The 72089-nt window shown below is 40.7% G+C and overlaps 1 protein-coding gene across 1 annotated transcript; it reads left to right on the top strand.

Annotated features, from left to right (window-relative positions):
- Positions 1-32255: 32255 nt before the first annotated feature.
- On the top strand, positions 32256-43969 carry LOC137258122 (sulfotransferase 1C2-like). Its single transcript, XM_067795685.1, has 6 exons — positions 32256-32487; positions 34015-34187; positions 34689-35015; positions 36528-36631; positions 39797-39965; positions 41532-43969. Exons 2-6 carry the CDS (start codon positions 34019-34021, stop codon positions 41642-41644), a joined length of 882 nt encoding a protein of 293 aa, XP_067651786.1. The 5' UTR covers positions 32256-32487; positions 34015-34018; the 3' UTR covers positions 41645-43969.
- The last annotated feature ends 28120 nt before the right edge of the window (positions 43970-72089 follow it).

The following is a 72089-nucleotide window of genomic DNA, read 5'->3' as shown; positions in this document are numbered from 1 at the left end:
TACATCAGCTTGTGTTTGGTCGAACAGGTCAAACTTCATCATTTACATCAGCTTGTGTGTGGTCGAAGAGGTCAAACTTCATCATTTACATCAGCTTGTGTGTGGTCGAAGAGGTCAAACTTCATCATTTACATCAGCTTGTGTGTGGTCGAAGAGGTCAAACTTCATCATTTACATCATCTTGTGTGTGGTCAAACAGGTCAAACTTCATCATTTACATCAGCTTGTGTGTGGTCGAAGAGGTCAAACGTCATCATTTACATCATTTTGTGTGTGGTCGAGCAGATCAAACTTCATGATTTACATCAGCTTGTGTGTGGTCGAACAGGTCAAACTTCATCATTTGCATCAGCTTGTGTGTGGTCGAACAGGTCAAACGTCATCATTTACATCAGCTTGTGTGTGGTCGAAGAGGTCAAACTTCATCATTTACATCATCTTTTGTGTGGTCGAACAGATCAAACTTCATCATTTGCATCAGCTTGTGTGTGGTCGAAGAGGTCAAACTTCATCATTTACATCAGCTTGTGTGTGGTCAAACAGGTCAAACTTCATCATTTACATCAGCTTGTGTGTGGTTGAACAGGTCAAACTTCATCATTTACATCAGCTTGTGTGTGGTCGAACAGGTCAAACTTCATCATTTGCATCAGCTTGTGTGTGGTCGAAGAGGTCAAACGTCATCATTTACATCAGCTTGTGTGTGGTCGAAGAGGTCAAACGTCATCATTTACATCAGCTTGTGTGTGGTCGAAGAGGTCAAACGTCATCATTTACATCAGCTTGTGTGTGGTCGAATAGGTCAAACGTCATCATTTACATCAGCTTGTGTGTGGTCGAAGAGGTCCAACTTCATCATTTACATCAGCTTGTGTGTGGTCGAAGAGGTCAAACTTCATCATTTACAACAGCTTGTGTTTGGTCGAAGAGGTCAAACGTCATCATTTATATCAGCTTGTGTGTGGTCGAGCAGATAAAACTTCATGATTTACATCAGCTTGTGTGTGGTCGAATAGGTCAAACTTCATCATTTACATCAGCTTGTGTGTGGTCGAACAGGTCAAACGTCATCATTTACATCAGCTTGTGTGTGGTCGAAGAGGTCAAACTTCATCATTTACATCAGCTTGTGTGTGGTCGAAGGGGTCAAACTTCATGATTTACAACAGCTTGTGTTTGGTCGAAGAGGTGAAACTTCATCATTTACATCAGCTTGTGTGTGGTCGAGCAGATCAAACTTCATGATTTACATCAGCTTGTGTGTGGTCGAAGAGGTCAAACTTCATCATTTACATCATCTTGTGTGTGGTCGAAGAGGTCAAACGTCATCATTTACATCAGCTTGTGTGTGGTCGAAGAGGTCAAACTTCATCATTTACATCAGCTTGTGTGTGGTCGAATAGGTCAAACGTCATCATTTACATCAGCTTGTGTGTGGTCGAAGAGGTCAAACTTCATCATTTACATCAGATTGTGTGTGGTCGAAGAGGTGAAACTTCATCATTTGCATCAGCTTGTGTGTGGTTAAATAGGTCATACTTCATCATTTACATTAGCTTGTGTATGGTCGAACAGATTAAACTTCATCATTTACATCAGCTTGTGTGTGTTCGAAGAGGTCAAACTTCATCATTTACAGCATCTTGTGTGTGGTCGAACAGGTCAAACTTCATCATTTACATCAGCTTGTGTGTGGTCGAAGAGGTCAAACGTCATCATTTACATCAGATTGTGTGTGGTCGAAGAGGTGAAACTTCATGATTTACAACAGCTTGTGTTTGGTCGAAGAGTTCAAACTTCATCATTTATATCAGCTTGTGTGTGGTCGAGCAGATCAAACTTCATGATTTACATCAGCTTGTGTGTGGTCGAATAGGTCAAACTTCATCATTTACATCAGCTTGTGTGTGGTCGAACAGGTCAAACTTCATCATTTACATCAGCTTGTGTGTGGTCGAAGAGGTCAAACTTCATCATTTACATCATCTTGTGTGTGGTCGAACAGGTCAAACTTCATCATTTACATCAGCTTGTGTGTGGTCGAAGAGGTCAAACGTCATCATTTACATCAATTTGTGTGTGGTCGAACAGATCAAACTTCATGATTTACAGCAGCTTGTGTGTGGTCGAAGAGGTCAAACTTCATCATTTACATCATCTTGTGTGTGGTCGAACAGGTCAAACTTCATCATTTACATCAGCTTGTGTGTGGTCGAAGAGGTCAAACTTCATCATTTACATCATCTTGTGTGTGGTCGAACAGATCAAACTTCATCATTTGCATCAGCTTGTGTGTGGTCGAATAGGTCAAACTTCATCATTTACATCATCTTGTGTGTGGTCGAACAGGTCAAACTTCATCATTTACATCAGCTTGTGTGTGATCGAAGAGGTCAAACTTCATCATTTACATCAGCTTGTGTGTGGTCGAAGAGGTCAAACTTCATCATTTGCATCAGCTTGTGTGTGGTCGAAGAGGTCAAACGTCATCATTTACATCAGCTTGTGTGTGGTCGAAGAGGTCAAACGTCATCATTTACATCAGCTTGTGTGTGGTCGAATAGGTCAAACTTCATCATTTACATCAGCTTGTGTGTGGTCGAACAGGTCAAACTTCATCATTTACATCATCTTGTGTGTGGTCGAAGAGGTCAAACTTCATCATTTACATCAGCTTGTGTGTGTTCGAAGAGGTCAAACATCATCATTTACATCAGCTTGTGTGTGGTCGAACAGGTCAAACTTCATCATTTACATCAGCTTGTGTGTGGTCGAAGAGGTCAAACTTCATCATTTACATCAGCTTGTGTGTGGTCGAATAGGTCAAACGTCATCATTTACATCAGCTTGTGTGTGGTCGAAGAGGTCAAACTTCATCATTTACATCAGATTGTGTGTGGTCGAAGAGGTGAAACTTCATCATTTGCATCAGCTTGTGTGTGGTTAAATAGGTCATACTTCATCATTTACATTAGCTTGTGTATGGTCGAACAGATTAAACTTCATCATTTACATCAGCTTGTGTGTGTTCGAAGAGGTCAAACTTCATCATTTACAGCATCTTGTGTGTGGTCGAACAGGTCAAACTTCATCATTTACATCAGCTTGTGTGTGGTCGAAGAGGTCAAACGTCATCATTTACATCAGATTGTGTGTGGTCGAAGAGGTGAAACTTCATGATTTACAACAGCTTGTGTTTGGTCGAAGAGTTCAAACTTCATCATTTATATCAGCTTGTGTGTGGTCGAGCAGATCAAACTTCATGATTTACATCAGCTTGTGTGTGGTCGAATAGGTCAAACTTCATCATTTACATCAGCTTGTGTGTGGTCGAACAGGTCAAACTTCATCATTTACATCAGCTTGTGTGTGGTCGAAGAGGTCAAACTTCATCATTTACATCATCTTGTGTGTGGTCGAACAGGTCAAACTTCATCATTTACATCAGCTTGTGTGTGGTCGAAGAGGTCAAACGTCATCATTTACATCAATTTGTGTGTGGTCGAACAGATCAAACTTCATGATTTACAGCAGCTTGTGTGTGGTCGAAGAGGTCAAACTTCATCATTTACATCATCTTGTGTGTGGTCGAACAGGTCAAACTTCATCATTTACATCAGCTTGTGTGTGGTCGAAGAGGTCAAACTTCATCATTTACATCATCTTGTGTGTGGTCGAACAGATCAAACTTCATCATTTGCATCAGCTTGTGTGTGGTCGAATAGGTCAAACTTCATCATTTACATCATCTTGTGTGTGGTCGAACAGGTCAAACTTCATCATTTACATCAGCTTGTGTGTGGTCGAAGAGGTCAAACTTCATCATTTACATCAGCTTGTGTGTGGTCGAAGAGGTCAAACTTCATCATTTGCATCAGCTTGTGTGTGGTCGAAGAGGTCAAACGTCATCATTTACATCAGCTTGTGTGTGGTCGAAGAGGTCAAACGTCATCATTTACATCAGCTTGTGTGTGGTCGAATAGGTCAAACTTCATCATTTACATCAGCTTGTGTGTGGTCGAACAGGTCAAACTTCATCATTTACATCATCTTGTGTGTGGTCGAAGAGGTCAAACTTCATCATTTACATCAGCTTGTGTGTGGTCGAACAGGTCAAACTTCATCATTTACATCAGCTTGTGTGTGGTCGAAGAGGTCAAACTTCATCATTTACATCAGCTTGTGTGTGGTCGAACAGGTCAAACTTCATCATTTACATCAGCTTGTGTGTGGTCGAAGAGGTCAAACTTCATCATTTACATCATCTTGTGTGTGGTCGAAGAGGTCAAACTTCATCATTTACATCAGCTTGTGTGTGGTCGAAGAGGTCAAACTTCATGATTTACATCAGCTTGTGTGTGGTCGAACAGGTCAAACTTCATCATTTACATCAGCTTGTGTGTGGTCGAAGAGGTCAAACTTCATCATTTACATCATCTTGTGTGTGGTCGAAGAGGTCAAACTTCATCATTTACATCAGCTTGTGTGTGGTCGAAGAGGTCAAACTTCATGATTTACATCAGCTTGTGTGTGTTCGAAGAGGTCAAACATCATCATTTACATCAGCTTGTGTGTGGTCGAACAGGTCAAACTTCATCATTTACATCAGCTTGTGTGTGTTCGAAGAGGTCAAAGTTCATCATTTGCATCAGCTTGTGTGTGGTCGAATAGGTCAAACTTCATCATTTACATCAGCTTGTGTGTGGTCGAAGAGGTCAAACTTCATCATTTACATCAGCTTGTGTGTGGCCGAAGAGGTCAAACTTCATCATTTACATCAGCTTGTGTGTGGTCGAAGAGGTCAAACTTCATCATTTACATCAGCTTGTGTGTGGTCGAAGAGGTCAAACTTCATCATTTACATCAGCTTGTGTGTGGTCGAAGAGGTCAAACGTCATCATTTACATCAGCTTGTGTGTGTGTGGTCGAAGAGGTCAAACTTCATCATTTACATCATCTTGTGTGTGGTCGAAGAGGTCAAACTTCATCATTTACATCAGCTTGTGTGTGGTCGAAGAGGTCAAACTTCATCATTTACATCAGCTTGTGTGTGTGTGGTCGAAGAGGTCAAACTTCGCCATTTACATCAGCTTGTGTGTAGTCGAAGAGGTCAAACTTCATTATTGTGGTCAAAAGGTCATGGGTGTCAGATAATCTTGAATCGTTGCTGCACAGATCTGGCAGAAGTCGCATGTACAAGAAGTTTTTCACGAAATGTGATGACGGGGTTCTGCATAGTCGTGCAAGATACAGTAACGTAGCTTTGTCCATGGTCCCTGCATGTTCCATAGGCCGGGCGTCTGTCGTTGCTGCAGCTGGAGTTCTGATGTGGAATTTCTGAATACTTCTTGCAAAGTGTCGTTGTAGTTTTTCCAGATCATTTATTTCCGAATGTGGTCACTCTATAGTTCACAGTGATACAGTATTTGGGGGAAGATGACACGTCGCCATATATTTATACGACCGACGGGATCAAGGACTCCAGCTTTTAAGTTAATATCTCTTAGAGTACCTAAGGTTCTCCTTCCCTTAAACTATGTTTTCCTGGTTCTAGTGTCTTTTCCCGTAGCAGTCATGTAACATCCTGAATAGATAGTGTTGTCTTGAACAGGTAGGACGTTGTTATTGAGTTTGAACACACAAATACTGATAGAACCCACAGGGAAGACAGATATGCAACTATTTTAGTATCATATGCAAGTCTCCAGTGGCAAGTACAGTTGTGAATGAAATCCAAAACAGTGGGTGCAGACCTCACAACATCCCATCTGCAAGTATAACAACTTTGACATCTCACACGTGATGATGAACCCATATTTTAAGTGACTTAATTCAAGAATTGACTTGTTTATGTAGAGCAGGGACATTCATGATGAAAGTACCCGACCCTGTCCACCACCCTGAAGAAAAGGAATTACGTGACTTGTGCATCCACTGAATATAATACATGCAGCTGTAGGAGTGTCTGTAGGAGTGATTTAGGGATATCATAATCATTTGTACATACAGTCAATGCAAATACTGTTAAATATATGACGATCCTGCCTTTTAAAGCAAAACACTATTTCTATCCCGCTCATACAACACCATTAAATTTAAGTTTCACTTGGCAAAAATGACAATCATATGATCATATAAGTCATTTCTGATTTTCACTTTTCAAAATAAGGTATCTTTTTTGAGTTAAACAAGGTGCCTGTTTTGAAAGGGCGCATAATAATGGTTTGGATTTTAAACTGAAATGTTCTACATCGAAATGTGATATTTGTTCTCTTTTTCAGAAGGCCTATACTGTCAAATATACTGGGTGGCGCTTAACATTTTGGTCTCATTATTATAAAACGCTTTCTCGTTATCTAAGAAAGCGGCGCAAACAGTTTCTTTCAGTGTAGTGGGTGATGACTTTATTCAAGGTATGTGCTGCAGTCATGACTCAGACTTGTCCTCACTCCATCCTATAGTATAATTTAATAAAATATGTCCATGTTGTCACAGATATTGGCCGATAGCACCACCTTGTTGTGTATGTGTGCATTTGTCTCTAAGTCTGATCATGGGGCATGTTATATTTTCAAATCCTTTCCTACGGCCAGTACTTGTTGACATACGTGTTAGTTTTATTAAAGACTGTTAAAGACTGTCATCGAAGACTGGTTTGACAAGTGGTTGTTAATATCAAAAATGTTCTTGAAATGGATAGTTTTGCTATCTTAATATTTGTGATGTTTAATAATGAATGAATTAGGTGATATTTATCGCCACATCGCACTATTTCAGCTGTATGGTGATGAGAACAATTAGTTATTGTATTATGAAACAATAAAAGCAGAACCGAAAAACCTGATGATTGAGAGCAATAATTTTACAATATTTCAACCTCCAATGAGGGTACAGCAACTAACAATGTCAGTACTAATTTTATCTATTAATAATGCAATATTTAGCAGTTTGCAAACCTTTATTTAATATCTAATACTTCCATTTCCTTTAGAAATCAATAATGATATGATACTTAACATGTCAATGTTTTGACACTGAAATATTTACTCCTTGTTATGGTGCTTAGTAATGATGTTCATCTACACTTTGCTATGAGTATTTTGTATTACTGTTTATATGAACCAGGTTAATATCATCCTAGAATGATGTTCATCTACAATTTGCTATGAGTATTTTGTGTTACTGTTTATATGAACCAGGTTAATATCACCCTAGAATGATGTTCATCTACACTTTGCTATGAGTATTTTGTATTACTGTTTATATGAACCAGGTTAATATCATCCTAGAATGATGTTCATCTACAATTTGCTATGAGTATTTTGTGTTACTGTTTATATGAACCAGGTTAATATCACCCTAGAATGATGTTCATCTACAATTTGCTATGAGTATTTTGTATTACTGTTTATATGAACCAGGTTAATATCACCCTAGAATGATGTTCATCTACACTTTGCTATGAGTATTTTGTATTACTGTGTGTATGAACCAGGTTAATATCATCCTAGAATGGTGTTCATCTACAATTAGCTATGAGTATTTGGTATTGCTGTTTATATGAACCAGGTTAATATCACCCTAGAATGATGTTCATCTACAATTTGCTATGAGTATTTGGTATTACTGTTTATATGAACCAGGTTAATATCACCCTAGAATGATGTTCATCTACAATTTGCTATGAGTATTTTGTATTACTGTGTATATGAACCAGGTTAATATCACCCTAGAATGATGTTCATCTACACTTTGCTATGAGTATTTTGTATTACTGTTTATATGAACCAGGTTAATATCATCCTAGAATGGTGTTCATCTACAATTTGCTATGAGTATTTTGTATTACTGTTTATATGAACCAGGTTAATATCATCCTAGAATGATGTTCATCTACAATTTGCTGTGAGTATTTAGTATTGCTGTGTGTATGAACCAGGTTAATATCATCCTAGAACTGTATGAGAGGCGTATTACAATCTTACAACAATTACGGTGATGGTATCTTGAATGATGAATATTACATGTTTATTGGTATCGTCAGCAGTATGAATGGAATTAATTTACATTTATTGTACTACAAAAATTGTGATACACGACAAAGCTGAGCATAAACATTCTCCGAAAGTGGCTCATGTTTTGTTTATATGCACTTGTACCACGCCTGAGTGTCGGTTCCTTTTTATCTTTCCCGTGGTGTATGTGCTGGAAGACAACAGTTTTGTCTTGAAGGCAGATTTCGTCGGCCATTGGCTGCTAAAAGCCACGCAAGAGGACTAAACTCAACATTGTTCAACATTGTACACAATTTATGTCTGTCAAGGTTTGCAACAAGGAAATGTAACTTCTACACTTTACACTATTCACTGACTTGCCAAATCTTGAAGATGTGTCTTTGCTTATGGCGGGAAATGAACGCATATCATGAAATATATCCGATTTCACTTGAATTAGAGTGTCTACATGGACTATAGATCTGTTTGAACAGCAAGTTCACTCAGTTGTGTTGAAAATACTTCGACGGGATATATTGTTATTTTGCAGATTGAGATAGAAATGCAGTAGAGAGGGTTCGGGTGAACCTGGCACAGTCAGGCTGGTCAAGCTCATCATCAGCTCAGGGCCCTCGCCCCCTCTACACGCAGCCCAGACAGCGAATGGGACTTCTCCCAGGAAACACTGCCTAGTCGAACCCACCAAGAACTTTTCGGAGAATATGGAGGCTCCCCAACACTGCAGCCTTCTGCATTATCCAGATTGTCAGAAGGGCTGTGCTCCCGGTGGAGAACCCGGGAACTCTCCTGATCTGCGCCAAGAGATCAGGAGGTACCAAACCAAGGGCACCGAGAACAATGGGGAGCCTGACGACAGTGTACTTGGGATGCAAGCGAGACATTTCAAAGGCGAGGTCCGCATATTTATCATGCTTTTCCTGAATCTTGCCAACAACATTGCTGTCAAAATGGACAAAAAATTAAATGATATAAATAATTTCATTGGTTTTATCAAAAAGGACAAGATCAGGTTTGTTAGCTGGAATTCGTCTCAGGCTGTATATTGGCCTATTCCAGAGAAGTTTAAAACCATCATTTTCCAGGACGCCCTGGACATGTTCAGGGTCGTACCATGGATGGACCTCGGGGTCAAAGCCACAGGCATGGCGGAGACGATAGTAAAAGCAGCGAGCCATGCCATCATGTCTTTTAAGATATGCTGTTTGTGCCAAGGAAGGGCATCCACCGACAAGGTGTTGGACAGTCTCTCTAAATTTATTGCAAAGACGACATTTCATGTTGATATTTTCTTTAAGAATAACATTCTGGCGATTGCGAGTGGGAAGTGACTGGTCCTGAGCAGCAAAAAGGATTATTATGTACATTATTAAAGTGGCCAGATATTAATTTTTGAACACGCACTTGTTCATACAAAACCCAGTGTCAAATGTTCAAAAAGTAAATTCGATCTGGAAGAAATTAAAATTAAAATACAAAACTGCCCAAAAGAGATATTTCTCCAAATTGTTGATTTTAGGTAAAAATAAGAACTGGGATTGCAAGAAGGAAACAATGGAAAAACAAAATGAATATTTAAACAAATTAACCTCTTTAAATATAAAGAAAAACACTGAAAACAGTGGGTGAAGGTGAGCATGATAAACGGCTTCCCATGAATGCCAATGAAAGGTTCTGGAAACAGTTGTGGTCCATACCCGGCGACTGTAACCTGGAGGTACCATGGATCCGCAATGCACGAGAAAATAACTTACTGGGTTGTTTGCCTGTTACATCTCACCTAACTGCCTCAAACGTCCAAATCGAACACAGTTCCAGGACCTGATGGCATTCAAAACCGGTATTGGAAAGGGTTTTCCTGTGTCTAAATACCATTAGTTTACTGTTTCAGTGTTCTCGCGGAAACGTGATGTCCCACCAAGATTCTGCAAAAATCGAAGACTTACTCCTTTCCCTAAAAGGTAAGACAAACATGGCCGTCCTATCAAAAGTTTGAATACAGAATCCAGTATCTTCACAGTGTCTTTGAAAAATCTCGTGTCATCGTTCTGCTCCTCCAATGACATAATTTATAGAGAGCAGACAGGGGCAGATTAGAGATGTTTGGAGTGCAGGTATCAACTTCTTCCACAGAAAATGATTTTGGAAGAGGCTAAATCATGTCACCGCAACATCTCCATGTGCTGGATCAACTACAAAAAAGCATACGACTGTCCCCCATGAGTGCATTTCGAGTCTGTTTTATTGTATTGTAGTGAATATCATTGAACACATCCTTGACATCCTTTTCTAAATTACAATTATTCATGATATTATATTGCCTAGACTCCTTTACCAGAAGGCGGTGGCGCATGGGACAAGTTGATGATGCTGATCTCCAAATATTGTAAATTTCCAATTTTGTGTCTTTGGCCGAAACTGTCAGGCATTAAATGAATAGAAAACTAAAGCTATTTTCGTCCTATTCCCCTGGGTATAACATCAGTGTATCCCTGTATCCCTGGTGTTAGCATCTTGGATATCCGATGCTATTTGACACCGTCCTTGTTGTTGCTCCATGGTGGGTGGGGAGCAGGGGTGTCGAATCCTTTTCTTTTCACCGTGCTAACCCAACATGCTGGTTAAGTCGTAATGAAGCAAACGAGAAGACTATATGAAATAGATCTTTCAAATGATAGAAATCTTTCCAACGTTGATTCATGGCGACCGTTTATCGTGATTGAAGATACAGACTCTCTACCAGTCAAATTCAACCCGCTTCTCATCTCAAAAGCTGTTTCCGGGAGAGGTGAAAATGTTACCCGAAGTGGCTCGTTTGTCATGGAGTGTGGACAGAGGCAGCAGTCTCTTCATCTGTTTTCTATCGATACATTTGCAAATATAAAGGTGTGCACAGGACACTAAACTCTTGTTGTGGCATCATCTTTGCCTGGCTGACATGACAGCAGACACATCTGCAGAACTTGAAAGTCAGGGTGTAACAGCGGTCACACGTTTCGCCCTCAGGAAAGAGGTCATTATCACTGGTGTAACACAGTGGTTACATGTTTCACCTTCAGCAAGGAGATCATTATCACTGGTGTCACAGTGGTCACACGTTTCACCCTCAGGAAAGAGGTCATTATGACTGGTGTCACAGTGGTTACACGTTCCACCTTCAGGAGCGATCATTATCACTGGTGTCACTGTGGTTACACGTTTCACCTTCAGGAAAGAGGTCATTATCACTGGTGTCACAGCGGTCACACGTTCCACCTTCAGCAAAGAGATCGATCATTATCACTGGTGTCACAGTGGTTACACGTGCCACCTTCAGGAAAGAGGTCATCATAACTGATGTCACAGTGGTTACACGTTTCACCTTCAGCAAAGAGATCATTATCACTGGTGTCACAAAGGTCACATGTTTCACATTCAACAAAGAGGTCATTATCACTGGTGTCACAGTGGTTACACGTTCCACCTTCAGGAAGGAGGTCATCATCACTGGTGTCACAGTGGTTACACGTTCCACCTTCAGCAAAGAGATCATTATCACTAAAACGAACACCTATATGGTGACGTTTTCTCAACCTTCCCTTCCACAAACAATCGAGACAGGTTGTTTTAACACAGGAGTGAATGTGCATATCCCCAATCCGCGTCAGTGTTACACATATCAACAGTTTTGTCGAAACGATGTGTCACCCTTGTGGTGCCTATTATGAGAATACCGACTGTCAGAATGATTACACATGTGCTAACTGACGGTGCACATACTACGTCATCCAGGTCCTCCTCTGTCTATCAAAGGGAATCTCAAATCATGAAAATAAAATCTGAAAAAAATCATAAGTCGATGCCAAAAAAATATTGACGAATCAGACTTTACCTCTGTCCCATATTCCGCCGCAGGCAGCCGCTGTGCAGAAATGTCCTCTACTCATGTCAGATCAACTATTCCAGTCACTCAATCTACGTCCCATCTCAAAAGTCTTTTTCAAAAAGAGTCAGCGACCAGTTTAAAACAAATGATGAAAGCAAAACAAAAGACAAACCACCTTCTGTCCCTTTACCTTAGTGGCTCGAACATGGAATGCATTTGGACCTCCAGAAATGGAGGTTACTCTGTCCTCACAAGAGACGGTAATGCAATGGAAATGCAGAGGACCAAGGAATAACTTGAACGAGATACAATTACTAATACAGGATTTTAACCCGTACAGTGATTATCACTATTTTTCTCCTTAAAACTGCAGCTGTTTGTATTACCCTGTACACTGCACTCACGTTGTGCAGCTTGTATATCCCCCCGTCTTCTGGTATACGATATATATATGATCAGTTTCCGAAGCATGTATCATCATGGGCGATCTGAATGGTCACCACCCGCTTTGGGAAGTGTCAGTGCCACTAATAAAAGTAAAATCCTTGAGGAATTTATTTCTGATAATCACCTTTGTATATATAAGGATGAGTCTACCACTTGCCTACATCCAGCTACTGGATCATACGGAACAATCAGCCCTGGTGATGATCCTCCTTTATGGAGAAGGAACTTTGCTAGGGCTTACCATGTCATGATACAAGACTCTGTGTGCTATATACGTAACTCATGATCGTTTTTAGGAACAGTGAAGATCTGTGCAATCGTTTTCTGATCTCCTTAATAACATTGCTGACAGACCAATTCCACAGCCCCTCACATATTCGTAAACCATGGTTCATTACGAATGATAACAGCCCAGAAAGTGTAGGAAGAAAACAGAAAAATATTTTCGGCGGCACCCTGCTTTTATATGACGTTAAACCTGTTTCAAAGATGTTGAACATGATACAAAGAATAAAAGGCAAATTGTGTCTTAGAAATGGCTTTACAAAGACTAATTGTATATATTTCTGTAGAAAGAATAAGCTGCACAAAGACCCAGAACTATTTTCTAAATGCTCATCAAAGCCGCCAAGGAGACTAAGCTCATGGGTCTAATGTTCGACTTCCGTCTAACTTTTATTCTGCATATTAAGTACCTGCATATTAAGATACCCTAAGGCACTGCATTTGTTTTAAAGTGTTACCGACTCAATGAACTGTACTCTGATTGTTTTGTTCCGCGTCGTTAAGCAGCGGTGACGTCATTAGATCATGTTGTGACGTAAAGTCTAAATGACTGAATGACTACGTCTGTTACGAGAGGAACCAGCTGAAAGCTGATGCCAAATGAGGGCAGACATGTAGTAAAACATCATGTGTTGGTCAATCACCGAGTGTTATTGAGTGTTTGAAGCACAGGAATGATTCAATTGAAAGCCCCGGCTGATGCCATCGGTTCCGAATGAATTACCGAATGAAATGCCGGCTATTCGCCAGTGCTTCCAATCCCAATCAAGCTGTACAAACATATCCTCTAACGTGTATGTATGCTCCCCTACCTCATCACTTGCTTGATAACGGTGTTAGAACCTACACTGAAACGTCTCCCTCACAGCGATAAAGAAGTTGTTCATCCATATATTGTCATCCGTCCTTACTGCTCCAACTTGTAAATGTCTCTCAAAGAAGACATTTTAGCCTACACGAAATTAAACCCTGTAACGGTTACACCTACTTGGGCTGTGAGTCCAGATTTGAGGAGGTCATTATGCGACGATGTCGTATTGGTCCTACTATGTATACTCATGACTACTTGTTGAAGGGTGAAGATCTTCCGTTTTGCATCCTTTGTGATGAAAGAATCACGGTCCAGCATGTTCTGCTTTCCATCACAAGGGATGAATACTTTAATGCCAAAACAGTTAGTGTTTTCTTCTGATGTTAATTGTCATTAAATAATTGAATTTTGAAAGAGAGTTAGTTTTACGCAACACTCAGCAGAACGCCACGGTTTTCTCCAACCAACTCAGATTTGAAGGATTGTTTTCGTGACAAACCCACTCGCGGAACAGGAGTAGGAAACCCCATGGTAGCGCCTCCCGTCAGCCCCTCAAGTTTCGTTCGTGTCCGGAAATGGCAGTGACTCACCGAGATCGCTGCCCGACATGGCCGTACCATCCCCGACCGTCCCGATCTTTGACTCACCGGTGGGAGGGAGGTTTGGAAAGTTTGCACCCATCTGGGACATTCTCAGAGATCCGTATGTTTCGAGCATTCTCACTCACGGACATCAGATGCCTCTTATAAAAAAATGCCCCTCTCACAATCACTTCTCTATAACGTACTTATCCTCTGAATCAAAATTTGGTTCTGTAGGCCACTATAGTGACACCTCTGGACAAGCATGCTGTACACCAGCTCGATCCTATCCATGTTACTCCAGATTCTACTCCCCCATCTTTCTGGTGCCGAAAAAGAATTCAACCAGAACACTGGCAATTTCTTCGTTTCACGTTCCAAAGGCGTCATTACCAGTGGATGGTACTATATATATCTACCGGTGGCATTGGTTTCACCCAGAACCTTGTGCCAGTTGCAAGAGCTACTTACAGGGGCCAACTACAACTTCGCCCTCTTCAGATGTTTCTGTGCCCATACATCTGAAACGACAATCCCAGGGAGTTGATTCATCTTCAAGTGCAGCTATGACCAGTTCTTTGCTAGTGGCTCGAAGAGCAGAATGTTTGCGCTGGAGTCTCTATAGTGCCCTTCACACCGACTCTTCACCTGTTCGTCGACGCATCCCTCGAGCTTTGGGGTGCCCACTGTCTTCATCATCGAGTGTCAGGACAGTGATTGTTTGCAGCCTCCCCTCTATTCAGATTAATTCAGTGGCTCCAAGAAGAGAATGATCACTTTGAGGTAGTCACGTGGGTAGATAGGGGAGCGTGCTGCATCTTCAGCTAGGGACTAGGGACTGACCTATAAGGAGAGCAGCCTGTGGGACACGTGCGTATTGACAAGAGAAGCCTACAGGGAAAGTTCTAGTTTTTTTCACTCAGCATCGAAGCTGAAGTGAAGTGCAAATCGTGACAGAGGATAAGTGTATAAATATACAATTTGTAGTGAAAATTTCCAGTTTACGGGAGAGCAATCGTGTCCTTTTTACCCCTTGAAATTTCCAATCGTGCGTCTCTCTCGCAAGCTATGGTAGGTAGATGAGATGTACTCTTCATAGGTTCGCATACATAATATATTTCATGAAAATGTCGTTTATCATTTATATTTTATTTCTTGTATCCTAATACAAAATATTCAGTACATTTTTAGGCCTGTTCCCTTGTTGAAAGTTTACTATTTGTTCATTCATAGCTATGAATGTCAGTTGCACAATCGTTATTGCAAGTGAAGAGACAAGACCCATTCGCCATTCATAGGAAATCTCTGCCCAAAGCAGGGTTGATTGAACAGTTGTGACTAAATCATGGGCAGGTATTTGTTTCAGATTATTACGTACTTAAGGGTATGATGTTGTTTGTAATCAAAATGGTATTTTGAATGGTTAGAGGGTCAAATAACAGGCCTATTTGGGAAACCGTACTGTTATAAGTTACGTCTTATCGGTATATATTAAGTGGACATCTTGTCCACTCCATGTCAGATTGGCATATATTTCAAATTTGAACGAAACCGGGGAAGAAATTACTTTTTTTTTCAGAAAATTCTACCACAACATCCATTATATAAAACACACATGGGTGTAGCTTGCAATCCTGAAACTCTGATCGAAAACTGGACAGACAGACTATATTAACGTGTGGTTGAGTACTGTACCTTACCGGGCACACTGTTTCAGATTAATTAGCGCTCCGACACTAATCCTAACCCTAATGATCGTAAAGCTTGCCTAACCCTACACCTAAGCATCGTTAAAGAACGCTCAAACCTAGTTCCAAACCCTAAGCCTAAGGATCATGGTGGATGCTGTGCCCGGTAAATTGCATTCTAGTCTTTGAAGGGCATTTAGAAGTGAAACACATAAGAATGATTTTTTTTTATAGATATCAGCTTCTTTATTATGAGAACACAACGTTTCGGAGTTGATGCTTACTCTTTCATCAGGTGAACGAGAATGGGGTACAGACCCATATCTATATGTACAGGTAAACAATACCAAAGTAACGAAATGCATTCTAGCCGTGCTGTACAATCAAACCATATCTTTAGTACAAAATATTGTGTTGAGCTTGTAGGTCATTCCTGTACCTTTCTGCTCATCATATTCAATTTCTCTGCATGCTTTTCATGTACATCAGGAAAAATGTATTGCAACACCAGGATTTGGGAATTCCGCTTTTATGCCAATGGTGTCGTATGGTTATGCCAATAATTGGGATAAAACCTGTCTTTTGTGAGATAACGAGAGTACTGGCGATAAACTGACAACATGCATTTTGTTTCTTTTTCACTCGATTATGGTTATTTCAAAACGACAAAACTCACAAAACATGTGACAGGAAAACTATGGTTACAACAACAAGGTACTGTTGGTCAGACGCCACTGGAGCACTAATGTCACCAGGAAGGATGTTGAAGTACTAAAATCTGACACGAACCTCAATATCTGGTGTAGCCACCGTCTGCAACAACAACTGCTGCAATTAGCACATCTCTTCATTGACAAAACAAGGTGCTGGATTGGCCTTTGCAGCAATTGGTTCCATTCCTCGTGGAGAATAACATCATGTTTTGCCATATTTTGAACTAGAGGTATTCTACAACCTATGGCCTGCTGCTCTCAGGCGATTCCGGACAGTTCTGTCTGAAATTTGTCAAATGGGCAGCCATTCCCGATTTAAGATGCTACTCTGTGCAAAAGGATTACGCCGCACATGCCTCAAGGGGGCCATGCCTTCCCTGTCAGATGTTCCACGGGCATTTTTTGATACACGTTTCTCGTATATGTGTGTTTGGGCGATGCGGCAGATGGAGGAGATGGAAAAGTATGCATTTTGTCTTGCAACAACTTCATTAACAAGATGCAAGTCATTCCAGCCTACAATAATTCTTTCCAGATGTATATTTAACCATTGACTCTCTCACTGGCACTATCCTCTGCTTTGAACAAATATTCTGCCGTGAACAAAAATCTGGCCGCTCTTCGGTAAACATCAACAGTTTTCCATAAATATTTTAGTGTATGAAAAGGTTATATGTCGAAGCCAGAACATCTTTACATGAGCATAATGTAAAGGATAACCGATGTGTGCATTGATATTTCATCTCAGTTCATTATTGTCTCAATATCGTACCTGTATATAAAACATCATCTACATTGATATTTCATCTCAGTTCATTATTGTCTCAATATCGTACCTGTATATAAAACATCATCTACATTGATATTTCATCTCAGTTCATTATTGTCTCAATATCGTACCTGTATATAAAACATCATCTACATTGATATTTCATCTCAGTTCATTATTGTCTCAATATCGTACCTGTATATAAAACATCATCTACACTGATATTTCATCTCAGTTCATTATTGTCTCAATATCGTACCTGTATATAAAACATCATGTACATTGATATTTCATCTCAGTTCATTATTGTCTCAATATCGTACCTGTATATAAAACATCATCTACATTGATATTTCATCTCAGTTCATTATTGTCTCAATATCGTACCTGTATATAAAACATCATGTACATTGATATTTCATCTCAGTTCATTATTGTCTCAATATCGTACCTGTATATAAAACATCATGTACATTGATATTTCATCTCAGTTCATTATTGTCTCAATATCGTACCTGTATATAAAACATCATCTACATTGATATTTCATCTCAGTTCATTATTGTCTCAATATCGTACCTGTATATAAAACATCATCTACATTGATATTTCATCTCAGTTCATTATTGTCTCAATATCGTACCTGTATATAAAACATCATGTACATTGATATTTCATCTCAGTTCATTATTGTCTCAATATCGTACCTGTATATAAAACATCATCTACATTGATATTTCATCTCAGTTCATTATTGTCTCAATATCGTACCTGTATATAAAACATCATGTACATTGATATTTCATCTCAGTTCATTATTGTCTCAATATCGTACCTGTATATAAAACATCATCTACATTGATATTTCATCTCAGTTCATTATTGTCTCAATATCGTACCTGTATATAAAACATCATCTACATTGATATTTCATCTCAGTTCATTATTGTCTCAATATCGTACCTGTATATAAAACATCATCTACATTGATATTTCATCTCAGTTCATTATTGTCTCAATATCGTACCTGTATATAAAACATCATGTACATTGATATTTCATCTCAGTTCATTATTGTCTCAATATCGTACCTGTATATAAAACATCATCTACATTGATATTTCATCTCAGTTCATTATTGTCTCAATATCGTACCTGTATATAAAACATCATGTACATTGATATTTCATCTCAGTTCATTATTGTCTCAATATCGTACCTGTATATAAAACATCATCTACATTGATATTTCATCTCAGTTCATTATTGTCTCAATATCGTACCTGTATATAAAACATCATGTACATTGATATTTCATCTCAGTTCATTATTGTCTCAATATCGTACCTGTATATAAAACATCATCTACATTGATATTTCATCTCAGTTCATTATTGTCTCAATATCGTGCATGTATATAAAACATCATCTGAACGACTAGACTAACAACTAGCCTCAGCATGTTTGGCTGCAAAACACTCATCAAAACAAAATATTATGAAAAAGAAGCCCTAAGACTTTCTTTATTTTCAGAGGATATAGGAATCTACACTGACCACATTTTCTAGACTTGTGTTTGCTTGGATACATTTCCTTCAGGGTCTATATGACCCCATTTTTTATGGGGTGCATCATAGTGAAGCACTAGGCATGGTCGTGGTACAACATGTGGATGATGGCCTGTTGATCATGGTGAAGCATGGTGAGGGGCTCCGACACATTCTCTCCAAACCATAACATTTGTTGTTTTACACACTTAAATGACGAACCATAATTTACACATTTTATGCTGTACGTCTTTCATGATTTTACAACATGAAGTTCCATATACTTTTGCACCACAGCACACAATAGGAACCAATATATCATCAAACATGATATATTCCCAACTTTCTTTGGATGTCTGTACAACGTCATACCCTGTGTGTCACATACCAAAGTACCCACAACAGAAGAATAGTTTGTTTTGCAAAACTTTATTCCTCCCCTTAAGATATAAGTAACCCCAATACCTATACTAAACTAATTCTACAGGTGCAAATACAACTAACTAATCTAATTACCTAACCTAGCTACATATACAGTTCTGTCTACCACTTAAATTGCTAAAGTTCTAATAATACTACTACTACTACTAACTACACTAAAATCCTAATACCCTCACTAATATAGATAATGATTACATATAATCCCAATCAGAAACTAAACAATTGAACTAAATAACAATAAAGGAATTTGCCACTCAGAGAGAACACTTTCTCTTTACAATGTAATCAGAATGTCAGTGCACTTTGGTTCCACTTGGTGACGTCATGGTATTTGTGTGGTATCCCTCACACCCAGGCGATGGTTTCCCTCACGGAGTTTAAGGGGCCTGTGTAATGGTTGATGGCTGTGCCATCCACATCTCACATTACTAGGAGATACATGCTCCTTGTACAACAGGGAAGACTCTTGTCTGTCTCCTTACAGGCGGAGATACTACCCCTCTCCTTACTTTAAGGATAACCGGCCAGTTCCGGGACACTACAATACAATATAAGTAACTACAGTTACTCAGTAAGACATGTGTCAATGTCTTATACTTTATGCATGTACTTTACTCCGATTTACATATTTGAAAGTGGAACAGTTTTTGTGGAACGATAACATTCAAATTTTGAATGGCTTTGTGGCTATATAGTGTTACAATATGCACATATATCTAGAAATACTACATCAGTAAAACAATTTCTTGCTACATCTACTCAATCAATAAATACAAAAGTAATAATGATAATAAAAACTTACGCCAGCCAGCGTGAGATGCAATCCCATACAAAAGTTGAACCCATACAGGTGAACACAGTGGTGATTCTGGCTGACTGTGCAGATTACTACCCTTCCTCACTATTTATATTGACCTCCCATACCCAAGCTACTCAACACCTCTCTATTGTTTACAAATTAACACCCCAGCTCTCTGGCCATACCTGGTCACGCTTCCCTGAACATAACCCTGTTCCCATAGTATTACCGAACATAATCTAACAACAACTCCCAACAATATATAACACACTCTAACAATACCATACTACATCTATTTACAGTACCATAAACTAATTATATAAACGAAATCATCTGTGATCTTGACATCACTCCCCTCTTCAAGTAATTGTACACAAGTACAATTATATATTACACTCAAGATCACATTTAAGTTTGTTTTAATGCATAAATATCATAAAACACAATTGTCTAAATGTACAATAGCACAGTAATACATAAGAAATAACTGCTGACAAATAATCTGGATATGCAGAGAGTACATTATTTACACACTGCCATACACATAGTATGACTAGGGTGAACACCGGCTCAAGAGATCAGCCCCAACATTCTCACTTCCTTTGATTGCACGAATTAGAAATCTGTAGGGTTGCAAAGTCAGGGCCCACCTCATCACTCGTCCATTGGTCATTTTTGCCTTGGTCATCCATATTAAGGGCTGATGGTCAGTCTCCAAAATAAATTCTCTCCCATACAGATATCTTTCTAACTTCTGTATTGCCCACACAATAGCCAAACACTCTTTTTCTATTGTAGAATACGCTCTCTCACGATCTACTAACTTCCGACTCACAAACAATATTGGAAATCGCTCACCTTCCTGTTCTTGTAGCAGTACAGCTCCGATTCCAACGTCAGAAGCGTCTGTTCTTACCAAGAATGGTTTCTTCAAGTCGGGTAGTTTCAAGATAGGAAAACTTGACATATGGGTTCTTAACGTAGTGAAAGCTAATTCCTGGCTTTCTGTCCATATTACCTTGTTTGGCTTTCCTTTCTTTGTGAGATCAGTTAGCGGAACTGCTATGGCTGCATAGTTTGGGATAAATTTCCGGTAGTACCCGGTCAGTCCCAACAACGCTCTCACTTGTTTCTTGGTTTGAGGTCGCTCCACATTTAGGATCTTTTCTACATTCTTACCTTCTGGTCGAATTAGACCACTACCCACCTTGTGCCCTAAAAAGTCCAGATGTTTATATCCCACTTTTACCTTTGAAGGTCGAGCTGTAAGATGGAATTGTCTTAACCTCGTAAATATTGCTCTCAGACTTACCATGTGGTGTGACCAGTTCTCAGTTCCTTCTATGATGTCGTCTATGAAGTTGTCTGTATTTGGTATGTTGTGCAATACTTGTCTCATCAGTCGGGAAAATACTGCAGGTGCATTAACTACTCCAAATGGCATCACCTTCCATTGGTATAATCCATCAGGAGTTATAAATGCTGTCAGTTCTTTGCTACTCTCTTCCATTGGAATCTGCCAATATGCTTTGCTTACATCAATTTTGGTAAGATATTTACAGTTCCGTAACCGTGCAAAGATGGAATCAGCTAATGGAATTGGTTCGGCATCAAATACGGTCACCTGATTCAGTTTGCGAAAATCGGTACAAAATCTGTAAGTCGAGTCAGGCTTCTTCACAAGTACAATGGGGGATGCATATGGTGACTGAGAAGGTTCTATCACCCCCATGTCTAACATTAGCTGTATCTCCTTAGCTACAACATCTCTCATATGATGAGGAAGTGGATAGGGCTTGGATCGTATAGGCTCATTACATGTCAGCTTGATCTTATATTCCATACAATCTACCTTCCCTGGTAAATCACTCAGTACATCTTTGAATTCACTTATGAGCTCCTTCACCTCATTTTGTTGCTCCTCTGTCAAATCTTCAGAAATGTCTACATCCTGATACGTTTCCTTAGAAACTAAAGAAGGTGAAGCTATGTCTAACATACTCACCTCTTCAGCCTTGACATCCACCAGACCAGCACTGACATGCACAAGTTGAGCTATGCTGACGTCACATACAGCTGTGTCCTTGACCTCCTCTCTCTCAATGTACCTTTTCAGTAGATTGGCATGATAGGTTTTAATCTTGTTACCAACCTGTATTCTGTAATTGCCAATGCCAAAGGTATCCAGTATTTCATATGGCCCTTTCCACTGCAGCAACAGTTTGTTTGAATCAGTGGGCAACAGAATTAATACTTTATCACCAACCTTCATTTTTCTTGGCTTGGACTTCACATCAAAGAACTTTTTGTATTTACATGCTTTCTTTTGAAGTTCTTGCTGTGCTACGTGAATAGTCTCCTCAAGACGGTTTTGAAGATCTAGCACATACTCATATGTGGTTCTTACCTCTGGATTTGGTATATCTCTTGTCCAGATTTCCCTCAGAATCTGTACTGGTCCTCTCACAGTGCGTCCATATAAGAGTTCAAATGGGGCAAAACCCAAACTCTCTTGAGGTACCTCTCGGTAAGCAAATAACAAAGCAGGTACATACCTGTCCCAGTCATTTGGTCGTTCTGCACACATCCGTTTCAGCATCGTCTTCAAGGTTCCATTGAACTTCTCCACTAGGCCATTGCACATTGGATGATAAGGGGAAGTAGTAAGCTGATGTATGGACAATAGTCTACTTACCTCCTTCATCACGCCTGACGTGAACTGGGCTCCCATGTCTGTTAATATCTCCTTGGGGATACCAACCCTACTGAATATCTCGAACAGAGCTTCAGCAACATATTCCGTCTCTACTCTGGGTAAAGCTACTGCTTCTGGGTATCGTGTTGCATAATCAACCACCGTCAGTATATACCTATTACCCTTGTCTGTGACAGGATACAATGGACCAATCAAATTAACAGCTACCCTCTCAAATGGCACTTCAATTAATGGCATTTGTCCCAGTGGTATTTTCCTTACCTTTCCCTTCGGCATGGTACGTTGACAAATATCACAAGACTGAACATGTCTTCTGACATCACCAATTACTCCTGGCCAATAAAACTGTGAGATTACCCTATCTAGAGTCTTCTTGATTCCAAGATGTCCACCCATCAGTGCTTCATGACATACCTTCATTACCTGTGTGCGCAATCCAACCGGTACTACTGCCTGTACAACTTGTTTACCATTGTCCATTTTATTGGAAGTATGCTTCCTATACAGCATATCATTCTCCACAAAGTAAGAGGAAGTACTATGTCGGGTCTCCCTAATCTTACCTTCTTCCACTAATTTTCTTATTTTGTTCAGACTTGAATCCTGATGTTGTAGGGATACGAACTCACCTCGACTCAGTGTCAACCCAACAGGTTCCAATGTCTTCAAGGGTTCCATGCCTACTTGGCGTACTCTTCTCTGGCTCCTTGTCTCTACAGCACCTACTGTTTTAATGTCCTGCTTATCCCACATCAAGTCTGGATCTCCTGGCTCTCTAACTCCGGGAATATTGCCTAATATTAAGTCACAGATTGGTGTGTCCATACATGCTGCTCTCACCATACCCGTGTAAAAGGGCGTATTTACAGTAATCCATGCTACCGGAAGTGTCAAGATCCTGCTATCTGCTAATTTACAAGATTGTGTTTCTGAAGTCAAACATGCATCTTTTACCATTGACCTCCTCACTATTACACCGTTACATCCCGTGTCTCTAAGCACATCTACTGGAGTGTCGTTTACCTTTCCCTGATAAAATGGCATGCGGTGATCTTTGGTAAGCACACTCCCTGAGGCTACATCTGCGTTAGTAACCTCCTCTGAAGTTGCTGCATCACCATCTAGAACTTCATGTATGCAGGGCTCTACTTTTGTGTTATCTGGATGTATTAGAGACATGTTTGTGTTGTCTTCACTCACCTGGATACTTGCCACTTTAAACTTGGGTTTCTTGCACTGTGCTGCCAAATGCCCAGTTTGATTGCAGTTGTAACATGTCCTTTCCTTAATAGGAACAAATTGTTTGGAACAAGTACCATGTTTACCTGATGCGCTACCCTCGACTATTTTCCCTTTGGAAACCTGCTTGTCAGTTTGACCTGGAATAACTGGTCTATTGTATCTTCCATGACTCGTACCTCTAGCTTCTATAAATTGCTCTGCTAGTCTAGCCATTTCCATCGCGTCTTTTGGCTTTCTCTCTCTCAAGAATATACCCAGATCCCTTCCAGTCACATTCAAAATCTGTTCACGCAGCAGCAAATCTCTCACACCTTCGAACGTCTTTTGTGTACCACTTAGTTCAATCCATCTGTTGAAATAGTTCTCAATTCTAACTACAAATTGTGTGAAAATCTCACCTGTTTCAGTTTTAGCAGTCCTAAATTTCTGATGGAATCCATCCTCAGTCATTTCATAGCGTTTAAGTAATGCAGTTTTAACTGCATTGTAATTTTCAGCCTCAAAGGCATTTAACCGGGAGTATACTTCTAAAGCCTTACCTTTCAGCAGAGTACACAGGTAAGCTGCCCAATGGGACGGGTCCCAGCCTTGCGCTGTAGCTACACGTTCAAACCTTTGCAGATATGCATCAATATTGTCATTGTGGTCGTCAAATGGAGGCATTTTAGGCATCTTGGGAATGGCTGCCGATCTATTCTCTCCTACCTGCCCTTCTTGATTTCCTGCCGCACTCTTTTCTAACTTGGCTAGTTCTATTCTTTCATTTGACTGTATTTTACACTTTTCTTTCTCCAATTCTAATCGTTCTCTCTCTCGTTCCCATTCTAACCTTTCTTTCTCCTTTCTTTCCTCCAGTTCTAACTTTTTAATCTCCCGCTCCCTAGCTCTTTCCTCCCGTTCGAGCCTGTCCTTTTCTTTCTCATTCTCCAACTCCATTTGCTCTTTCACAAACACTCTCAAATCATCTTTCTCATACCCTAAACTCTGACCCAGTTTGATAAGTTTGTCAATGTCCATAATTGTCTGTATGAGGGCAAAGCAGGGTACACAAAAAGTCAAACTGTCTGGAATAAATAGGGATCCTACCAAGAATAAAACCGGAGGTGATTTCCCATATATCCCAATGTTCAAAATGTTCACGACGAACCAATGGCCTTAACTGACCAATAACCACAATACACCCTCCACCCTTGAATTCCAAATCATACACTCAAGGACGCAGAAGTGGTGCCGTATGTTCTAACCCTTCTTTATGGACACAAAGATTCTGCAGCGATATACAATCAACAACGCTACATCAAATGCGCTACAGAACACAACTAGGGTTCCCTTTGATAGTGACAAATAATCTAATTATCCCACCGCTGCCACCAAAATGTCACATACCAAAGTACCCACAACAGAAGAATAGTTTGTTTTGCAAAACTTTATTCCTCCCCTTAAGATATAAGTAACCCCAATACCTATACTAAACTAATTCTACAGGTGCAAATACAACTAACTAATCTAATTACCTAACCTAGCTACATATACAGTTCTGTCTACCACTTAAATTGCTAAAGTTCTAATAATACTACTACTACTACTAACTACACTAAAATCCTAATACCCTCACTAATATAGATAATGATTACATATAATCCCAATCAGAAACTAAACAATTGAACTAAATAACAATAAAGGAATTTGCCACTCAGAGAGAACACTTTCTCTTTACAATGTAATCAGAATGTCAGTGCACTTTGGTTCCACTTGGTGACGTCATGGTATTTGTGTGGTATCCCTCACACCCAGGCGATGGTTTCCCTCACGGAGTTTAAGGGGCCTGTGTAATGGTTGATGGCTGTGCCATCCACATCTCACATTACTAGGAGATACATGCTCCTTGTACAACAGGGAAGACTCTTGTCTGTCTCCTTACAGGCGGAGATACTACCCCTCTCCTTACTTTAAGGATAACCGGCCAGTTCCGGGACACTACAATACAATATAAGTAACTACAGTTACTCAGTAAGACATGTGTCAATGTCTTATACTTTATGCATGTACTTTACTCCGATTTACATATTTGAAAGTGGAACAGTTTTTGTGGAACGATAACATTCAAATTTTGAATGGCTTTGTGGCTATATAGTGTTACAATATGCACATATATCTAGAAATACTACATCAGTAAAACAATTTCTTGCTACATCTACTCAATCAATAAATACAAAAGTAATAATGATAATAAAAACTTACGCCAGCCAGCGTGAGATGCAATCCCATACAAAAGTTGAACCCATACAGGTGAACACAGTGGTGATTCTGGCTGACTGTGCAGATTACTACCCTTCCTCACTATTTATATTGACCTCCCATACCCAAGCTACTCAACACCTCTCTATTGTTTACAAATTAACACCCCAGCTCTCTGGCCATACCTGGTCACGCTTCCCTGAACATAACCCTGTTCCCATAGTATTACCGAACATAATCTAACAACAACTCCCAACAATATATAACACACTCTAACAATACCATACTACATCTATTTACAGTACCATAAACTAATTATATAAACGAAATCATCTGTGATCTTGACACTGTGCACCAAGAGGACTTTGTGCTTAGTAGTCTGTTTTCAGTGAAAACGTACCAATGAATTTCATTTTAAACAAAAAAGTATATCGAATAATGTGAAAGCCTCATAACTTTACCTTGCCAATTGAACATTTAAATCTAAGAATTTTATTGACCTAATGATAACAGTTCTTTAACAAACAATCATAGATTCAAATCGCTATTGCTGGTTTGTATTACAAGTTGGTGAGTGGAGTAGTTGGAAAAATGAAACAAAATCGCGTGGTACGTGATGTGCTTTAACTTAGACCAACCCCACTTGTTCTTGGTGTTTCAGTTTATGTCTATACACCTTGTAATACAAAGCAATAACAGCCACTTTTATCGTTTGTTAATAACTTTCATCCCAAATTGAAAAACATTCTGAGATTTAAAATGTTTAGTTGGCAAGGTAAAATTATTGGGATTCGCAGTCTTAATTTCACTTAAGGCCGGACAGGAAAACTTACGAGTCACCAGCCAGTCCTAACTTGACACACTGAAAGAAGCACGCTACAAAAACATTTTTATTGGAAGGGTCTCGAGGAGACGAATGCACAAATATAACGTGCAGATGTCTTCATGTGTTCATAAGCTCACAAATTAGCTTTGAAAATGCATTTTTGCAGAAATTTCTGGGAGAGTTTTTGTGATGGTTTATGAGCGTCAGTTTCTTCCATGGTGGCTGTAGCTGGACAGTGGAACACTCACTTGTGTGCTGCACATGCTTCATAATGCTTGAAACCACATTAAGCAGACCCTTCATTATTTGTACACCTGTACACATTACAATTATCTAAATGAATTGCTTTTGTGAGATTTTACTTTGAAATTATATGATTTGTAGTGTGCAAGTAATTTTAAAATGTGACTTTCAAAAACGTACCAGACATTTGATGAGGCCAGCCGAATCAAATATAAGAATACTTGGTGAAGTCCAAAAATTCAATAAAACATTTAACACTTTAACAAATCATAACAAGAATTACATATACAGTGGGAGCTGTCTAATCCGGCACTCATCTCATCCAGTTTAGACAGCGTGCCAAATTGTTCAGCTGTTGATAAATATGCAAGCTACGGACAGGACTGATATCTTATGCTGGTGTTGACAACAGATAATGAAACCTATATACTTATATACATGTGTAGGTGAGGGACATACATAATAAATACAATGATTACTTATGCAGATGTCGGTCTGGTTGTGATCTCTTCAAAATGCGTTTCAACCAACACAGATGTCTATCTATGAGATGTTTATATCTTAAAGCTACATAATTCTTTGTTGGGTTGGGTTTTTTATAGTTGCATTTAAACCATCGCATGAATGACATATTAAATTTACACCTCAAACGCAATTTTTGTCAATGCGAAGGGACACTAAGTACACCAAAACACATGACAATTCCAAGAAAGAAGGAAATGTCTAACCATCACACGAGTCCATTATGTATTTTACCCATTTTTACTAAGACAGGGATATTTACAAGGAGAATATTCAATATCATACTGAACAACAGTTCCAAAGGTCATCAGAACATGACAAATAAAAAGGACAGCAATCTTTGAATAGCCAAGGGCGCCACTTTTGGATCAACTTAATGTTTTTAGTAACATATAGCAGAATTGTTTTAATTCAGCAAACATTATGGATAGTTTAGTGTAAATCTAAATGATGTTTTCCTATTGCAAATAGCTTCCAGAAACACGATGCTGCACAAGAATGGCAATATCTAGTATAACATAACAAAAAACTGAAATAAAGCTAGAGATTTCTTAATGCAATAATCATTCCTACTCTGTAATTCAGACTGATGAACATGAGCTTATCTCAGTGTCTCGTTGTCTTGAAAGACCAGATAGATTCTTTTCTTTGTGATGTCACTGAATTCAGCTAGCACATCTTCTGAAAAACACGAAAAACACATTCAGTCTTTTCATTTCAGACATAAACACATTCTACATGCTTTAGAAATATATTAGACACTATAACAATGTAAAGTATTAATAAATATGAATCATAATTTGAATTATATGCTGTTTATATAGTGTCATATATACCCCATCAACATACTCAACATGGCCAGGGTATCGAGCTGTTCAGTCCACCAGCCATGGAGCCTCAACCATGTCACCAGTCTGCAACTAAATCAAACATGTACAGCATGTGAATTTATTCTCATAGTGTAAAACATCACAGTGAATCCCGAATCTGAATATTGTTTTCAGATTCGGTATTTGAATCCCGAACCCGAATATGAAGAAAAGTCTAACTTGAGGCTGAAATATGGAAAAATGTAGATTTGGGTGTTCATGTTTTTACGATACCCAGGATTACTAGCGGTCCCTAGTACCTTAGAAGGGGTGAGATAATGTATATTGACACAGTTGGCCATAACTCCGAATCTGCACAAAATATTCAGATTCACTATTCAAATGCCGAAACCCGAAAATGAAGAAAAGTCTAACTTGAGGTTGAAATATGGAAAAACGTAGGTTTTTGTCTTCATCTTTTTAAGATTTGAATCCCGAATCTGAAAAAATATTCATATATACAAAGATATATAGACACACAGATACATAGATAGATATATAGATACACAGATACATACAGAGGTACATACAGAGATACAGGCATACAGGCATAAAGAGATACAGAGATACAGGCATACAGGCATACAGAGATACATACAGAGATACAGGCATACAGGCATAAAGAGATACATACAGACATACATACGTAGATACATACAGAGATACATACACACACACACACATACATGCATGCAGAATGGAATGCTGAATCTAGAAAAGAAAAATCTGGAATGTGAACAGAAATATGAAAAAAATATTCAGATTCGGATTCGAATCCCGAATTCGTTTCTAACTTCATGTTGCTAAATCGGTTCCAACACAACCATCCACAGGAGGATCAAGGTGCTCTGAAAATTGCCAGTGAGGCGACGGGTACAGACTGAGACAACGTCAGTACCGACTATCTACGACGAGGAGATTTCAAGACTCAATCGAGATGAAGCAGCGTCAGTTAAGTCCTTCTATTCAGTGAAGAGTGGGCTGAAGGGATTCAGACTGTGATAACCCTAGCTGCTACTTTCACGTCACACAGGCTCTCTGGAGGAAGGTTCAGACTCTCGGCTTCAGTGAAGCCTACCAGCAGGATTCTGAAGTCACTGTCAGCAGTTGGGTGCAAAGAACAGCAGCACTTCCCCTCCTTCCAGTGGCTATGGTTCGAGACATGGATATGGATAGAGATCATGAACGACGCCCCTACCATTGAACAGAGGGATGCCTTCCACGACTACGTCACCAGCACCGGGGTTGATGACCATGCCAAGTTCCGAGCCGGAATATGGAACCACCACAAGACGCAAGGCCCGAGGAACAACAACCATCTCGAGGGTTGGCCTTCCCACCTCAACAAGACTGTGTAAAGGGCTCACCCTAACATTTTCGCTTTTATAAAAGTGCAGCAGAAGTTGGAGAAAACTGAGAGAAACAAGTTGGTGCAGATGTCGCACGGCACAGGTAGGTTTTAACCTGTCAGACTGCATGTGTGAAATGTGGAGCACATTCATGCCACACATTTTGTATGTATTTTTTTGATGGTTGTGTTTGAGTGGTGTTATCAGTGTTATCAGATCTATGAATTTCACAATCACCGACGTTTATGTGTTATTTGAATAGTTACCTTTCAATAACATGCTGGAAAAAATCGCTATTGCGATTGATGAATTATTAAACTAAAAATACTTGTTGCTCAATTTTTTGTGAGGAAATAAAATATGGCTCTTGTGATACTGCTGAGTGCACGGATAATAACTAAGATCGAGATGCTCCACGCCATTATGTTAGCATGTTTCATGTTGCTTGTGGGCAAGTCCTACAGTTTGCTCCTCTGACAATCAGCTGGACTTGGAACGGGCGGCTCACCAAGCAGTCAGTGATGTATTTCCAAGGACATCTGTGACGGAGATGACAAAGTAAGGAAGTTGGTGATACAATATGTAATAATAATATATTGTGTTAATGAAAATATGTTTAAAGCATGTTTTGGCAGCAGTGCCAGGAAAGCCATAACCATCAGACATGTTCATGATATTGCTGGTTTACTAACCCCATATCATCATGACATTTGTTGGTTTCCCCACTTCGACAGCATCAGGCATGTTCATGGCATTTGTTTGTTTCCCCACATCGACAGCATCAGGCATGTTCATGACATTATTGGTTTCCCCACATCGACAGCATCAGGCATGTTCATGACATTGTTTGTTTCCCCACATCGACAGCATCAGGCATGTTCATCATATTGCTTGTTTACCCACCTCGGGAGCATAAAAAATGTTCATGATATTGTTGGAATCAATCCCTGTAGGTGCTAGCGACACGTGAACGCTCAGGCACCACATACTTCCAAACCAATACAGATTTTACAGAACTTTGAAGAAGGGCCATCTCAAAACTACATTGACAGCAAATAACACAAGCAACATGGACGTTTCTGAAAGAGGAAGACTCAAACATTGTCAAGAGTAAAAAATCAAATATATTCAGAAGCACTTATTTGTGAATTTGTGATGCTGAGAATGAATTTTCGTATTTGAAACAGAATCAGTGTCATGAAAAATGTTCATTTTTAAAGGCCAGACAACCAGGCGCTTATCATTTCCACCCAAAAAATGAAAAAGGAAAAGAAACGCATAGCTAAAGTCTGTTTTTCAAAGTAGAATGTTTTAGTGAAAAATACTTGAAAACAATATACAAGTCATACACTCAGAGCAACATACACAGCCAACGCTGTTCCTGGACTTCGTAGAGTATCAGCGCAAACCATCAGAAATGACCACATGGGATACGGCTACTGCGACCATATACAGCACCTGGTCTGCGGCATCATCATCGTCGTGCACGTCTGCAATGGTGCAGAAACGTTCCACCATGGACCCAAGTACAGTGGAGGAGGAGGATCTGGTTTCCTTTGTCGCCACGAAGGTAGGATGCGTGCCTACCGACGGAGAAATGAACGCCACACTCGACACTGTATTCGAGAAGTTGACAAAAACGGCGAAGGAAGTGTCATGATGTGGACAGAAATATATACTTGAATGGTAGGCCAGATCTAGTGCAAGTACAGGGAAATTTAAATCCTGTATGCTACCGTGATAAAATCCTCCTACAACGCCTTATTCCCACCATTGACACCAGCAAGACAACGCCGGAGCGTATATTGTATGTGTTACCATGGACTATCTTGCCAACAGCAATGTGAATGTGTTGCTATGGTCATCCAAATCGCACTGAACATTTGTGGGATCTGCTAGACAGACGTGTGGAACGCCTACAGCGTCAGCCACAGACGCTACAGCTGAGCCATGCATTGCAGGATGAGTGGAGAACGATTCCACAACGCCAGATCGACGACTCATTCAGTCCATGCCGAGCCGGTGTAGAGCAGTGATAGATGCTCGTGGCGGTCACACCAGGTACTGACTTTATCACAATGCCGTCATAGACACAGATTTCCCCAAGAAAATGACTATATGTAGTGGAGGAAACATGTGCCTAACCCTGTGTAAAGTTTGGTTGTTGTACATTCTTTATTGTGTAATCCGATGTGCGTTTCTTTTTTTGGCCAGTGTACCTCCTCCTTGTGTGACACGTATCTCGTATCTCGTGGGGCCTATATATAGCTGGATCACTGGCGATACCACGCCGACCTGGTTTCACTGAGTTATCTTGCAAACTAAACCTGACACGCCTGTCTCCACTCGCACATGAATGGCCCATATAACTATGCACAGATAGTTATGGTCCTATACATGGAAAACCGTTAGGGATATTGCCGCATTGCCGTTATTACAGAACGTGTCCGCGGAAGCTGTGTGAGCCTTTGTGGTCGGACAGTGTTCTACTTCTCCCGAAGAGCGTAATTCTTCATGAAAACAGGTAATTTCTAATGGGTGAAAAAGCCTTAAAGATGCGACAGTGCGGCATATTTTGATAATTGTATTCTGTGTGTGAAGGGGAAAGTATCTGAACTTAACGCTCCTTTATAAGCTCTCGGCCTGTCAAGGCCCTGGTTAGAATGATGTTCAATAAACCTGCTTCACGTAAGAGGCGACTAACGGGACCGGCAAGGAAGTTATGCTCGCTGACTTGGTTGGCACATGCTTTTGATCAGGATTGTCTGGTCGAGGACCATATTATAAGCTCTCTTGTTATTTCCAAAAGCAGAATAGCACTGGGTACATGTGTTCCTTTTTCACAACAAACCTGGCTTTAGAAAAATATATGTATGAACAACATGTGATTTTTAGACATGAAACCCTTTGCATTGATATATTTCTCCTGTACGATTCAGAACACTAGGACCGTTTGTTCCCACAAGCAGACATTTTTCTACAACCAGCCACACGTTGCAAATCAGTCTACGATAAACGTCGTTAGTCATGGTCAGTCCTTGAATTTGTAGCCATGACAGGAAGCTGTTGTTTAACAAGCCGACAGGTAACCCTCTAGCACATGACAGGAAGCTGGTGTTTAACAAGCCAACAGGTAACCCTCTAGCACATGACAGGAAGCTGGTGTTTAACAACCCGACAGGTAACCCTCTAGCACATGACAGGAAGCTGGTGTTTAACAAGCCAACAGGTAACCCTCTAGCACATGACAGGAAGCTGGTGTTTAACAACCCGACAGGTACTCCTCTAGCACATGACAGGAAGCTGGTGTTTAAAAACCCGACAGGTAACCCTCTAGCACGTGACAGGAAACTGGTGTTTAACAACCCGACAGGTACTCCTCTAGCACATGACAGGAAGCTGATGTTTAAAAACTCGACAGGTAACCCTCTAGCACATGACAGGAAGCTGGTGTTTAACAACCTGACAGGTAACCCTCTAGCACCTCATAGGAAGCTGTTGTTTAACAACCCGACAGGTAAGCTTCTAGCACCTCATAGGAAGCTGTTGTTTAACAAGCCGACAGGTAAGCTTCTAGCACCTCATAGGAAGCTGTTGTTTAACAAGCCGACAGGTAACCCTCTAGCACATGACAGGAAGCTGGTGTTTAACAAGCCGACAGGTAACCCTCTAGCACCTCATAGGAAGCTGTTGTTTAACAAACCGACAGGTAACCCTCTAGCACATGACAGGAAGCTGTTGTTTAACAAGCCGACAGGTAAGCTTCTAGCACCTCATAGGAAGCTGTTGTTTAACAACCCGACAGGTAACCCTCTAGCACATGACAGGAAGCTGTTGTTTAACAAGCCGACAGGTAACCTTCTAGCACCTCATAGGAAGCTTGGGCCTTCACGCTGGGCCTAACCTGACATTCGAATGCACAACGAACCACCGAGCCTTACAAGTAATCTTATTATTCTAAACCATGCTGACGCATTCCTTGAACTCTCCGATCTCGTTAAGTAGAGTGGCGCCACCTGTATCATTTTCCTTCTCATGCGTTGCGTTTCAGAGTAATGGAAAAGAATATTCTTCATATCAAAGATGGCGGTGGGTGTACTCTAGATGTTCAGAAGTTTGGAGGAATGTACTTCCCTGTGATCTTCGGGTTGGACGTCCTTCAAAACTTGCAGTCCATGACGATACGTGAGGATGACATCATACTCAGTTGCTACCCTAAATCTGGTTTGTGATTTTGATTTTCATGGCGTATTTGTTGATAATTTACCTAGCATTGGTAATGTTCTGGTGACACGCCGATGTACACTGCGGCATATGTATATCCTACAGAGCTATAGTGCTTAACTGTTGATGTACAGTGTGACATATGTGCTTATTCTACAGTGTTATAGTGTTCAGCTATTTGATACACTGTGGCATGCGTTGTTCCTCCTGTCCTGGATAACCATCGATGAACACTGAACAGGACACATCGCCATGCACCCAGTACGTGACAGCATGTAGGATCCTACTATGCTTAACACATTGCGTGTTTCATAGTATATACTTAGAGAAAGAATGCCTAGAGGAAATACAAGAGCCAAATATATGTGCATGTAAGAGGATGCAATAAGGTAACAGGAGAGTCAACAGTTAACTAGCGCTGACTGGTGATGAAAAATGGATAGATTGATACAATAAGTGAAAAGAACACAAGCACAACACAATGTTCACACTATTTTGCAGGAACACATTGGTTTTGGGAGATCCTCAGTCAGCTGTCGGCAAAAAAAGCCGAGAACATGAGAGAGACGTGGAAGGGGGATCTGATGATAGAGTCTTGCCCTCAGTCTGCGTTAGACTCTGCCCCCTCCCCCAGGGTTCTCAACACACACGTCCGGTTTGATCAACTTCCCACACAGATAGCACTAAAGGCATGCAAAATTGTACACGTGGTGAGGAACCCTAAAGACGTGTCTGTGTCGTTTTACAACCACCATAGAGCGTTAAAGGACATGTACAACTACAAGGGGGAATTCAAAGACTACTTCCATATGTTTCTGGAGGGGCTGGGTATGTATACCAAATGAAAGATATGTGCTTACTATCTTTGCCCTTAGAGGTTGCATATTCTGCCAAATGCCAAATGTTAGCAAGACCCGTGTTACTGCATGTGTTATTTGTAGCAAGTGTTATTATTTACATATGCAAAACAATGTAGTGAAAAGGGTGCGTTCGATCCTGTCACTGTCCATCTTGGAAGGTTTATCAGCATGCCATGTACCCATGCGTCTCTACACGCAGATTAATAGCGAATGGGACTTCTTCACCCAAGGAGCGTTCACCGGACAACATGAACACTCATCAGCACGACAGAGTTCTAAATTACTCAGAATGTTGGAAGGTTTGTGCTTCGAATGAAATACCAGGGCAGATTCTTGATTTGTGTGCGTCAATGTGTCAGATTAAAACATAGTATGCAGTAGAGAGGGATTGGGTGATCTAGTTAGGCCCCTCAACAGGTCAGGTACCCTTGCCAGCTTGACAGACCGTGAATGGGATCTTTTCCATGAAGCGCAGCCATCTCAAACCCACCAAGATCTTCTCGTTGTCGGCACACACCTGATCTACGCCAAGAGATCAGGAAAAGCAATGGCACCGAGAACGATGGAGGATCGGGACAACTTGGTATTTGGGATGCTGACATGACATCTCAAAGGCAGGCCCGCATATTTGTCGTTATTCCTGAATCATAATCACCTCACCTTCCAAATACATAATATCTTTTGTTTTAGTATGAAGTATGGGATCAGGAATGTTGGCTTTGATATATCTGTAACAGTATATCTGCTAATTCCCAAGAATTGCTCTTTCCCATGAAGCCATGTACGTACGTATTCCTCGCAACCCAGCATCCCCTTCCAACTCGTTCCTGCTCCATGTAAATATCACCGACGGAGCAGTAGGATACCACATGTTTCGTGAGACACCTTCTCAATATTTTGTACGGAGTATTCAGACTGGTAATAGCGCAGAAGTTTTGGAGACGAGTCACATCACCTTTTGGGGAAACGTATTGTTCGACCTTTGCAGAACCAGGACCCAACATCCCTAGATCCACGAGTGAACTGAAACAGCGAAGTTTGTTGGAGCAGTTTCCATTATCGGGCTCGAATACCATGAGACCCTTTGCTACAAAGCAATGAGTATGTGATGAAATGCAGACATGCCGACCGCATGTGTTTTTCTACATGTGTATTGTTGAATGGTCTTCTGAGGCCCTTCACCAGGCCATGTACAATACACAGTGAATGTCACCTCCATGTCCAACCCACCGGTGAATATGTAGACACTCCACCCCCACCCTACCCCCTTGTATATTTCAGTCAACTGTGGTTCCTGCTTTTAAGAACAATACAAAAGCTTGAAGTCTAATACCTTCCGTTGCCTGAGGTTCCTGATATACCGGTGTGGACTGGGGCTCTTATCTGAAGAACTATAAAAGAAAAAACGTCTTGTATATTTTGTCAAACGTGGGCTTCATGCTGGAAATATTTAAAACGTTTGACTTCATGTACATTTCAGTTGACTGGGGTTCCTGGTTTGACAACACTATCTCCTTCATAAAAGCAAAGGAAGACAATCCTCAGCTCCCAATAAAGTTTATGTATTATGAAGACATGAAACAGGTATGTATTCACTAGCTTTGTTCCAGTACTCTCGAGGAAAGCCCCCAAGTTTGCAACTTTGGTAACATTCACTTGTGATCAAGTACACTTAGCTCAAGGCAAGATCCGCGCTCCTGAGTCACATAACGGGCGCAAAATTCAGGAAACGACCGTCAAAACATGTTCGAAATGCAATTAGTATACTGGTCCAACTGAAGAAAAGTCATAGTTTCACTTCATAAGGGCTGGGAAGCCTAACAAAACACGTGGCTAATTCACATCACTTCACGCATTAACAATTCATGATCCTCTTGGTTGAAATGTTTCACTAAAGTGAACAATATACTCGTTTACCCATTGTGTATAAACGTTGGTCAAGCATTGAAATAAGACGAAAAACCTCATGAAAGGATTGCATAATAGCTGCCTTTATGCACCAGAAATACAATACTAACGATGAATCTTATACGGTGCACCTGCAAGGTAACAGACCCTGTTTTCTATGCATAAGTTAAAACCTCCCTTTGACCCTTGCAGTGAAAACACCCCAGGAACATCAGTCATACAATTGAAAGATACAAAGCCACAGCTATAATACAAGTTTCATGGGGAATTTGGGATGATAGTACAAAAGCATTTGTACACCCTGTTGTTACAATGACCAGATCTTCCTCGGTATGAAACAAACACCTGATGAATTGTTCCTCTGCATTATCAGCACACTACTCAGCGACCATTTACTCCCTCTGGAAAACTAGAGCGTCCATCTAATGGTTGTGAGCCATCTGTAAATATATAGTCACTTGCTTGTAAACATATAGTCACTTGCTTGTAAACATATAGTCACTTGCTTGTAAACATATAGTCACTTGCTTGTAAACATATAGTCACTTGCTTGTAAACATATGGTCAGTTGCTTGGTACAGTCACGGCTATGTGTAAGGGTATTCTCTCTTGACTGTGTCATGTCAAATGTTGATGGAAGGGTACAGTCACTGCAGTGTTTAAGGGTATCCTCATTTGACTGTGTCATGTCAAAAGTTGGCTGAAGGTTAAACTCACTCGACTGTGTCAGATTATAGCAACTACCCAGTGAAAAATTATAGTAACTACTTATTGAAAGATTATAGGAACTACTTATTAAAAGATTATAGGAAGTACTTATTGAAAGATTATAGGAACTACTTCCTGAAAGATTGTAGGAACTACTTATTGAAAGATTATACGAACTACTTATTGAAAGATTATAGGAACTACTTATTGAAAGATTATAGGAACTACTTACTGAAAGATTGTAGGAACTACTTATTGAAAGATTATAGGAACTACTTCCTGAAAGATTATAGGAACTACTTATTGAAAGATTATAGGAACTACGTATTGAAAGATTATAGGAACCACTTATTGAAAGATTATAGGAACTACTTACTGAAAGATTACAGTAACTACCTACTGAAAGATTATAGGAACCACTTACTGAAAGATTATAGGAACTACTTACTGAAAGATTATAGGAGCCACTTACTGAATGATTATAGGAACTACTTATTGAAAGATTATAGGAACCACTTATTGAAAGATTATAGGAACTACTTACTGAAAGATTACAGTAATTACCTACTGAAAGATCATAGGAACCACTTACTGAAAGATTATAGGAACTACTTATTGAAAGATTATAGGAACCACTTACTGAAAGATTATAGGAACTACTCATTGAAAGATTATAGGAACCACTTATTGAAAGATTATAGGAACTACTTATTGAAAGATTATAGGAACCACTTATTGAAAGATTATACGAACTACTTATAATCTTGTACCTTCAAGAACAATGCCAGAAGAAAATTTCAAAGTTGTATTCAACTTCAGTCTCAGTACAATTGTTCAATGATCACAGATTCCGACATTGTAAACCCCGTAAACACTCACTAACCCCTGATCGACTAAAAAAATTGTGTAACGGTCTTCACTTCTGGAAAAGACGAGTGGGTTGTGTTTAATTAGTTGATAATATCTATCTGCTGCTCCAATGACAACACGCGGAGACCATGAATTCAGTACAGGACACACATTTACATTTTGTGCAGTCGTATCTACAGGTCGATGTTTTGACCTGTTCGATCCAGGATTTTGCTGAAACTTGTGATGAAAGTGAAAATATGTGATTCGGCATTTTTGCTCCCCACCCACCGGGGATTGCCAAAACGAGCGAGGTTTATTAGGATCAGATGTGCAACACGCAAACACGAAGGATGATATACATCTGCAGTATGACTCGACTCTGGATGGTTCGGCCCATAATCAGAAATTGGACACATACAGATTTCGGAGGTCAGAATCACTGAACTAGCCCATGAGTCACCACCTTCTGGCATGTGACTGTAGGCAGATCTCCTTTTACTAACACAAATACTTTGGCCAACTCCAATGAAAACATATTATATGTTCAAATGATTTATATGCATATTTGTTTGTCCCGGGGCTTGACGCGACAAGCTAAGTGATATAACCGTGCCCAATCTACCACCCTTCTAGGGGCAAGGTTATTGGCTCTTTTAACTGTAAGATTTGTGTAACTTACCAGGTTAAGGTCATCTGATGTTATCTTACGTCACACATAAATGTCGCTTTCTGATTGGCTGAGCTGTCATCTATTATTTTCAATGTACCTCGCTACAAGAGAGTAACATTTTTATGTACCCCGCTGGAATGCCGAACCCAGTTGTACTTCGTGGTAGTAATTCTTAATATCCAATAACACTGAATCACGTATGGCATACGTAAATTACCCATGGTTTGTGAATGGAAGGGAGATAACTCTAATTCTTTTTTTCTTGCCTGTGAGAACTAGCGATGGCTACAAAAAGTTTTTACTCGTCCCCCAAACAATTCAAAATTAACATTGAGGTGTCAGGGGAGGTAAATACGTTGTTCACTGGTCACGAGGGGAACATGGTTTGATGTACCTTCGTGACCAGTGAACAACTTATAATGTAGGGCAATAGTTCGCCATCATAATCGGCGGAAAGCCTATTACCCTACCTCTATAACCCTGACATGATCCAGGTTTTTAATACTAACAGGCAAACCGTCATGACGGTATAAAGAATAAGAGTTACGCATTCATGTGTTCAAATCGGTAAGTAACAGTTTCTGTGTGTGCTGTTTGTTCTATGTGTACAGGACCCGATAGCTAGAGTTCGGGAGTTGGCGGACTTCATTGGGGTGGAGGCAGATGAGGAACTTATCCGAGATATCTGCGATAAATGTGGCTTTGACAATATGAAAGCCGTTGCCTTGGAAGTTGGTAAAGGACTGATACAAGATGGAGTGCCTCAAGTATTCAGAAAAGGTGAGTTGCGTTTACACGGCAGCCTGTGGAAGATATTCTCATTTATTTAAATGTGTCCTTGTTAGATATGTGTCTCTATAGGAATTTATTAACATTAAAAAGAGCAAATCTTAATATGAATCAGTTTCCATCACAACTGGCGTTTATCAGTTATCCACCCTTGTCCACGCGACTCTTTCCTTGTGATACCTCGGACAGTAATGGTGCAGGGTCTTAAATTCTTTGTAAACCCTACCCTGCCTTGTACGGTTCTTATCAGTCTATTCTTAACACGTTATTCCGTTCTTATGTAACGTTTTCAATCTGACGTTAGATACGTTTGACTGCCGCCAGTTCATGCTGAGTCAGGTTGATGAAACTGGATCGGTATCGCCTGGAACGTGGCGACTGGATGGCACTGACTGTAGACACAAGTTTAAACTGGAAATGTTGTCTCGATGGTGCTCGAAGCTATGTTAAGCCATCTGAGATGACGTCCGGTGATGCACGTCTTGCAGGTGTGACAGCTATGTTAAGCCATCTGAGATGACGTCCGATGATGCACGTCTTACAGATGTGACAGCTATGTTAAGCCATCTGAGATGACGTCCGGTGATGCACGTCTTACAGATGTGACAGCTATGTTAAGCCATCTGAGATGACGTCCGGTGATGCACGTCTTACAGCTGTAGAAGCTATGTTAAGCCATCTGAGATGACGTCCGGTGATGCACGTCTTACAGATGTGACAGCTATGTTAAGCCATCTGAGATGACGTCTGGTGATGCACGTCTTACAGCTGTAGAAGCTATGTTAAGCCATCTGAGATGACGTCCGGTGATGCACGTCTTACAGATGTGACAGCTATGTTAAGCCATCTGAGATGACGTCCGGTGATGCACGTCTTACAGATGTGACAGCTATGCTAACCCATCTGAGATGACGTCCGGTGATGCACGTCTTACAGCTGTAGAAGCTATGTTAAGCCATCTGAGATGACGTCCGGTGATGCATGTCTTACAGCTGTAGAAGCTATGTTAAGCCATCTGAGATGACGTCCGGTGATGCACGTCTTACAGCTGTAGAAGCTATGTTAAGCCATCTGAGATGACGTCCGGTGTTGCATGTCTTACAGATGTGACAGCTATGTTAAGCCATCTGAGATGACGTCCGGTGATGCACGTCTTACAGATGTGACAGCTATGCTAAGCCATCTGAGATGACGTCCGGTGATGCACGTCTTACAGCTGTAGCAGCTATGTTAAGCCATCTGAGATGACGTCCGGTGATGCATGTCTTACAGCTGTAGAAGCTATGTTAAGCCATCTGAGATGACGTCCGGTGATGCACGTCTTACAGATGTGACAGCTATGTTAAGCCATCTGAGATGACGTCCGGTGATGCACGTCTCACAGCTATAGCAGCTATGTTAAGCCCCCAAGCACCTGTAACAATCCACAGATACTCAGAACAGGGTGGGCATGTCCATCTGGCGCAGCTAGTGCGGTAAAGACTGACGATGTACGAGGCAGCTATGGAACATGTGTAACATCTCAGACATATTTTCTATTTTTTCTCCTATAATCAGGTGGTGTCGGGGACTGGAGGAACTGGTTCACGGTGGCACAGAACGAGGAATTTGACAAGGTTTACTCGGAGAAGATGGCAGGATATGATCTTTCCATAAAATATTCCATTTGATTTGAATTCACACCGAATGTCAAGGTCTTTTCATAGTGAAACTGCATAGCTTCCTATGATTGATCAGATTTCTGTATTATGGAATATTAATCCAGAATTAGCATTCGTTTAGTTCAGAGATTTTGTTCGAAGATATTTTGACAGTTGGCATTGAACTGATTGAAATACTACAACGACCTTTGCTTCAAGAGTCACATTAAACTGATATAAGAGTATACCCAAATCAAGGCAAAGAGGTCAAAAGGTCCATATACAAGAGAGCATATTACATATATGTATATATTCAGAAATTATTACACATGACCATACTGTTATTAACAGGAAGATACACGGTGTCTTTTAGCTTCATTGGGAAGTTGTTATAGATGACCAAGATATTTTGATGGATTAATCTTCTTTAATCTTTTCTACACAACGTTTCGAAATGATTACAGATCCTTTCATCGAGTGCTTTCGGCCGTGGGAGCCGCGCCAATTTACAATTATCAGAGGGGTACACAAAGTTACGCAGTACTTCTATTTTGTGGAAGTTGCGGTGGCTGAGCGGGCTAGAATCCCGGATGGAACTCAACCAAAAAGTACTAGAATTTGTTTTTTACTAACAAAGTGTAATATCAAATATTACATATGATAGAACTGACAGTTGATCAAAGATTTGAGAAGATTAATCCATAAAATGTTGTTCAGGAAGATACACGTTCTTTCTTTAAACTGTTGTTTGGATAGTGCCTGTTTAATATCTAGTGAAAGATTAAATATATGAGATTCGTTCTTAGTCGTTAAAATATATACGAACACTTTCATTGATCGGCGGCATCCGTATCCAGTAATGTTTGATGTAAGAAGGACACTATCATGTGATATTTCGACATAACTGCTGACACATTTGATGTGAGTTTTCAATATACAGCTTACTTCCTTCATTTAGAAATATATCTTATAATGATAATATAATAATTTAATTCAATACGCCACAGGCCTGTAGTACAATATGTGTAGTATATAGATGAATTGTATACATGTATACAGCAATGTTTGATATTCTGGGTTTTTATTTACAACTGTAACTTTAAGACTATGCTCGATGGCGATTCAGAGAGTTTCATAGCATGATGTATAAACATGGCAATATTCTCAATCATTTCATGGTTATTGCAGTTTTATAAAGAGTATAATTTATCTGTGGATGGATGAACATAATACAATTCTTTAAGGTACTTTTTGTGTAGTTTATCATATAATGGAAATACGAACAAAAACTGAAATTTGTTTTCTAAAACATCAATATTCCATGATTTACTTAAGCTATATTCACTTTTTATCTTCATAAATCACCCTTTTTAATCCACAGATCATGTGATGAGCAGCGAAAACGTGCTTAACCTACTCTATTTGTTATCGTGACACATGACAGATAATGCTCAGTATAAATGTAGGCATGTAGTAATCAAATTTCGTACAAAAGGCAAGTTTTTCAAGCCAGTTCTGTTGGTATTCTTTTCATCTTTGTGTTAATAAACTAATAAAGGTTCAGGGGAACTCAACATACTGCTCATACCACATGACTATCGTAAATAAAAGATTGTTTACTTTCGCTTCCCAGTTTCTGTGTCTATTTCTATCACAAAATCATCATTTCATAACATTTCTTTAAACGATGACAGGACATACGTAAAGTCTTAACCAATATTTGATTTCTTTAAGTTGCGAATTTATGATAAGAGGAAAGCTATCACATTATCCATAAGTCATTAAACTAGACGTGCTCATCTTTGACCAACGCATGTTGAGCCCAAAGCATTTTATATGCACACTAATGAACTCTTTTTATTTGGTCAGTTAAAGTATTGAGATCGCCATATTTCAGCCCCGTATAACAGAATCGGACAAAGTTTAACATCAAAGATTCTGAGAAAGAATGCTAACGTTAAATCGCCAAGTATTTAAAATCTTTCAGTATAACTACCAACACTTTTTGTGCTTGAATAGATGAGTACTTTGCATGAGTTGATCAGGACAGGAAATATGATAAGTAAAATATATTCATAACGGTTTGAAATTAAGTGTTTATTATCATGAGGTTGTTGATTAAATCTGATTGCCTTTAGAATGCAATTTTTCGTGTCGTGATAATTTATATCTCCTTTCTTCAAAGTAATTACTTTTGATTTACTGTTATTCACATTCGGGTTAGATTGTTCGCAATAGCTTTCTAATTCATATATTTGCTTCTGGAGACCAACAATATTGTACTTGAAATGAGAGCAATGGCATCTGCAAACAATAAAGAAAAAGTTGTGACACATCTGGATATAATTGAATACCATTTCTTCGCTTGTTTTCAATTTGCATTGCTTGTTCATTGATGAAAAAGGAGAATAGAAAAGGACTGAGTACACAGTCTTGTCTAACACCAATTTGTACATCAAAAGAGTCAGATAGGTCTTTTTTATTCCTAACACAGGCTTTCATATTCTCATAAATGTTGCTTAGTTTGTCACTTTACTCTTTAGACCACCTGTTTTAGATAAATTCCATAGCTTATGTTTTGGCCAGAATCAAAATCTTTAGAAAACTCAACAAATACTGTATAGTCTTAACCTCCTGGATATCAAGATATGTTTGTAGGACATTCTGCAGTGTGAACATGTTATCAATGGTAGTATGTCCCTGTCTGAAGCCTGCCTGTAATTCATTTATTTTATCCATTGTCTCCGCCTAAAAAGCCCAATCTTTTATTGATGATCGGTGAACACTTTGCTAAATATATTTAATAGGATGGTGCCTCCATATTTATTGATATTATACAGATCTCCTTGCTATGGACTTAAGTGCAAATGATCATGTTTGAGGAAAGGTACCTCTTTCCAATATTAAACTGAACACAAGCTAAAGATATGGTAATATACAATCAGCAGAATTCTGGAACTGTGGAATTGTGTTATCTATGTCCGGAGATTCAGTGAGTTTAAGGATATCTATGAAGTCTGTTATTTCTTCTCCTGGTATTGGGGAATCAAGAATCTCTTCTTCACGATATAGATCGTACTTTAAGCGTGACTGGGAGATGTTATGATCGGTAAATAGTATCGAAAAGACTTTTACATCGACAAATAGCGGTACGAGTGAAATATCGTAACCCACAACACTTGCACCGTTTATAAGCAATAAAAGTAAAAATACCAATTTGGAATCAGCGCTAAAGATTAAAGTAATCTGACAAGAAATCGCAACAGGAGTTATCACGATTGTTTGTAAATTCAATTATATCATTTTCAACAAAGTCAGGATTACTTCCAGTTCTGGTATTAAAATCTCCACCACAGACTACACAAACGTTTGATAAACTAGACACGATTTCTAAAGGTGACTCTTGAAATATTCATTTCTGCATTTTGTAGACAACTTGTCCTACCACGTGGAACCTTCCGGTTGATTATAAACACATGCATATAGGATATCATAGTCTAGCCCAAACAGTGTACGGTCAAACAATATAAATACAGCATTAGGAGTAATTTTAAACCATTTCATGTATCTATACTACTGACTGGAAATCAGCACTGCTATACCAACACCAAAATCTAATAAAGTGTTTGCTTAGATTTTTCGTAAGTATTGATACATTTTGTAAATACATTTCTTTATGGAGTAACGTGTTGACGTAAGTTTGTAATAAATATTGCGTGAACTATGTACTTTAGTGGAATGCCATTCCGAGTAAAACCTATATACAGAGAGATGTAAAATCTTCAAGAAACGTGTCTACGCTTCCAACTGACTAAGCATGTTAACTGTTTTGGGAAGACACTGTTCGTGCATATAAAAGAATCTTGAACCAGTATGTGAAACATTAAACATTGAGAAATAACATATCATGGATATGTGCTGCATTCACCATATAACATACAATTTGGTGTGGAGGATCAAACACAAAGGAATATTTCACATGCTAATAATAAGTGAACCTCCTTCAAACATGCATTCTACCGAAATCAGTAAAAAGGAAAACCAAGTTCTATGGATACTCAACAAGATGTAAGCCAAGTGTGCGCCTCGCGGGCAGCAGTCAACTTGAGCTCTCACAAATTTCCCCTGTTTCATCTATTTTTATCAAGTCCATGTCTATGACAACTGCAAAGCAGCTGGGTCATGTTCTGGAGAATCTTCCTATGATGTTTTTGAAGTCCAAGATGTTGCAAAATGTTGACTTTGCTGACATTAACATTTTGCTCATCATTTCAATGTTGATGACTCGAAGCTGGTAGACAGTTTCAGACCCACCTTAGCAAGTCAGATGAAATCTTTGCATAACATGGAAAGTTGTCTTAACAATGTCAAATCCTGGATGTCAACCAATATGCTTAAATTAAATGACGAAAAGACAGAGGCCATCATCATCGCTCCACCTTCTAGACAGCAAAAGTCCCGGCTAACCCACCTGCAAACTGGACAGTCTCTCATACCTTTCTCGCCTCATGTAAAAAATCTTGGTATTTTTATTGACTATTCTCTTACAATGGATAAGCATGTGGACCATCTCTGCAAAGTATGTCACTTTCATTTGAGAAACATAGGATCAATCCGTCATCTTCTTACAGCTGAAACCACAGCCACTCTGGCTAGATCGCTCATACTTTCTCGTCTGGATTACTGTAACAGCTTACTGGTGGGAATATCAGGAGATCAGCTGAACAGACTGCAGAGGATACTGAACAGGGCTGCCCGTATCATAACCAGGACTAAGCTCCATTCTCACATCCCTGAAGTCACAGCACTGGCTCAGGATCCGTGAAAGGGTTGACTTTAAGATCCTTTCTTTAGTCTACAAGTCTTTTCAAAACACTGGCCCTGTCTATCTTCAGGATATGTTTTCCCACTATAAGCCCTCTAGAAATCTCCGATCAGCTGACCAACTGCTCTTGACTGTACCAGTATATAAACTGAAATCTTTTGGGGCTCGATCCTTCTCATATGCAGCTGCCTCATTATGGAACTCTCTCCCATTTAACCTCAAGAGTGCACCTACGCTATCTGTGTTTAAATCTGGACTACAACAGCGCTACCACTAACTATATCCACTGTTCTCCGCCCTGTGCATATGCATAGATGTCATACGCGCTTTGAGCATGTCCCTCAGTGATGTGGAACTAGTGCTTTATAAATACCCTTATTATATGTTTTACAGATTAGAAATGAAATGCAGTAGACAGGGTTTGGGTGATCCTGGCACAGTCAGGCTGGTCAAGCTCATCATCAGCTCAGGGCCCTCGCCCCCTCTACACGCAGCCCAGACAGCGAATGGGACTTCTCCCAGAAAACACTGCCTAGTCGAACCCACCAAGAACTTTTCAGAGAATATGGAGGCTCCCCAACACTGCAGCCTTCTGCATTACCCAGATTGTCAGAAGGGCTGTGCTCCCGGTGGAGAACCCGGGAACTCTCCTGATCTGCGTCAAGAGATCAGGAGGTACCAAACCAAGGGCACCGAGAACAATGGGGAGCCTGACGACAGTATACTTGGGATGCAGGCGAGACATTTCAAAGGCGAGGTCCACATATTTATCATGCTTTTCCTGAATCTTGCCAACCACATTGCTGTCAAAAGGGACAGAAAATTCAATGATATAAATAATTTCATTGGTTTTATCAAAAAGAACAAGATCAGGTTTGTTGGCTGGAATTCGTCTCAGGCTGTATATTGGCCTATTCCAGAGAAGTTTAAAAGCATCATTTTCCAGGACACCCTGGACATGTTCAGGGTCGTACCATGGATGGACCTCGGGGTCAAAACCACAGGCATGGCGGAGACTATAGTAAAAGCAGCGAGCCATGCCATCATGCCTTTTAAGATATGCTGTTTGTGCCAAGGAAGGGCATCCACTGACAAGGTGTTGGACAGTCTCTGTAAATTCATTGCAAAGACGACATTTCATATTGATATTTTCTTTAAGAATCACAGTCTGGCGATTGCGAGTGGGAAGTGACTGGTCCTGAGCAGCAAAATGGAAGCCCTCAGTTTCACATTTGAGACCAGCCGACTTCATCCAGGCGAAGGAGTCAGTTGGATTGCTGTTCTGTTCCACACACTGCATGTACACTCGATGCAATGGCTTCTCAGACAGTTTCTCCACAAAGGACCGACTCTGAGCAGACTTGGGGAAGGACTTCACATGGTTTTCTCCCATCACTGTACCATCCAGCAGTACATCGCCATCAACAAAATCAATTTCAAATTTCAAATTGTGTCTAACAGCCTTGGCACGCTTAAAATAGCTGTGGAATTCCTTGCTTTCATCGTGAGTCTTGACGTGCATCACCAGAGGATCATCTGATAAATAAATATGTGCAAAAGTACACAATAGAATTCTGTCATGAAGAGCTTCCACATCAATCAAACCCCATCCTCCAGAATTGATTGGCATGTATAAACGATTAAGAGAGGAACGAGGGTGGTGTGCTCTGTTATCAGACATGATCCTTCTGGTCAGGTGGTCAAGACCCTGGATGCCCGAAGTTTATCCTGAATTTGGGCATTCTGGAGCTTGTCTCAAACTTGCATTCCAAGATAGGTGTAGGCCTGATCTTCCACGAGATGCTCAATAACTCCTCCCCCTTGTAACTTGACCCATCCATCATTAGTTACCTTACCACGTTTCAGATGAAGAGTATTACATTTGTCGAGCCCAAAAGTCATGCCAATATCATTAGAGAAGGACTCGACAAGGAGAACCTGTTCTTTCAAATTGGTCTCTCCTTTGACAAGGAGCTCGATGTCATCCATATAGAGGAGATGAGTAAGAGGTGTTGGGGATCTGTGCTGAGGAGGCCCGGGATGGTAACCCTCCTCCCTATTGAGCAGAAAGCTCAGCGGATTTAGAGACAGGCAAAAAAGCAAAGGACTGAAGGAGTCCCCCTGAAATATTCCCCTTCTGATTGGAATAGATTCCGAAGTCTGCACCTGCCCTTGCGAGTACATCTCAAGGTGAGTCGAACAGCAACTCATTAAAGACTTAAGTAAATCAAGTAGTCGCTCAGGGAGGTCAATACACTGAAGAGACTTCAGAATCCATTCGTGAGGGACAGAGTCATATGCCTTTTTGTAATCTATCCAGCACATGGAAAGGTTGCGGTGGTATGTTTTAGCCTCTTCCAAAATCATTTTCTGTACAAGAAGTTGATCCTTGCACCCCCAACATCCCTTTCTCGCCCTCTTCTGCTCTCTGTAAATTATCTCATTGGAAGAGCAGTAAGATGATACAAGGTTTGAGAAACACCCTGTGAATAATTTGTATTGAGTATTTAGACATGTGATAGGACGGAAGGTTTTGGGATCAGTCAAGTCTCCTTTTTGGGGAAGGAGTATTGTGCGACCTTTGCAGAACCACGGAGGAACATCACCTGTGTCCACAAGAGAATTGAAACAGTGAAGTAGTGGTGCTTGGACACAGGGAAACAGTTTCCAATACCGGTTCCGACTGCCATCAGACCCTGGAGCTGTATTAGATTTGGACGTCTTTATAACAATCTTCAGGCAATCTGGTGAGATGAAACAGACAAATGACCTAGTTACTTTCTCATGCATTGCATGGTCATAATTACTGACCCATGGTGCCTCCAGGTTACAGTCGCCCGGTACAGACCACAACTGTTTCCAGAACCTTTCATTGGCAGCCATGGGAGGCCGTTTATCATGCTCATCAACACCACTTGTCTTGAGTTGCCTGTAAAATTGCTTTTCATTATTTCTAAGTAGTTTATTTTCTTTGATAAATTTGTTTCTCTTTTTCCATTTTTTCTTTCTTTCAGTGCAAATTTTTATTTTTGCCTTAAGGGAATCTACAATTTGAAGAAGTACCTTTTCTTTTGTTGTTTTGTACTGTAATTTTAATTTTCTCCAAATTGCCTTTTGTCAGTTAGACATGGGATTCTCTGATGATCTTAATTTCAGGCACAGCTCTATCCAGGAAATATACTTTTTTTGTTTCTCTTAATTTTAGTTGAAACCGGATTTTTCTTGGTTTATTGTTTTTTAGTATTAGAAGACTTTTCTTTGGAAACTGTGTGAAGTTCCTCCAAGGTTCGAGCATCAGCATAGATACAACAATTTACTTCATGTAATGAACAGTCCGCAGAAAGTTTCATAGAAATAATGTTATTTAATAAATCAATTTCAGTTTTGGGAAAGGATTGACTGGTTTGTTTGATTGGCCTCCGTTTTTCCAAAGGTAAAACTGATATTTCATCATAAATAGAGTGAAACAAAATATACACAGAGATTTCTGAAAGATCAGCAATTGAGGATGAGGAAGAGTGAGGGTTCAAAAATTCGGGGCCAATTGGCTCTACGCCGGAAGAGTTTGTTTTGGGAGCAGGAAAAAGGTTAACGAGGACGTCCATAAGAAGTTTGGGGTCTGCTGCCACTTGAGCATCCTGCTCATGCAAAGGTTCCTGACGGGCACCAGTTGTTTCCTGAACTGGCTCACGGGGCATGAGATGTTTTAGCCGCCGGAGTTGGTCTCGGATATTTTGCTCTGTCAGGTAAGCATACATGGGCATGGCATTGTCCCAATGCAGCTTAAGCGACTTGCCATTGATGCGTGGATTATCAGGTCATCCAGTCGCTTTCGCACACTCTAGTAGTGTGGATTTGAGATGGTTTGACCAAGATATTCTTGGTCGGGTTCTGTGCCTTCCCCTGGGGCAAGTCCCATCTCCAGTATGGTTTGTGTCACTACCGGAGGAAGGCTGACTCTGGCTGCGGAGTTGAAAGATACAAATCCTTCTTGTCTGTTGGTAACCCATTATGAAATCAGGTTCGGGGGGTCAGCCCTAACTGGGTGATGTACGTTTAGATCAAGGAATAAAATTCCCCTATCTAGGCCCACCACGGAGATTCGTACATCATCAGGCCCTGTTATTATTATGTTTTACAGATTAAGATTGATATGCAGCAGAGAGGGTTCAGGTGATCCTGGCACAGTCAGGCCGGTAAGGCTCATCATCAGCTCAGGGCCCTCGCCCCCTCTACACGCAGCCCAGACAGCGAATGGGACTTCTCCCAGAAAACACTGCCTAGTCGAACTCACCAAGAACTTTCCGGAGAATATGGAGGCTCCCCAACACTGCAGCCTTCTGCATTACCCAGATTGTCAGAAGGGCTGTGCTCCCGGTGGAGAACCCGGGAACTCTCCTGATCTGCGTCAAGAGATCAGGAGGTACCAAACCAAGGGCACCGAGAACAATGGGGAGCCTGACGACAGTGTATTTGGGATGCAGGCGAGGCCTTTCAAAGGCGAGGTCCACATATTTATCATGCTTTTCCTTTATTATTATTATCATTTATCTTTGTTGCACTGGGTGCGACGTTTCGGTGCATGTACTACACCGTTATTGAGCAAGTGATACATAGAGTTGCAGCACGGAGAATACATACATCGCTTCAAGTGTGTTTATACCATTGACAAGGCTGATATACATTGGATTGTTGGTGAGTGATTTGAGCGGAGTAGGTAGATGTACAGAATGGTGGTGATTGAAACAATGTGTTCGATGAGTTTATACAATAAATAGTTTGATGTATACTGACATGGTTGAAGAGAGTAGGTTGATGTACATATTGATTGTTGTAATTACAATGGAGAAAAGAGAGCATAGAAGCCAGTGGACTAGTGGTGATCTTGTAGTAGGTGATGACAGGATAAAATATCCTTGATCCCTGTTCATGGTGGGGTTGAACCTTTGGATGTTTATGGCTTCTAGATGTTTCCTAATCTTGTAGTCTGAGCGATTCGTTTCCAGGATTTGGATGTTGTCCCATAAGATGACATGGTCAGGTTTGCATTGGGTGGGGTCGGCATTTTGTTTTTGAGTCCTGACTGACGTTTTGTGTTTTTTAGTGGGAGGGCGCGGGACGTTTCACCTACGTAAGACTCTCCACATTGATCTGGTAGACTACTCCTATGAGGTCTTCTTTAGTTGTTGATGGGGTTTGTCTGGCATGGAGGACGTTTTGAATGGACTTGCCTTTCGGGAACAGAACGTCTATACCTGCTTGCTGCTGAAGGAGTCTTCGTATCTTGTGACTGACTGCTGGGACATATGGGATACTTATTACGAAGGAAGCTCATTGCCGACGGGGTGATTTATCTTTTGGATTCAGGGTGGACCTGGTGCCGTCGTTAACTAACTCCTGGGGATACTGGTTATAACAAGTGAAGACTCAGCGGAGGTGGTTTAGTTCGATTTTTTGGGCTCCTGTTGGAGAACAGATGTTGGTTCTTTGGGTAAGGGTGCAAATTATACCTTTCCTAACCTGCAGAGGATGATGAGAGTTGAAGTGGAAGTATTGATATTGATATGAGTGGGTTTCCTGTAGACAGTGGTGGTGAGCTTGTTTATTCTTGTTTCTGTGCCAGGACATCGAGGAAAGGGAGTTTGTTGTTCGATTCTTCTTCCATTGTGAACGGCATACGGGGATGTTGAGAACTGAGGTGGTTGAGGAGGAGCTCAGGGTCGTAGTCGGGTTTGAGGACTACAAAGGTGTCGTCCACTTTTCTATACCAGCATATTGGAGTGATGGTTGATGTCTGCAGGGCCTTGCCTTCATGCAGGAGTTGATTAGGCGGATTATACTGTAAATGCTGAGATGGGTATCTAGGTCGGGATGTAGATCTTCTAGTCTTTGTAATTGTCTTTGAATACCAACACCAGTATCCAACGCGGAAAAGCAGCATCAGAATTTATAGGGAGGAAACTTTAAACAATTTGACCCTATAATAACTACCACTTAATCAATAATAATGAAAATTGTAGAAAATACACTGTCGTAACACAATCATAGCAAGATAACTAACATAAGAACATGACATGTAATAATATGAATAACTTCAGAAACATCTTGCAGAATTACTGTGATATAATGCAGAAACAAACATACATACAGCATCATGAAGTCATAATACATTTACAACCTTGAACGTGCATCAGCACAAACATTGTCTTTGCCTTTAATGTGTCTTATCACAAGATTAAACCCTTGCAAGATCAAACTCCACCTCATAAGTCTTTGCTTCTTGTTCTTCAGTTTATGAAGAAAGTCATGGGATTGTGATCAGTAAACACTTCAACTGGCAAAGTAGTAGTACCTTGGTAGACTTCAAAATGTTGTAAAGCTAACAAAAGACCTAATGTCTCTTTCTCAAAGGTAGAAGTCCTTAATGCTTGTCAGACTGCTTTGAAAAGTAACAAAATGGATGTTCAATTCCTGAATCATCCTCTTGAAGCAGGACAGCACCTGCACCTACATCTGTTACATCAATTTGCAACTTAAATGCTTTCTCAAAATTTGGTGCGTGCAATACTGGAGAATTCATGAGTATGGCTTTGACTTTTTCAAACGCAGTCTGACAACTGCTATCCCACTGAAATTTTACCTTTTTCCCCAAAAAGGTTGGTAAGTAGTGATCCAACATCTGAGGATTTTTGACAAAACTTTCTATAATGGCTTGCCATACCCAAGAATCACATGAGTTCTCTCTTAGACTTACGTACTGGAAATATACAACTGCTTCAACCACAGCATGAACTGGCTGTACCTGGCCGTGCCCTACAGCATGCCCTAAAAGTTCAACTTGCCTTCCCAAATTCACACTTGCCTAGATTCACAATCAATTTTGCTTCAGAAAGTCTTTCGAAGAAAGCACGAGTTCCTTTGAGATTGTCTTTCCACTCCATGACGATGACTGATGGTGAATATTTTTATTATATGGCATTCTGATGTCACAGACAAACATATCGTATATAATAATATTAAGGACAGTGTAGGAACAGTACTTCTCATATTCATGTGATAGAGTTATGGAGTTTGATTGGGACTTCATCTTTATCGTGACGTGACAACAAATACAAGAAACCTACGGGTATGGATATGGTACAGGAAAAACAAAATATCTGAAAGTGAGATTCCAACACAGAAAAATTAAAGGATTTGAGCCCCTGTGATAGCACCTCCTCCGTGACTTGACAATGTCTGTGATTGTAAAGCGTTACAAACCTCCACTGCAACTATAAAGTGTCACAATCCCTTGACTGTAACAGCACAGTGTCACAAACCTTCCACTGTGATTGTACAGTCACGACCTTTCCACCGTGATTGTACAGTGTCACGAACACTCCATTGTAACTTTACAGTATCACGAACACTCCACAGTGACTGTACAGTCACGACCTCTCCACTATGATTATACAGTGTCACGAAACCTCCATTGTGACTGTACAGTGTCACGACCTCTCCACTGATTGTACAGTGTCACTGTCATTGTACAGTGTCACTAACACGCCACTGCCATTGTACAGTGTCACGAACACTCCACTGCGACTGTATAGTATCACGACCTTTCCACCGTGATTGCACAGTTTCACGAACCATCCACTGTGATTGTACAGTGTCACGAACCATCCACTGTGATTGTACAGTGTCACGAACCTTCCACTGTGATTGTACAGTGTCAAGAACCCTTTACTGTAAGTGTACAGTGTCACGACCTTTCCACTGTGATTGTATAGTATCAAGATCCCTCTTGTATATTATATTGTATTGTACAGTGTCAATATCCTTCCACTGTGACTGTACAATGTCACGAACTCTCCCACTGTGATCGTACAGTGCCACGATCCCTCCCCTGTGACTGTACAGTGCCACGATCCCTCCCCTGTGACTGTACAGTGCCACGATCCCTCCCCTGTGACTGTACAGTGCCACGATCCCTCCCCTGTGACTGTACAGTGCCACGATCCCTCCACTGTGACTGTACAGTGCCACGATCCCTCCCCTGTGACTGTACAGTGCCACGATCCCTCCCCTGTGACTGTACAGTGCCACGATCCCTCCCCTGTGACTGTACAGTGCCACGATCCCTCCCCTGTGACTGTACAGTGCCACGATCCCTCCACTGTGACTGTACAGTGCCACGATCCCTCCCCTGTGACTGTACAGTGCCACGATCCCTCCCCTGTGACTGTACAGTGCCACGATCCCTCCCCTGTGACTGTACAGTGCCACGATCCCTCCACTGTGACTGTACAGTGCCACGATCCCTCCCCTGTGACTGTACAGTGCCACGATCCCTCCCCTGTGACTGTACAGTGCCACGATCCCTCCACTGTGACTGTACAGTGCCACGATCCCTCCCCTGTGACTGTACAGTGCCACGATCCCTCCCCTGTAATGCTTCATGATATCTGGTGTTGTTCGGGCCTATGGTCATGGACGTTTATACTAAATAGATGAAAACCCTGAGACAAATTTAAAACACCCACTAGACAACAACATATATTCTGGCTGTCACCTGTCACTTCAACTGTCGGAGGGATAAGCAATAACCCAGAAACTTGGTGACATGCAGTAAAGTTTTCATCCAGGTGATTTGCCTTTTACACCCATATAACATAAACAGCCGACCTTTCTTGGGGCCTCACATGTGCGTCTTGGGCTTCAGCAGTCCTTGTACACGTTGTAGCAGGAGGATCATATGACTGTCTCTACAGATCTGTTCAACACAATTAAGGAACACGGGAACACTTAACACTAACACTTTGGTTTGTATCGTGTGGATGCCAGGTTAGCCATGGTCGGATATACTCGCACTGTCGCACTCCCCTAGCAAATATACCGCACATCCCACCACATTCACTGTGCACTGGTAATCAAATCGTAACTAGAAATGAAATGTCCTACCCAGTCTAAGTAAACTTATCCTCAGTACTTTTCGTTACACTCCACCACTGAGTCTAACAAAACCTTATGGGGGGTCGCGTCAGGTAACCTTTGAGATTGACCAATCAGAACACAGCTTACCAAATCGCGAAAGTGCACATTCGCACATACCTTTTGAGCTTTTTATCTCGTAATGGTTCGTACCCGAACGATTCCGAATGTTATTTAGCGTACGATCGCTTCCGGGTGATGCACACGGCGTGCGTGCAGCCATGACAACGGCGAGTAAACAGTCGCTGAAAATAGTGTTTTTGACAATATTCGAGATGTTACCTTGCGGAAATATTAACTAATGGTAACCACGTCAACAGAAACCCCAAAGCGTATATACTGCAGGTCAAATAACTGTGTTATATGCTGAGTTTTGTTTGTGGAGAGATCTGTGTCGGTGACTTGAATATTTTGAAAGTCCCTCAGATCCCCCAATAGTAGACGTTGTCTGACTGGTTAAATCTATTCAAACGTTCCGCATTTGATTGGACTGTGATTGGTTGCTCAAACGTTACCTGACGCGACCTTCTACTAGGTTTTGTTAGACTCAGTGGTGGAGTGTAACGAAAGTTTACTTAGACTGATGTCTTACCCCACCTTGCCCTACCTCATTCCACCCCACTCTACCCTACCCTACCATACCCAACCCCATTCCACCTCACTCTACCCTATCCTACCCAATTCCATCCAATCTACCCTACACTACCCTACCCTACCCCATTCCACTCCACTCTACCATATCCTACATACCGAAACATAAGTCTCATTAACCTATTCAGACAATGACCTACTTTTCAGACGATCCAAATTTTCTCGTGTGAAAGTGTAAATTGACACCACAAACAACTCTGGTTAGACTGAATTCCAATTCCTTGTTTCATAAGAAAATGGTATTTACAAATGAATTTTAATTTTAAACTTTAATTGCACCGTCATTCTCTAATTTATGTCGAGGTTGAGGCTGCGTACCTTAACTATGGAGTCACAAATTGCCCCTGTCTGATGAGGTCGTAAAACGATTTACAATGCATCTGGCTCACTGGTTAAACCTGTTATGTGTTGTTTTGCGCTTATTGAGCGTAGTACTGTAACGCACAATGAGCTTGATGTAATATCAGTTCCGTCAGAGACCGCTACACTTTTCTAGCGACAGAGCCTCGTTCTGATATTTCCACGATTTCCAGGTTTCCGTTTATCAGAGCTCGCTGTACGACATAGCACACCTTACGACGTATTTACTAGGATTAGAAGGAGCTTAGTGTTGCAATATACAACTGCGTAGACTTATCAAATCACACTGATTAATATTTATGCATCCAGTTAAATGACATAGTCTAAAGTTCTGGACTGGTTAGCGCATTAAGCTGCGCAATAGGAACAGAACCAAGTAAACAGGAAACGAGACTGTAATCAGTGTTTTGACATGCCCATTCAACCCCACTCTATCATACCCTACCCCATTCAACACTACTCTACCATACCCTAACCCATTCCACCCCACTCTACCATACCCTACCCCACCCTACTCCATTCCACCCAACTCTACCATACTTTACTCTCATTCCACCTCACTCTACCATACCCTACCTCATTTTACCCCACTCTACCCTACCCTACCATACCCTACCCCATTCCACCTCACTTTACCCTATCCTACCCGACACCATCCACTCTAACCTACCGTACCATACCCTACCCCATTCCACCCCACTCTACCCTATCCTACCCCATTCAACCTCACTCTACCATACCCTATCCCATTCAACTTCACTCTACCAAACCCTACCCCATTCAACCTCACTCTACCATACCCTACCCCTACCCTACCCCTTTCCACCCCACTCTACCCTATAATACTCCATGCCACCCCACTCTACCTTACCCTAGCCCATCAAACCTCACTCTACCCTACCATACCCCATTCAACACTACTCTACCATACCCTACCCCATTTCACCCCACTCTACCATACCCATCCCCATTCAACCCCATTCTACCATGGCCTACCCGACCCTACCCCATTCCACCCCATTCTACCATGCCCTACCCAACCCTACCCCATTCTACCATACCTTACGTCTGGTCTTAACCACCAATACTAACAGTCTAGATGAAAGGAAACATACCGGGTGTGAAAACCAAGACTGTGTTAGTTTCATATGTAAACAAACGGAAATACTTCATAAGTAATTGTCAAAGTTTCCGTGCACCTTGACGCCATAACAGAAGCCAAATCACGCAGAATTATCAGCATTTCTGGCCTCTTCTCTTACTTACAATGAAAACGGTGAAAACATATAACACTACACAGCTAGCCAGAGTTATGTTCTGAATACTTACATATCATACTTATGTTCAAACGATTCCTGAATCAAGGGAAGACTCCTCGCAAAATCCTGTGTACCGAAGCCGCCATTGTAAGAAATCGGTCATCGGTTGTGATGTCATACGTCAACATTGTTGTACATATTAGACCATTTGAGGTGAAGGTCGGATGAACAAGAGTAAACACAATTGCTTCTGATGACACTTTCGGTACAATGATGTATATTTTGCGTATGGTCCAGATATTTTTTCATGAAACCAATTTCAGTATCTACCTTTAGCCGTGTTTAATATCACATCATACATGGATACGGTGTTCGTTTGTATTCTTTGAAAGTTTGTAATTGATTGAAAATCATTTACGAAAGACGTTGACACATTGAGAGTAGCGGAGCATATTTAAACCTTTACACAAGTGTTAATATATAATGGCAACTTGTACTTTAGTTCCTCTGATGTACAATATCCAATACACTGGGACTAATATTGCAGTTTTAGATCAACAGGTTAATGGACAACGATAAATCAAACCTTATACGTAAACTGGTAATATTAATGGAAATGATTTATACATTTTACATTGTAATTTTCAGTGGAATTTGTGAGAGACGCCAATTATTACGATACGATAACTTGCATTTTCAATTAAAAACATGACATTTGCACTGTTATTGAAACTATGTTTCTGCTTTGAAATACTTTGGGAATAGCAAGATACGCAGGTGCCTGTTTGGTCTCGTTGCTATGCAACAAAGTGCCACCTAGGCGATGTACGACATGGATTTAGGACCGCGACGTACGGCGTGGATGCGACGTCTTTTTGTGAAATGGTCGTAAAGGAGGTCGAAAGAGGGTCGTAAACAAGGTCGTATGGACTACGACCTCCTAAATTTACGAGGCTTTTGTGAAACAGACTCCAGCAATGGGACAATAAACACAGTAAAACAAAGTTTTACGATCATGTCATTTCTATTTGGATGGACAAAATATGGCATTCTGGTGGTGAACTGGTGCGTTCTTGTTACGGAACGTCTCTTACGAATGGAGCTTTAGTCATTTGAATCATGCAGCCCATACTTTTCGCAAAATTCAGTTTCACCCGTTGACTTCCCGTGGCTATGAAAACGGCTTTTTCGACTTCATTGCCAGTTCAATGCAAAATGTTGTAAACAATGACACAATGGAGATTGTCAGAGGCCTTGAGATGGCAAATTATTACAGCATTTAGCGGGTCTGTCTTACAAACAAATTTGGAGAAGGACTGGTTACCACTGTACGATGGTCAGTCATTTAGTGCGAAAACATGCCCAGACAAATCATGTTCGTCCCCGTTCCGGCAGGCCCCGAGCTACCACACCGCAAGAAAACAGGGACCTATCGCGTCATCAACGACGTCAACCATTCGCGTCATGCACCGTCTTGAAAGAGGCGTGGTTGCCGTATAGACGGATAAGTAATCAGACGGTGAGGAACCGCCTTAATGCAGCGGGACTGAAGGCCCGACGTGTCATCAGACGTCCATACCTCACAAATCGCTACAAACGGAATCGAAGGGTGTGGTGTGGTGGTGATGGACAGCGGTGGAACCCGAGGTCTTGGAGACGAATCCACTGGTCAGATGAGAGTCGCTTCTGTTGAATCTGGCGAATCAGTGTATGAAGAGATAAAATTAGCCGTTATACACCAAGGAACATTGTGCGAACAGTCCCATATGGTGGACGATCCGTTATGGCGTGGGGTTGCTATTCGTTTGAGAGCAAGTTGGACTTGTTTACACTCAAGGGTGCACTTCCGGTTGCTCGCCACAACGATGACGTCCTGGATCCAGTAGTGTTTGGTCATTTGGATGACCTTAGACTTGCAACTCGGCTACTGTTCATGGACAATACAGCCCGCCCTCGCCGTTCCCGAACTGATGGTGTTATTCTAATATCATGGCCAGCAACGTCTCCTGTCGAGCATATTTAGATGCATCACAAAAGTCATGGGGGTGCTTAACATTTTTTATATTTACTGTGTATACATCGAAACAGCCAGGACCTTTCTTTCAGTGGAGTGTTGGAATTTTTATCTCTTGCTGTTATTTCGATTGTGGATGGTAGCATTAAATGACGAGGACATACATGTTTGCTAGAGGGAGGTATGTAATTTTATTACTGGTTTTTAAATACTTTATTTACATATTGTAATTTATGTAGATTGTGCCTAAGCCAATGCCTGCTCAATCTGTATCACGAGAAAGTAACTCTAGATTTCTAAAAATAGTTTTCTTCAAATTTATTTATTTATTTATTTCAGTCGTTTTACAGTTTACATAATTTCCACTGCATTTCGTGAACATAAGGCTACAATCATACACTGTATGTGAAGTAGATAGATTGACATACATTTCTCGGGTAACTTAGCAACTGACTCCAAATTATGAACTGATATGAACTAGTTGTTGATAATAGCTACAGAAACAAATTTATGTGTTCTACCAGCTTTGAAGCTGGAACGATTCCTACATTAATTCATGAAGTTATGCCATTATTTATTCTTAACCATATCTGTTATCAAAGCTAGCTGTAACATCATGTAGTCAGTTGGCGTCTAGAGTGAGTGCTTACATGTGTAAAGATGACCCCCTATACTTATTTCACTTATGCGATGTGCTGTTTACCATGTGTAGGATAAGACAGTTGTTTTAATTCAAACAGTTATTTTGTTTCCATTAATGTTTACATTTGTCATATTCCATGACATAGCAAAATGGAAATGGGATTAGCAAACGGGCCCTAAGGCCTATGTCAATGCTTTTTTTTACTTGGCGTTTATCTTGGGTAATCAATTCTATGGGACATAGGTCTATCAGACCTTGGGACATTAACGAGTGAACCAAAGTCAAAACAAATAAAATGTGAGCAAGACCCAAATGCATGTTATATCTTAGGTTGTTCCTTGAATTCCGTAAGTCGGCTAGTTTCATTTATGTAAGTTTGAAGCGATTTTATAACGTTTTTCATTGAGAAGGAGATGGCTCGTCACTGCTGTGGAGTATGGTGAGTAGTTAACGACAAAGTATAGGCCTTAACTGGGCAGTTATCTTCACTGTAAGTACTGACCCAGCTCAATGCCAACCTATACTTTGTGATATGGTTTGTGAACTATATCTGTCAGGCATTTCAATACTATTTTCTAAATTCTATGCACAACTGAAACTGACAAGTAAACTTGGTTTACTGAGCATTTGTCGGCTCACAGTCACTTGTTGCTCTGTGTTCTCTTTACACTGGAGTCTCGTCTACTGCTACAGTCGTTTATGACGCAAATATCTCCCCTACTGGCGACATGGGCGACAGACACCAACGCTTGTGGTGAGCGTCGACTCGGACTGGCTGCTTGATGTCAACTGTGTCATCGTTGCTTGGGGCTGTGACACGTGGCGCGTCGTATCAAACTGTGTCCTCAAGTTATTGAATGCCGAGGTTCTAGTATTGACGATAGTTCACGAAGTGTCAGTAAAATCTATCTATCTTACCTTTTAGAAATAGTATGCAGTGTATGGCTAAGACCGTAGGTGACATAGAGGTGACGCTATACACGACATTACTACGGGTATATGACGCCGTGGAGTGTAGTCTTTGTTGCATGTTGTTGGGTGTGAATTCGTTCATTCATGTCCACTGAAAATTCCGCGCACGTCAGATGTAATCATCGTACAACCATTATAGACGTTTATCTTATTTGTAGCAGGCGGTTCTACAAGGCAGGTAAAGCAGGTAAGATGTAATCACTGTGCAACCATTATAGGCGTTTATCTTATTTGTAGCAGGCGGTTCTACAAGGCAGGTAAAGCAGGTAAGATGTAATCACTGTACAACCATTATAGGCGTTTATCTTATTTGTAGCAGGCGGTTCCACAAGGCAGGTAAAGCAGGTAAGATGTAATCACTGTGCAACCATTATAGACGTTTATCTTATTTGTAGCAGGCGGTTCTACAAGGCAGGTAAAGCAGGTAAGATGTGATGACTGTACAACCAATATGGAAGTCTATCTTATTTGTAGCAGGCGGCTCTACAAGACAGGTAAAGCAGGTAAGATGTGATGACTGTACAACCATTATAGACGTTTGTCTTATTTGCAGCCGGCGGTTCTACAAGGCAGGTAAAGCAGGTAAGATGTAATCACTGCACAACCAATATGCAAGTCTATCTTATTTGTAGCAGGCGGTTCTACAAGGCAGGTAAAGCAGGTAAGATGTGATGACTGTACAACCATTATAGACGTTCATCTTATTTGCAGCAGGCGGTTCTACAAGGCAGGTAAAGCAGGTAAGATGTAATCACTGCACAACCAATATGCAAGTCTATCTTATTTGTAGCAGGCGGTTCTACAAGGCAGGTAAAGCAGGTAAGATGTGATGACTGTACAACCATTATAGACGTTCATCTTATTTGCAGCAGGCGGTTCTACAAGGCAGGTAAAGCAGGTAAGATGTAATCACTGCACAACCAATATGCAAGTCTATCTTATTTGTAGCAGGCGGTTCTACAAGGCAGGTAAAGCAGGTAAGATGTGATGACTGTACAACCATTATAGACGTTCATCTTATTTGTAGCAGGCGGTTCTACAAAGCAGGTAAAGCAGGTGAGATGTGATGACTGTACAACCATTATAGACGTTCATCTTATTTGCAGCAGGCGGTTCTACAAGGCAGGTAAAGCAGGTAAGATGTAATCACTGCACAACCAATATGCAAGTCTATCTTATTTGTAGCAGGCGGTTCTACAAGGCAGGTAAAGCAGGTAAGATGTGATGACTGTACAACCATTATAGACGTTCATCTTATTTGCAGCAGGCGGTTCTACAAGGCAGGTAAAGCAGGTAAGATGTAATCACTGCACAACCAATATGCAAGTCTATCTTATTTGTAGCAGGCGGTTCTACAAGGCAGGTAAAGCAGGTAAGATGTGATGACTGTACAACCATTATAGACGTTCATCTTATTTGCAGCAGGCGGTTCTACAAGGCAGGTAAAGCAGGTAAGATGTGATGACTGTACAACCATTATAGACGTTCATCTTATTTGCAGCAGGCGGTTCTACAAGGCAGGTAAAGCAGGTAAGATGTAATCACTGCACAACCAATATGGAAGTCTATCTTATTTGTAGCAGGCGGTTCTACAAGGCAGGTAAAGCAGGTAAGATGTAATCACTGTACAACCATTATAGACGTTTGTCTTATTTGTAGCAGGCGGTTCTACAAGGCAGGTAAAGCAAGTAAGATGTGATGACTGTACAACCATTATAGACGTTCATCTTATTTGCAGCAGGCGGTTCTACAAGGCAGGTAAAGCAGGTAAGATGTGATGACTGTACAACCATTATAGACGTTTATCTTATTTGTAGCAGGCGGTTCTACAAGGCAGGTAAAGCAGGTAAGATGTGATGACTGTACAACCATTATAGACGTTTGTCTTATTTGCAGCAGGCGGTTCTACAAGGCAGGTAAAGCAGGTAAGATGTGATGACTGTACAACCATTATAGACGTTCATCTTATTTGCAGCAGGCGGTTCTACAAGGCAGGTAAAGCAGGTAAGATGTGATGACTGTACAACCATTATAGACGTTCATCTTATTTGCAGCAGGCGGTTCTACAAGGCAGGTAAAGCAGGTAAGATGTGATGACTGTACAACCATTATAGACGTTCATCTTATTTGCAGCAGGCGGTTCTACAAGGCAGGTAAAGCAGGTAAGATGTAATCACTGCACAACCAATATGGAAGTCTATCTTATTTGTAGCAGGCGGTTCTACAAGGCAGGTAAAGCAGGTAAGATGTAATCACTGTACAACCATTATAGACGTTTGTCTTATTTGTAGCAGGCGGTTCTACAAGGCAGGTAAAGCAAGTAAGATGTGATGACTGTACAACCATTATAGACGTTCATCTTATTTGCAGCAGGCGGTTCTACAAGGCAGGTAAAGCAGGTAAGATGTGATGACTGTACAACCATTATAGACGTTTATCTTATTTGTAGCAGGCGGTTCTACAAGGCAGGTAAAGCAGGTAAGATGTGATGACTGTACAACCATTATAGACGTTTGTCTTATTTGTAGCAGGCGGTTCTACAAGGCAGGTAAAGCAGGTAAGATGTGATGACTGTACAACCATTATAGACGTTCATCTTATTTGCAGCAGGCGGTTCTACAAGGCAGGTAAAGCAGGTAAGATGTGATGACTGTACAACCATTATAGACGTTCATCTTATTTGCAGCAGGCGGTTCTACAAGGCAGGTAAAGCAGGTAAGATGTGATGACTGTACAACCATTATAGACGTTTGTCTTATTTGTAGCAGGCGGTTCTACAAGGCAGGTAAAGCAGGTAAGATGTGATGACTGTACAACCATTATAGACGTTCATCTTATTTGCAGCAGGCGGTTCTACAAGGCAGGTAAAGCAGGTAAGATGTGATGACTGTACAACCATTATAGACGTTTATCTTATTTGTAGCAGGCGGTTCTACAAGGCAGGTAAAGCAGGTAAGATGTAATCACTGTGCAACCATTATAGACGTTTATCTTATTTGTAGCAGGCGGTTCTACAAGGCAGGTAAAGCAGGTAAGATGTGATGACTGTACAACCATTATAGACGTTCATCTTATTTGCAGCAGGCGGTTCTACAAGGCAGGTAAAGCAGGTAAGATGTGATGACTGTACAACCATTATAGACGTTCATCTTATTTGCAGCAGGCGGTTCTACAAGGCAGGTAAAGCAAGTAAGATGTGATGACTGTACAACCATTATAGACGTTTATCTTATTTGCAGCAGGCGGTTCTACAAGGCAGGTAAAGCAGGTAAGATGTGATGACTGTACAACCATTATAGACGTTTATCTTATTTGTAGCAGGCGGTTCTACAAGGCAGGTAAAGCAGGTAAGATGTGATGACTGTACAACCATTATAGACGTTTGTCTTATTTGTAGCAGGCGGTTCTACAAGGCAGGTAAAGCAGGTAAGATGTGATGACTGTACAACCATTATAGACGTTCATCTTATTTGCAGCAGGCGGTTCTACAAGGCAGGTAAAGCAGGTAAGATGTGATGACTGTACAACCATTATAGACGTTCATCTTATTTGCAGCAGGCGGTTCTACAAGGCAGGTAAAGCAGGTAAGATGTGATGACTGTACAACCATTATAGACGTTCATCTTATTTGCAGCAGGCGGTTCTACAAGGCAGGTAAAGCAGGTAAGATGTAATCACTGCACAACCAATATGGAAGTCTATCTTATTTGTAGCAGGCGGTTCTACAAGGCAGGTAAAGCAGGTAAGATGTAATCACTGTACAACCATTATAGACGTTTGTCTTATTTGTAGCAGGCGGTTCTACAAGGCAGGTAAAGCAAGTAAGATGTGATGACTGTACAACCATTATAGACGTTCATCTTATTTGCAGCAGGCGGTTCTACAAGGCAGGTAAAGCAGGTAAGATGTGATGACTGTACAACCATTATAGACGTTTATCTTATTTGTAGCAGGCGGTTCTACAAGGCAGGTAAAGCAGGTAAGATGTGATGACTGTACAACCATTATAGACGTTTGTCTTATTTGCAGCAGGCGGTTCTACAAGGCAGGTAAAGCAGGTAAGATGTGATGACTGTACAACCATTATAGACGTTCATCTTATTTGCAGCAGGCGGTTCTACAAGGCAGGTAAAGCAGGTAAGATGTGATGACTGTACAACCATTATAGACGTTCATCTTATTTGCAGCAGGCGGTTCTACAAGGCAGGTAAAGCAGGTAAGATGTGATGACTGTACAACCATTATAGACGTTCATCTTATTTGCAGCAGGCGGTTCTACAAGGCAGGTAAAGCAGGTAAGATGTAATCACTGCACAACCAATATGGAAGTCTATCTTATTTGTAGCAGGCGGTTCTACAAGGCAGGTAAAGCAGGTAAGATGTAATCACTGTACAACCATTATAGACGTTTGTCTTATTTGTAGCAGGCGGTTCTACAAGGCAGGTAAAGCAAGTAAGATGTGATGACTGTACAACCATTATAGACGTTCATCTTATTTGCAGCAGGCGGTTCTACAAGGCAGGTAAAGCAGGTAAGATGTGATGACTGTACAACCATTATAGACGTTTATCTTATTTGTAGCAGGCGGTTCTACAAGGCAGGTAAAGCAGGTAAGATGTGATGACTGTACAACCATTATAGACGTTTGTCTTATTTGTAGCAGGCGGTTCTACAAGGCAGGTAAAGCAGGTAAGATGTGATGACTGTACAACCATTATAGACGTTCATCTTATTTGCAGCAGGCGGTTCTACAAGGCAGGTAAAGCAGGTAAGATGTGATGACTGTACAACCATTATAGACGTTCATCTTATTTGCAGCAGGCGGTTCTACAAGGCAGGTAAAGCAGGTAAGATGTGATGACTGTACAACCATTATAGACGTTTGTCTTATTTGTAGCAGGCGGTTCTACAAGGCAGGTAAAGCAGGTAAGATGTGATGACTGTACAACCATTATAGACGTTCATCTTATTTGCAGCAGGCGGTTCTACAAGGCAGGTAAAGCAGGTAAGATGTGATGACTGTACAACCATTATAGACGTTTATCTTATTTGTAGCAGGCGGTTCTACAAGGCAGGTAAAGCAGGTAAGATGTAATCACTGTGCAACCATTATAGACGTTTATCTTATTTGTAGCAGGCGGTTCTACAAGGCAGGTAAAGCAGGTAAGATGTGATGACTGTACAACCATTATAGACGTTCATCTTATTTGCAGCAGGCGGTTCTACAAGGCAGGTAAAGCAGGTAAGATGTGATGACTGTACAACCATTATAGACGTTCATCTTATTTGCAGCAGGCGGCTCTACAAGGCAGGTAAAGCAGGTAAGATGTGATGACTGTACAACCATTATAGACGTTCATCTTATTTGCAGCAGGCGGTTCTACAAGGCAGGTAAAGCAGGTAAGATGTGATGACTGTACAACCATTATAGACGTTTGTCTTATTTGTAGCAGGCGGTTCTACAAGGCAGGTAAAGCAGGTAAGATGTGATGACTGTACAACCATTATAGACGTTCATCTTATTTGCAGCAGGCGGTTCTACAAGGCAGGTAAAGCAGGTAAGATGTGATGACTGTACAACCATTATAGACGTTCATCTTATTTGCAGCAGGCGGTTCTACAAGGCAGGTAAAGCAGGTAAGATGTGATGACTGTACAACCATTATAGACGTTCATCTTATTTGCAGCAGGCGGTTCTACAAGGCAGGTAAAGCAGGTAAGATGTGATGACTGTACAACCATTATAGACGTTCATCTTATTTGCAGCAGGCGGTTCTACAAGGCAGGTAAAGCAGGTAAGATGTGATGACTGTACAACCATTATAGACGTTCATCTTATTTGCAGCAGGCGGTTCTACAAGGCAGGTAAAGCAGGTAAGATGTGATGACTGTACAACCATTATAGACGTTTGTCTTATTTGTAGCAGGCGGTTCTACAAGGCAGGTAAAGCAGGTAAGATGTGATGACTGTACAACCATTATAGACGTTCATCTTATTTGCAGCAGGCGGTTCTACAAGGCAGGTAAAGCAGGTAAGATGTGATGACTGTACAACCATTATAGACGTTCATCTTATTTGCAGCAGGCGGTTCTACAAGGCAGGTAAAGCAGGTAAGATGTGATGACTGTACAACCATTATAGACGTTTGTCTTATTTGTAGCAGGCGGTTCTACAAGGCAGGTAAAGCAGGTAAGATGTGATGACTGTACAACCATTATAGACGTTCATCTTATTTGCAGCAGGCGGTTCTACAAGGCAGGTAAAGCAGGTAAGATGTGATGACTGTACAACCATTATAGACGTTTATCTTATTTGTAGCAGGCGGTTCTACAAGGCAGGTAAAGCAGGTAAGATGTAATCACTGTGCAACCATTATAGACGTTTATCTTATTTGTAGCAGGCGGTTCTACAAGGCAGGTAAAGCAGGTAAGATGTGATGACTGTACAACCATTATAGACGTTTGTCTTATTTGCAGCAGGCGGTTCTACAAGGCAGGTAAAGCAGGTAAGATGTGATGACTGTACAACCATTATAGACGTTTGTCTTATTTGCAGCAGGCGGTTCTACAAGGCAGGTAAAGCAAGTAAGATGTGATGACTGTACAACCATTATAGACGTTTGTCTTATTTGTAGCAGGCGGTTCTACAAAGCAGGTAAAGCAGGTAAGATGTAGTCACTGTGCAACCATTATAGACGTTTATCTTATTTGTAGCAGGCGGTTCTACAAGGCAGGTAAAGCAGGTAAGATGTGATGACTGTACAACCATTATAGACGTTTGTCTTATTTGTAGCAGGCGGTTCTACAAGGCAGGTAAAGCAGGTAAGATGTGATGACTGTACAACCATTATAGACGTTTGTCTTATTTGTAGCAGGCGGTTCTACAAAGCAGGTAAAGCAGGTAAGATGTAGTCACTGTGCAACCATTATAGACGTTTATCTTATTTGTAGCAGGCGGTTCTACAAGGCAGGTAAAGCAGGTAAGATGTGATGACTGTACAACCATTATAGACGTTTGTCTTATTTGTAGCAGGCGGTTCTACAAGGCAGGTAAAGCAGGTAAGATGTGATGACTGTACAACCATTATAGGCGTTTATCTTATTTGTAGCAGGCGGTTCTACAAGGCAGGTAAAGCAGGTAAGATGTGATGACTGTACAACCATTATAGACGTTTGTCTTATTTGTAGCAGGCGGTTCTACAAGGCAGGTAAAGCAGGTAAGATGTAATCACTGTGCAACCATTATAGGCGTTTATCTTATTTGTAGCAGGCGGTTCTACAAGGCAGGTAAAGCAGGTAAGATGTGATGACTGTACAACCATTATAGACGTTTGTCTTATTTGCAGCAGGCGGCTCTACAAGGCAGGTAAAGCAGGTAAGATGTAATCACTGTGCAACCATTATAGGCGTTTATCTTATTTGTAGCAGGCGGTTCTACAAGGCAGGTAAAGCAAGTAAGATGTAATCACTGTGCAACCATAATAGGCGTTTATCTTATTTGCAGCAGGCGGTTCTACAAGGCAGGTAAAGCAGGTAAGATGTAATCACTGTGCAACCATTATAGGCGTTTATCTTATTTGTAGCAGGCGGTTCTACAAGGCAGGTAAAGCAGGTAAGATGTAATCACTGTGCAACCATTATAGGCGTTTATCTTATTTGCAGCAGGCGGTTCTACAAGGCAGGTAAAGCAGGTAAGATGTAATCACTGTGCAGCCATTACAGACGTTTATCTTATTTGCAGCAGGCGGTTCTACAAGGCAAGTAAAGCAGGTAAGATGTAATCACTGTGCAACCATTATAGGCGTTTATCTTATTTGCAGCAGGCGGTTCTACAAGGCAGGTAAAGCAGGTAAGATGTAATCACTGCACAACCATTATGGAAGTCTATCTTGTTTGTAGCAGGCGGTTCTACAAGGCAGGTAAAGCAGGTAAGATGTAATCACTGCACAACCATTATGGAAGTCTATCTTATTTGTAGCAGGCGGCTCTACAAGGCAGGTAAAGCAGGTAAGATGTAATCACTGCACAACCATTATAGGCGTTCATCTTATTTGTAGCAGGCGGTTCTACAAGGCAGGTAAAGCAGGTAAGATGTAATCACTGTGCAACCATTATAGACGTTTATCTTATTTGTAGCAGGCGGTTCTACAAGGCAGGTAAAGCAGGTAAGATGTAATCACTGTGCAACCATTATAGGCGTTTATCTTATTTGCAGCAGGCGGTTCTACAAGGCAGGTAAAGCAGGTAAGATGTAATCACTGCACAACCATTATGGAAGTCTATCTTATTTGTAGCAGGCGGCTCTACAAGGCAGGTAAAGCAGGTAAGATGTAATCACTGCACAACCATTATAGGCGTTTATCTTATTTGTAGCAGGCGGTTCTACAAGGCAGGTAAAGCAGGTAAGATGTAATCACTGTGCAACCATAATAGGCGTTTATCTTATTTGTAGCAGGCGGTTCTACAAGGCAGGTAAAGCAGGTAAGATGTAATCACTGCACAACCAATATGGAAGTCTATCTTATTTGTAGCAGGCGGTTCTACAAGGCAGGTAAAGCAGGTAAGATGTAATCACTGGACAACCATTATGGAAGTCTATCTTATTTGTAGCAGGCGGTTCTACAAGGCAGGTAAATCAGGACAGATTTTAGGGCGACCTTGGGCCTCATAAGGTCCATGTGTAACCAACACTTAAGAAACTGTTACATTTATGAATATACATTTATAAATGCCATACTTCCATACACGGTTATTTGCATGCAACAATACATTAACTTATCACAGAGTTTTGTGTTAATTGGAATTTTATCATTTTTTTTTTATTTATTTTTTTAGGAACAGTTTATTTGAGATCCTGAGGGTTTTCACATGACCTGGACATTCAATGACAGAGTACTGAATTGTAAACTGTTTGTACTGGACCAGCGGTGTTGTATCTGCCTACTGTAAGGTCGACTTTCACATGCTAATTAAGAAGCATTCCTATACCCCATGCGATTTAGAAGGTGTTATGGTATCTTTGCGATTGCACGTCCTTATTAAAGTACCGATTCTGCTGGTACTTTCTTTAGGTTTAGGAAGTTCGGAAAAGAAATGATTCATCATTATGTTAAAGATCAAGCGGCTTCTAAAGTTGCCCTGTTGAGTGTCATTTACAATACAGTCATATAATATGACACCACTTTATCCACTGTAGTATACGTCCTTTTACTCCTAAGTCTTGCAGTTTAAATACAACTACATTTCTCCATTCACATCATATGTCTTTTCAATGTCTAAAAACGCGCAAAACTTATCTCTGTTTGTGTTTCGCTTTGTTGTCATGACCTATAGAAGAGCAAGTCCTAAAGCCACACTGTAACCCTGTTAATAATTCAGGTGATTCTAAGCAAAAACTCAAACGCTTTATGACCAACCTTTCCATGATTGTACACAGCTGGTTGGAAGTGAAGGCAATTGGCCAGTACGAAACAGGACGTGACGTACACTACTCAAAAAAAAAGAAGAAACGCATAGGTAGTATTTTTCTATGTAACTTTTGAAATTTGAACCATCGGTGTCTATGTAATCAGTATATGTATGGTGAACGCTGTCTGCAAACATTTCCGAGTTTGAATCCTTTGTCATAGAGGACAACTCGCAAAAACACACCAAAATCTGTTTTCATTAGTAAATACAATAAATTGTGAACGGGAAGAAATTCATGCGTTTCCTTTTACACGCACTTTCCATGCATCATTTCCAATAAAGAGCGGAGGGTTTCCATACTCTTGCGACAGTTGACAATCCTAAGTTTGGTGCTAAACTAATGCCTAGACTTACTGAGGCTCAACGCAACAATGCGATTGGTCATTTGGAGGCTGGGGAGTCTCAGTCTGCGATTGCAAGGAAACTGAATGTATCACCATAGCAAGACTTTGGCATCGCTTCCAGCAGCAAGGGTCAACACATGATTGCCCCAGTTCAGGTCGACCCCGTGTGACCACGCCCGCTCAGGACAGGTTTACTCGGCTCCGACATTTGCGGGGCAGGTTCACCACAGCATCCTCCACAACACTAAGTAGTTCATCAGACAGATGGGATGTGACATGAACCGTATCACCAAATAGCTCATCAGACAGATGGGGCGTGCGATGGACTGCTTGACGAAGTTCTTAATGAGACAGATGGGACAGATGCACTTCACCTAGCTGTTCATCAAGAAATGTCACAAAAGAACTTTTTGCAGTTCAAATTCCTAGGTATTATTTTGTTTCTATTTTCTTCTGGAATGAAGGAAAACTCAAAATATTATAAATTATACGTATTTATTACTGTAAATACAGCACATACGTAATCATGCATATTTCACGTATATAAATGGTAAATGATCAACATGTCTTGTCATCAGCAAGGTTCCCTGGACATATCAGCCTAAAAATAAAATCTTTGAAAATTGTAACATTGTTAAACACAGTTGGATCAACTGAATGGTTGGTGATAGGATTTTGATTTGTCTTTATTTACATTCCACTCAAAACCCCACGATGTGTGCAAAAAACAAACAGTTATAGAGTGGAATACTGAAGGAAAGGTAAACAGTAGATAGGAACAAGGTGACATTATGCTGGGGCATCACAAGTGCTTATATGCCATTTCTGAAAAGTGCAATCTACACCTGGTCATCAGATACATGACTATAAATAGGATGCAGTAACAGCACATATATTCAGTTCAAGCAGTCTCCAACAACGTGCATTTATGAGACAATTATTACCTGAACTAACCGACACAAGTG

The sequence above is a fragment of the Haliotis asinina genome, chromosome 12 (genome assembly GCF_037392515.1).
Source record: "Haliotis asinina isolate JCU_RB_2024 chromosome 12, JCU_Hal_asi_v2, whole genome shotgun sequence".
Taxonomy (NCBI): Eukaryota; Metazoa; Mollusca; class Gastropoda; order Lepetellida; family Haliotidae; genus Haliotis; species Haliotis asinina.
Note: the sequence above shows the minus strand (reverse complement) of the source record. Positions and strands in the feature narration are given on the sequence as shown.

Bases quoted from the DNA above. Each gene is read 5' to 3' on its own strand.
- LOC137258122 (XM_067795685.1), top strand. From the start codon at position 34,019: ATGGAAAAGAATATTCTTCATATCAAAGATGGCGGTGGGTGTACTCTA. The intron at 34,188-34,688 runs GTTTGTGATTTT...ACTATTTTGCAG, and splicing joins CAGTTGCTACCCTAAATCTG to GAACACATTGGTTTTGGGAG. The intron at 35,016-36,527 runs GTATGTATACCA...TGTACATTTCAG, and splicing joins TATGTTTCTGGAGGGGCTGG to TTGACTGGGGTTCCTGGTTT.